Here is a 72,089-nt window from a genome sequence, read left to right on the forward strand (position 1 = left end):
AGTGGCGGGCACGCTAGACGAAGTCAACAACGCAATCGCCAAGGGTGCTGTCAACAGATCGCCCGGCATTGACGGCTTACCAATTGAGTTTTACCGTACCTTTCGGGACCTCATGGCACCACGGTGGACGACTATGTATCAAGAACTGATGGCATCTGACCAAGCAATCCCACCCGTCTTTGCTGAGGGCTTCATCATAACAGTCCACAAAACCAGCCCGTGCTTCGATAGTCACGAGTTACAGACCGCTCACCCTATTCAATGCCGATTACAAGATTTTCGCGCGCTTACTGGCAATGCGGCTCCGAACAATACTCCCTCATATCCTCTCGCCAGAGCAAACGACGCCTGGGAGGACAGGTTCACATACAGACTGCCACAGGGGAATGCCGCGACTTAATTGCGATGGCGGCGGCCTGCAGACTCCGTGCAGCGGTCGTCGCTATAGACTTCGACAGCGCCTTCGATAAAGTGCGTCATCGTTTCCTGTTTTCGGTGGCAGCCCGAATGGGCATCTCCCATCCGTTTCTCGAAGTCATCCGGCGTCTCTACGACAGTGGCAGTTCACGTGTCCAAGTCTATGGACGTTTAGCAGGGCCGGTGCCTATCTGCCGTTCGATACGACAGGGGTGCCCCCTCTCTACCCTCCTGTGTGCCATTGCCCTTGAGCCCCTTATTGGGGGCTTGACGACCAAGCTCTCTGGCCTCGTCCTACGCCAACACACTTTTCGATGTCGGGCATGTGCTGATGACCTCTTCCTCCTCATCCGCTCCGGCTCTGAGATTCGAGAAGTCCTCGAATTGATTACCCGTTATGGGGCTGTCGCCAAATCTTCTGCAATGCACATTGGACGAGGTCTCCAGGAGGGTGAAGTGGCACCCGTGCAGCTTGTGCGGACTTTCCGGTACCTGGGCATTACCTTTACCCCCACGGTCACACGCACAGCGGCAACGAATTTCCGTCGCCTGTTACACGTCATCCGCAACGACGTCCGCCAGGACATACTTCAACGGGTTGAGTTTCTTAATCTTTATGTGGCATCAAAATCGGTTCACATCGCGCAAGTTCTCCCTCTGCCAACTGCAATTGGGCGCAACCTTCAGGCGGCTTTTGGCTTTTATCTGGTGGCTGGTTCAATGTTTAAAGTCCGTTATGAGACACTTACCCTGCCCTCACGGTATGGTGGCGTCGGGCTCGTCAATGTCCGTATGCGAGCTACAGCCTTGTACATGAGTACCATGAGAAAACAGTGGATGGGCCAGGGTACATCTCTAACACGCAGCTTGCTTGAGGTACTCCTACCTGCTTCCACCTCACCACCAGTGTCTGTCGGCCATATCGTGCCTCATTTGTCCCATATTTCGGCCTTTTTCGTCGACTACAGTTACATATGTACCAGTCTCCCAGATACACGCCCACCCAGGACTAAGGATTTTTACAGCCTGTTGCTGCGCTGTGTTCCCCGGAGACCAAACTTCCCTCCATCCAGTAGCCCATAGTGTGGACTACTGTCCATCAACCCTTCCTCCCTCCCTACGAACGTCCGGGCACTGTGGTATCACATAGTCAACAGGAAATTTGCCACGAAGCAGCGCCTGCACAACATTGGCTTGTCAGAATCCCCTCATTGTCTCCTTTGTCAGGAACTGGACACTGATGAACACCTTCTGACATGCGCCTCATAGCAAGATGTATGGCGCTTCGTGCAGCAAATCATTGCCTGCTATGTGCGGGTGCCACCAGACACAATCGAACCTCTAATGTTTCTGCACCCGGAGGACAGACATTTTCCCGCCGCCAAATGCCATGTTATTACGTGGGTCAAAGGGTGGGCGGTCGCTTATCTCTTTCATGAGGGACCTAAATCCCGCCTCGACTTCTGGACCTATTTAAGAACAGCCCATGCAGCTCTAGAAAACACGCCACATTACCGAACACTATTTGCTAACTATCTTCGAGCGGTGTTTGTTAGACCTCCACTGAGTTGGGGGGGGGGGGGGGGGGGGTGTCTGGATCAGAGGGCACCTACCCCTCCTCCCCCGGCGGTGTCTGAGTTTCAACCGCCTACGATCTATTCTACTTCTGGCCTCCGCGGATGGGAGAGCACGTCGCAGATTGCGTGGATTTTATTTCTTTTCGCTTTTCCTTTTTCCTTTCTTTTTGTTTAACCAGAATTTATATGTCTTTTCTCTTTCGCCGATGTGTTCACATAATTTCATGATATTAGTGAATATTACAAAAACACATGCAAATAAATAAATAACAACGCCTTCCACTACTGTTCATTCCTGTGTCTCCCATTTCCCTAAGCACCGCAGGCTCGGTGGTGGTGAGGGGGACACTGTGGCCAGGCCTCGGGTTTCGACCCCTGCCCACTTTGCCCCCCGAGCCCCCACCGGTCCACTACAAATATAAAAAACACGAAAAAAAGAAACAAAAAGCAAAAGAAAAGATGTAAGCAGGAGATCTCGGGTTCGAGTCTCGGTTGGGGCACACATTTTCAGCTGTCCTCATCACGGTAAGTCAACAACACCTGGCGGCAGCTGAGGGTTTTAATTAATTAACATGTCTGCTGGTTGTGTCCATACGAGCGCGTAAATTGTGGGGAAATGTCGTTTCTCTCAGACGTTCCCAACTGTAATCGCGAAAATCAGACTGCTTTACATTTTATTAGTGAAGAGCTTTTCTCTTTCTGTCCTGTCTTATTCAACGTTCTGCATATAATCTTTTAGAATTCCTTTTCATTTTCGATGATCACAGTTCTGATGCTACTATTATGCTCCGAATGTTGGCCAAAAATTTTGTAAATGGGAGTATGTAAAAAAATAAAGGCTTTGTGTGAAGTGTTGTTTGTGGAGGGTGGTTCATATCCCCCATCCCCCTATGGAACTGCGTCTGCAGACATCACAAATGTGATTAAAACAACAATGAGAGACTCCAGTAGATGGCAGGCGAACCGCCCGCGACCAACCAGAAGACGCGGGCGGCCCTCTCGAGGGCCGGTTGTTCCTCGAAGCCTTCTTTGACTGCCAAAAGATTCGGCGCAGCGGGAGGAGAATTCGCGCTTTTATTCGTAAGCCGGGCCCCGCTACACACACAAATTATCCCAGAGCTCGGCCCTTTCTGCTGATCCTCGCCCGGCGTCTCCTTCGGCGGCTCGTTATTCCTTGCGCCGTCGTAGACCGAAGAGGAATATCTGAAAATTCTTCCTTTGTTTTTCTTTTTTTCCTCTGCCCCTCCATTGCTCAGCAGCCGTAAAATATTGAAAGTACCGATCGGGAGGACGGAGTAGTCGACAGAGAGGAAGGGGGGTTGGAGTGGGTAAAGGGGAATTGAGGTGAGGGGGGGGGAGGGGGTGGGGTGAAATGGCTTGGGTGGTGGGCGAAAAGGGGGGGGGGGGGACGCAACACCGAATGGCGCGCTTCATTTGTTTGCTTCTCCCAGCGCGGACGGGAACAGATAAGCCACCGAAAATAAAGTATTTTCGAAGCCCGCGCATATTTCTCGATCACCAGAGCAGAAACACTGCCGGTGCTAATATTGCCGCGCGCTCAGTCGACCCGAGAAATTTACGCCGCCGAACTGGTCGCGTTTTCACAGCGCAACGTATTTGACATGTATTTGTTTATTCCCCCCCGTGGCGTTTCTGTTCGAGAGAGCACACATACACACGCGCGTGGGGGTGAGCCACGGAGACTTGTACTAACACCAACAAACTGAGAGCTCGAAATACAAGAAGAAAGCAGATAGACTTGCACATACCATACGTATTATAAAAATGGACGTATATATGTGTCTGTATGGTCCACATCTTCTCTTAAATCACTGGAATGGTTTCAACCAAGCTTGGCACATATACCATTTACTGTCTGCAAAGAGCTGGTGGTTGGGGGTGAAAAAGCAGTGACCTTATCGTGCTGAACACCCACAATTTATTCATCGAGTATTTGATTATGAGAGCACTTAGTTACTTACAACAAACTTTACACATAATTTCAAACTTTTACAAAATTTTTCCTCGTTGACAAACCCCACAAAATGATGAGAGTGAAAAAAGTTTATTATTTACTACATTTTCGCTCCTCATGCCATAAAACTGCCACCTGAACTATGACATTTTAATTTATTAGTTCCTTACTATTAACTTCATTCAAGACACATTTTGCAGACAGTATCCACATATATTACTGAACGCAACTGCAAACTTATATCATTGTACGATATGACGTTATAAAGACTGAGAAACGTGAAAAATTGCTGATTATGCTTCATGTTTAAATTTATTATTTCTCTGTTATTAACTTTATTCGAAACATATTTCGCAGACAGTATCTTCATATACCAAGACCCAAGCAGCCACAGGGAAGTAACGGATTTTGTGACATTTTACGAGTTCCTAAGTAGAAGCGAGTTGTGTAATCTCACCTGAGTGCTTTGGTAGTTAAGTGTTTGAATCTCTGCGTTTTAATTATTCGACACAGTTCTTACGTTTTCCTGTGTATCTACAGTAGACTTCCGTAGCATGTGTGGATTGTCCTTGTTTGTCTGTATAGTATAGTTTCCCATGATCCTTAGTATGGAAGGGGATTGTGACTGCTGTGTTCGGACGGGAGTCTAGTTGGTGACACTTTGCTCTCAGCTCCAGGCTGTGATAACTTCAGTTATACAGCTTGAAACTGCAGTGGATGGTCACCACTGTTGTCGGTCGGTCGTGTGAATCCCACGGATGTCCACCACATCTGAGTCCACCGATCGGCCCACATCAATGACCAGCCCAGCTGCTGTTCGCACTGAGGTTGACCTCTCACCCGGCGTTGAGCGGGAGGTCGCCTCAGGGTGTGGCAGGCGGTGAAATACTTCCCAGGGCGTTGCATGTAAGGCCTCCCCAGTTAGTTTGACGAACAAGTTCCAGGTGCTGTCTGTGGCTGACACTGTACCTCAGCCAGACACAACTGACTGTCCTGTTTCAGAGGGCACCTCTCAGCAATCGAGATCTGGGCAACCAGAGAGTGTGGGATTATTAGTAGTTGGGAGCACCAATGTTAGGCGCGTTATGAGACCCTTTCGAGACATGGGTTCCAAGGAGGGGAAGAAAGCAAATGTGCCCTCTGTGTGAATACTGGGTGGAATCATTCCAGACGCGGAAATGGTCCTTCCGGACGCCATGAAGAGCACAGAGTGTAGCCGACTGCAGGTGGTGGCTCACGTCAGCACCACTGACGTTTTCACTTTGGATCGGAAGAGATTCTCTCTGGTTTAGAGCGACGAACAGATGTGGTAAACGCTGCCAGTCTTGCTTGCGAGATGAAAGCAGAGCTCACAATTTGCAGCACAGTCGACGGGAGCGATTGCGGACCTTTGGTACGGGGCCGAGTGGAGGGGGTGAATCAGAGGCAGAGACGGTTCTGCGACCGTGTGGGCTGCAAAAAATGGTTCAAATGGCTCTGAGTAATGTGGGACTTAACATCTGAGGTCATCAGTCCCCTAGAACTTAGAACTACGTAAACCTAACTAACCTAAGGATATCACACACATCCATGCCTGAGGCAGGATTCGAACCTGCGACCGTAGCAGACGCGCAGTTCCGAATTGACGCGCCTAGAACCGCTCGGCCACCGCGGCCGGCCGTGTAGGCTGCAGATTCCTCGACTTGTGCCATAGTGTGGTTGGGTTTCGGGTTCAGCTGAATAGCTCAGGGGACCACTGTAAGTGGGATGCGGCTACATGAGTAGTAGGCGCTGCATGGCGTGGACATGGCAATTTTTTAGGTTAGAGGTTCTCGGGGAAATGCAAAAAAGGCTTCGATCTCAAAGGTCGAACATAGGAGAACGTAGATACAAAACAATGGATATAACAGTTATCAGTTGTCGTGGCTCCATGGGGGAAGTACCAGAGCTCCAAGCACTAATAGAAAGGATTGGTACTCAAATCGTTATAAGCACTGAAAGCCGACTGAAGTTAGAGATAACTTCAGCCGAAATTTTTGAGAAGAACCTAACGGTGTACCGAAAGGATTGCCTAACACAGTTCCCAGTGGCGTGTTTGTTGCTACTAGAAGTAGTTTATGTTGTAGCTAAATAGAAGCAGATAGTTCGTGTGAGTTAGTATGGTCAGAGGTCATTCTTGACAGACACAATAAAATAATAATTGGATCATTTTATCAGCCTCCCAACTCAACTGATACAATTTCTAAAAGATTCAAAGAAAACTTCAGTTTAAATTCAAACACATACCGAACTCATACAGTTATAGTTGGTGGTGATTTTAACTTATCCTCGATATGTTGGCGAAAATGAATGTTTAAATTTTGAGGTACGCATAAATCATTATCCGAAATTGTGCTAAATGAATTCTCCGAAAACTATTTCGAGCAGTTAGTTGATGAGCCCAAGCGAATAGTAAACGGTTGTGAAAACACACTTGACCTCTTAGCATACAGGGATTAGAGAACACAGTGTTTTCGTAGCGAGATTGAATATTGTAACCGCCAAATGCTCCAAAAATAAACGAAAAATATATCTCTTTAAAAAGTCAGATAAAAATTCACTTGACATTTCGTGATAGACGATCTCCACTCCTTCCAGACCAGATGTATCTTGATTTCAAAGAAATAGTATCGACAGATATTGAAATATTAATACCAAATAAATTAACAAACGACAGAGCTGACCCCCCTTGATAGACGAAACGTACCAGAAACAGCGAAAAAAGCATACCAAATTGAAAGGAACGCAAAATCTCCAAGATTAGCAGTCTTTTACACAAGCTCTAAATTTAGCGCGGACATCAATGCGAGAGGCTTATAATGGTTTCCACAAAAAAACTTTATCTCGACACCTGGTAGAAAACACAAAGAGACTCGGGTCGTATGTAAAGTACGCTAGCGTCAAGACAGTCAATGCCCTCTCTACACCATAGAAATGGAAATACTATCGACGACAGTCCTGCGAAAGCGGAATTACTAAACACAGCCTTCCGAAATGCCTTCACAAAAGAAGAGGAGGTAAATATTCCAGAATTCAAATCAAGAACAGCTGCCAACATGAGTAACTTAGAAGTTGATGTCCTTGGAGTAGAGAAGCAACTTAAATCCCTTAGTAAAAGCAAGTCTTGTTGCCCATATACCAATTAAGCTCCTTTTGCAGTATGCTGATGCATTAGCTCCATACTTAACAATCATATACAACCGATCGCTCGATGAAAGATCTGTACCCAAAGAGTGAAATTTTGCACAGGTCACATCAATAGTCAAAAAAGGTTGTAGAAGTAATCCGCTAAATTACAGGCCCAAATAATTTACGTCGATATGCATAAGGGATTCTGAAACATATATTGTGTTCGAACATTATTAATTACCTCGAAGAGAACAATCTATTGCCACACAGTCAAACCGGATTTAGAAAACATCGTTCTTGTGAAACACAACTAGCATTTTACTCGCACGAAGTGTTCACTGCTGTTGACAAGGGATTTGAAATTGATTCCGTAGTTTTAGATTTCCAATAGGCTTTTGATACTGTACCACGCAAGCTGCTTTTAGTGAAATTGCGTGCTTATTGAATATCTCCTCAGATATGTGGCTGGATTCGTGATTTCCTTTTAGAGAAGGCACAGACTGTAGTAATTGTAGGAAACGCACCTCCCGCTGGAGGTTCGAGTCCTCCCTCGGGCATGGATGTGTGTGTTGTTCTTAGCATAAGTTAGTTTAAGTTAGTTTACAAAGTGTCTAAGTCTAGGGACAGATGACCTAAGCAGTTTGGTCCCTTAGGAATTCACACACATATGAACATTTGCCATAGGCCCTCTGCTGTTCCTTATCTATATAAACGGTTTGGGAGACAGTATGAGCAGCCGTCTTAGGTTGTTTGCAGATGCTGCATTCGTATATCGCCTACTAAAGAAGATCAAAACAAATTGTAATCGATTTAGAAAAGCTACCTGAATGGTGCGTAAATTGACAATGGATCCTAAATAATGAAAAGTGCCAGTGACATGATACAGGATTTAGGGTGGACATCATTAAAACAAAGGCGTTTTTCTTTGCGGCGGAATCTTCTCACAAGATTTCGTTCACAAATTTTATTTCCCGAATGGGAAAATATTTTGTTGATGCCGACCTGGATACGGAGAAGAAATCATAATTAAATGAGGGAAACCAGAGCTCGCGCGGGAGATATAGTTTTCGATTTTTCTGCGCGCTATTCGAGATTGGGATAATATAGAATTATTGCGAAGGTGGTTCGATGAACCCTCTGCCAGGCACTTAAGCGTGATTTGCGGAGTATTCATGTAGATGTAGATGTAGATGTATGTACACACTTACGTCGTTCAACACATACCACGACGTAAACATTGAGCTGCATGGAAAGGAAAATATTGGGCGAACTTTTCTAGAAATATAGACGAAACATGGGAACAAATATGAGTGAAATAGATGTGGCTTGTGTGTTTGCAGGTAAAACATTCCACGAGAGTCATCTCATTTTTTGGGTCTATGGAACGAAAACTAAATCTAATCTAATCTAATCTAAGAAACTCCTACTAAAGACTTGGACATATTTCAACCAAACTTGGTACACATATTACTTATTACCTGAAAAAAAAATGCTGTAGAGTTAAGAACGAGCAACCTCCAATTGTGGTGGGGGTTATAAATTGTGCGGGAAGGAAGCGATGGACCGATAGAGAGGAAGAAGGAGGAGTGTGATTCAGACATGGAGGATGTGGAGATGGACAGAGAGAAGAGAAAGGCTAAATAAAGGAAGGAGGAGGAGTTGAATGGAGAGAGTGGGAAGGACAAAACGGACAGAGAGATGAGGAAGAGGAAATGGACAGAAAAAGGGAAGAGGAGATGGACAGAGAGAGAGGAAGACGAACTACACTGATAGAGAGGGGGGCGGAGATGGACAGAGAGAGGAAAAGGAGGAGATAGACAGAGAAGGGAGGAAAAGATAAAGGGGAGAGGTGGAGAAAGAGGGGCAGGTGATGGGCTTAGAAGGGTAGGAAGAGATCCACAGATGGGGGAGGAGGAGATGCACACAGGGAGAAGGAGCAAATGGATAGAGAGAGTCGGGAGAACCTGATGGACAGAGGGAATGGAGAGAAGGAGAAAGACAGAGAGAGAATGGGAAGGAGACAGGCAGAGAGAGACGCAAAGAGAAGATGGATTAATACACTACTGGCCATTAAAATTGCTACACCAAGAAGAAATGCAGATGATAAATGGGTATTCATTGGACAAATATATTATACTAGAACTGACATGTGATTACGTTTTCACGCAATTTTGGTGCATATATCCTGAGAAATCAGTACCCAGAACAACCACCTCTAGACGTAATAAGGTTCAAATGGTTCAAAAGGGTCTGAGCAGTATGGGAGTCAACTGCTGTGATCATCAGTCCCCTAGAACTTAGAACTACTTAAACCCAACTAACCTAAGGACATCACACACATCCATGCCCGAGGCAGGATTCGAACCTGCGACCGTAGCAGTCGCACGGACTGCGCGCCTAGAACCGCGAGACCACCCGGCCGGCGACGTAATAAGGGCCTTGATACTCCTGAGCATTGAGTCAAACAGAGCTTGGATGGCGTGTACAGGTTCAGCTGCCCATGCAACTTCAACGCAATACCACAGTTCATGGAATGTAGTAATTGGCGTATTGTGAAGAGCCAATAGCTCGGCCACCATTGAACAGACGTTTTCAATTCCTGATAAATCTGGAGAATGTGCTGGCCAGGGCAGCAGTCGACCATTTTCTGTATCCAGAAAGGCCCGTACAGGACCTACAACATGCAACCGTGCATTATCCTGCTGAAATGTAGGGTTTCGCAGGGATCGAATAAAGGGAAGAGCCACGGGTCGTAACACATCTGGAATGTAACGTCCGCTGTTCAAAGTGCAATCAACACGAACAAGAAGTGAGCGAGACGTGTAAATAATGGCACCCCATACCATCACGCCGGGTGATACGCCAGAATGGCGATGACGAATACACGCTTCCATGTGCGTTCACCGCGATGTCGCCAAACACGCATGCTGCCATCATGATGCTGTAAACAGATTCTGGATTCATCCGTAAAAAATGACGTTTTGCCATTCGTGCACCCAGGTTCGTCATTGAGTACATCAATTATTCCTCTCAGCCAGTTCATCTACATCTACATGGATACTCTGCAAATAACATTTAAGTGCCTGGCAGAGGGTTCATCGAACTACTTTCACGATTCTCTATTATTCCAATCTCGTATAGCGAGGGGAAAGAACGAACACCTATATCTTTTCGTACGAGCTCTTATTTCCCTCATTTCATCGTGGTGATCGTTTCTCCCTATGTAGGTCGGTGTCAACAAAATAGTTTCGCATTTGGAGGAGAAAGTTGAGACTAGAATTTGGTGAGAAGATGCAGTCGCAACGAAAAACGCCTTTCTTTTACTGATGTCCAGTCCAAATCCTATATTATATCTGTGACACTCTCTCCCATATTTCGCGATAATACAAAACGTGCTGCCATTGTTTGAAATTTTTCGATGTACTAGGTCAGCCCTATGTTTTAAGGATCCCACACCGCGCAGCAGTGTGGACAAGCGTAGTGTAGGCAGTCTCCTTCTGTTCGATTTTCTACGTGTCCTGCCAATAAAACGCAGTCTTTGGTTAGCCTTCCCCACAACGTTTTCTATATGTTCCTTCCAATATACGTTGTTCGTAATTGTAATACCTAGGTATTTAGTTGAATTTTCGGCTTTTAGGTTAGACTGATTTATCGTGTTACCGAAGTTTAACGAATTGCTTTTAGCACTCATGTGCACGACCTCACATTTTTCGTTATTTAGGGTCAACTGCCAATTTTCGCACTATTCAGATATCTTTTCTGAGTCGTTTTGCAATTTGTTTTGTTCTTCTGAGGACTTCATTAGTCGATAAACGACAGCGCCATGTGCAAACAACCTAAGACAGCTGCTCAGACTGTCTCCCAAATCGTTAATATAGATAACGAACAGCAAAGGGAGTATAACACTACCTTGGGGAACGCCTGAAATCACTTCTGTTTTACTCGATGACTTTTCGTCAATTTCTACGAACTGTAACCTCTCTGACAGGAATTCACAAATCCAGTCACATAACTGAGACAATATTCCATATGCAATTTCACTACAAGCTGCTTGTGTGGTACAGTGTCAAAAGCCCTCCAGAAAACCAGAAATACGGAATCAATCTGAAGTCCCTTGTCAATAGCACTCAACACTTCATGTGAATAAATAGCTAGTTGTGTTTCACAGGAACGATGCTTTCTAAACCCATGTTGGCTGTGTGTCAATAGACAGTTTTCTTCGAGGTAATCCATAATGTTTGAACACAATATATGTTCCAAAATCCTGCTGCATATCGATGTTAACGATATGGGCCTGTAATTTAATGGATTACTCCTACTACCTTTCTTGAATATTGGTGTGGCTTGTGCAACTTTCCAGTCTTTGGGTACGGATCTTTCAGCGAGCGAACGGTTGTATATGATTGTTAAGTATGTAGCTAATGCATGAGCATACTGCGAAAGGAACCTAATTGGTATAGAGTCTGGGCCAGAAGACTTGCTTTTATTGATTTAAGTTACTTCACTACTCCGAGAAAATTTACTTCTACGTTACTCATGCTTCGCATTGCAGACACTAAATTCTAATGTTGAAAAGCCTTAGTTCCAACAACAGCACCGGACGCAAATTTTGATAGCTTTTTATGCGGTAAGACGTTAGAAAAAACCTATTGGAACAGGACGGTCACACTGGCAACAACGTAGCCCATGTTGGCTACCGGCTGAGTGTTGTACCCGTCTGTACGCCATTGTACAAAAACTGTAGAAATTATTAGAAGCGACACTTTAAGAAGATTTTTGACAACAGGCCTCCGAAGGCCCTAACGGCACTGATCGACTGCTGCGTCATCCTTGGCCATAGGCGTCACTAGATGCTTACACAAAGGCGTGTGGTAAGTACATCGCCCAACTGGCCGTTGTCGGTTTACGAGACCAAACTTGCGACTTCTAACTCAAGAATCTACTCAATCTACTTCACAAGGGCAGAAGTACGCTCAGCTTGCCAACAACAATCGCGGTCATCCACCCAAGTGCTAAACAAGCCCGACAGCACTCAACTTCGGTGGTTTCAAGGGAACTGGAGTTCACATTTTAGCATGGCCATTGGCCATATTATGATGTGGGGAGAATTAATATCCTAATTGAAAGTGCTTTTGACTCTACAATTCTCTAAAAATATCCAACAGCATAAATCACTTTACCCTGTATGGATAATATATTTATCAAATCGTACTAATTATTTGCTATTACAGATACCAATGATGGACCGTGGCTCAACGTGTAACTTCGCTAAGCGCCGCAGTCCATGGATGATGGGCAGAGTACGGGAGGCAATATTGCTTGAAGAGAAGGACAGCAGTCGATGTTTTCAAAACGAGGGGAGACTACCGGCGTCCACAACTTGGTCTATTGGCGCAGAGGACTCCTTTAACGGAGGAACTGGTAGGGGTGACGAATGCAAGTGGCCAGATGATTACAAATGGGTCATTCTTGATAGCAAAATGCAAGTGCAACAACATTCATACGGCGCTTGAAAAACCGGATCTTTTCTAGCTTTTATGTCACTTCCTCCAGCTCGCCGTATACGTCCACAGACAGTGTGAACAGCCGCCATATGGAGACCTGTCAACAGCGGACTAAATTCTTCCCACCTTGTACAGGTGGAAGTGGAAATTCTTCCTCCAACAAGAACCAAAAGACGATGTGCTGTATGCACAAGCATATAGGTAGTTCAGTTGAGTGCCTGCAGACAGCTCAGTTCAGTATCCGGAAGGCTACCTTCCAACGTACAGTGGCTATTTACGGAGAAATGGAGAACTGAACTTGTAACAACATTATTATCTGTGAGACTTAAAATATTAGAAACAGCCAAGTGGCAGCAGAGTTCTTTAGATACCATTGTATTAGGTTTGGTACATCAAATGCCACACATAATATTGTGCCAAAGTCAAGTACCATTCTGTAACATATTCTTTATAAACGTTATTGGTCATTTCTTATTGTGATGCCACATTTATGTTGTAACGCGCACTGTGACGCAAGTGTTTAGCTAGAACGCGTGCAACCAGTCACCTTTAAGGAACCTACAGCAGGGAAACGAATTTCTGCTACCATGGATGTTTGGACTGAATTAATAGTAACATTTAGTTTCTACATTGAGAACACAGTCATAGTTGTACTCCCCTTCTGTCGTATCAATAGATGACGATGAACTATCGATATACCTAGTGAGGTGGAGTAGTAGTTGCCACAGTGGACTCGTATTTTGGAGGATGATAATTAAAAACCCTGTCCAGCCATCCAGATATCTGTTTTCCATCATTTCCCTACGTCGCTTAAGGTCAATGCCGGGATGGTTCCTTTAATAGGGCAGGGACAATTTCCTCCCCCGCCCCTCCCTAATCCGAGTTTTGTTTCGTCTCTAAGGAACTCGTTTGCAATGCCAGGAAACGAGAGCTGTGAACAGCATCACACCTCTCACCGATAATCGACTGTGACAGCATAAGCCAAACAACACATTGATCAAAGCGTATTACTTGCCATAGCCCGATGTCCTCCTACGAACTGCAGAACGCCTGTCCAATAGATAACCAATGCAGTTACCATAACTTGGGACACTTCTGCACCTGATGTACGTGAATCTGCGGTAGCAAATCAACATCAGATACACCCTGGCGCATATAAATACTCGCTGTCCGACCAGGTTAGACATTGAATCAGCGTTTGATCGGGTCTGAGGCCACTGTAATATGGCCTTCCGCTATACTATCATCCTGACATGCTCCGTCATCATCCTGACAGGCGAGTCTGCCTGGGGCTACAGCTGCAGGACTCATGGGCCAAAAGGTCAACTAGTGCCCTCCCAGCCAGCAAGACACTGGGTGCCAGTCACTGCCAGATGCCACCAGTCAGACGCAGGTCGGAAATTCAGACACAGATTCCTCCAGTACCACTGGCAGGGACCAACCACCAGCCAGAATCACCAACGGCCAAGCCTGGCCAGGCCACCTCGTCCCACAATTTGACCAGCACCGCCAGCTGTCCAGGAATGCAAGCGTCGTATGGTCGCCTAGTCGTCATTACGAGCCGGATATAGCGACTGGTGGCTATGTCTGCTCTACACATAGCGCACTGACGTCCTTTGATTAAAACAAATGGTTCAAATGGCTATGAACACTATGGGACTTAACTGCTGAGGTAATCAGTCCGCTAGAACTTAGGACTACGTAAGCCTAACTAACCTAAGGACATCACACACATCCATGCCCGAGGCAGGATTCGAACCTGCGACAGCAGCGGTTATCCTTGTATTCGGCAAGCACCGCCCTGTGCCCACTAAACGTGGACATGAGTCTAATATTATAAACTGTTGAGAAAATAATTATAAGGTGCAGTTGTATTGGTGTCTGCGTGTGACTTACCTGCCCACCAGCGTCCAATAAAGAACAGCTGTGCCTGGATCGGCTGTGCCAAAGCCTTCTACTCCAAAATACGGCTGTGTCCACGTGTCCTCAATCTCGCCTGCACTCAACCAGTCTTGAACGTTCCCACGCTGTCATCATGACTGTTGCTTGTATTGTCATTTGGACTTGTTTCTTCAGTGGTTGTCGTCCTTTCTTGTATTTGTTTGTTCTCGATCATAGAATGGAATTTCGTTCACTGATCCAACGGGACTTGTTCAGTGCTTTGTTGTCGTGACTTTCTTGAGCTCAGTGAAGTCTCCATGTGCAGATGAAACACATTCCAGTTTGTGACTGGATAGCTGTGCCAGTTTCCCTGTTTTTCCCGTTCCACACATATTGGAATTTTCATTTTCAGAATGCTTTCTGATTTACAAAAGCCTGCTTCTTTCCTTTGCTGTTAATCGAAGCACTGTCTTAAACTACCCTACCTGCGAAAATGTATCAACTGACTCAATGACTCCACAGCAAATCTACACGATTTACGTTTTGGCATGTTGATTACACATTAATTTATCTTATTTTAATAGACTACAAGATCTTCTTTCAAACTTGCGTATTAAGATCTACAATTAGTTGAAGTTTTCTTTTAGGAAAACAATACACTGGCATCAGAAAAACGAACATGATTAATGTGTCTCTGACTAACAAGATGTATTCTTTCTTAATTTTTTTCTAGTTTAGAGTTCTAAAAACTTTCTCTGGACACGCTTATAACGGTTATTTCATTTTCTTTTATAAGACTCTTCTTTCAATTGTGATTTCCTCCCTATCCTTACAGAACAGTAACGGATGCAGTAGCAATGCCCTTTATATTCTGCAGCATATTAACGTAAGTTGAACCAGCTTCTCGTTCCACCAGCAACAACGAGTGTATAGACTTCGTCCAAAAAGAGGCAAATTTTACTCAAACAGGTACGAATCCAAAAAAAGGGAAATCCATATTCAACGATCTGATCTATCATTTCTTATCTAAAACGAAAGAAAAGTTATTATTTTTTTTAGGGTTTCGTGAAACAGTTGGTGAGAACAGGACGTTTATAGGGCTGCTTTGCTGTTCGACCATCTGCCGCTCTGTTCGACAGTTAAAAACCTTTTTTCTCAGGGACGCGTAGACGTCTCAAGTTGAAATTTATGTCCCGCGTTGAGGTTAATGGTCCCTTGGAGGTGGAAAAAATGTAATGCCTGTAAGTCAATGCAATCAAAAGATACCGCGACTAATGTCACATATTTTAATACTACAAAACACACATCAAAACGTATAGCCTATTTTCTGTTGGAATAGAACCAAGAATTTTGTCAAAAAGGAAGGCTTCGTAGTCCTACCAAAGGAAAAAATCGAAAAACTGTAAATCTGTAATTGTATCACTCCAATTTTTTTCCTCATTCCTTATCTGACTGTCTGTTCGTTCATCTGTTAACGTCCCATTAACATACCTTTTCTTCAGCAACACTTACGCGTATCAAGTTGAAATTTATATCACATACTAAGGTCTATAAGCCCTTGTCAAAAAAATCTCTAAGCACTATGGGGTTTAACATCTGAGGTAATCAGTCCTCTAAACTTAGAACTACTTAAACCTAACTAACCTGAGGACATCACACACATCTATGCCCGAGGCAGGATTCGAACCTGATACCGTAGCAGCAGCACAATTCCGGACTGAAGCGCCAGCGGCCGGCAAGCCATTGTCGGTGTAATAAATGTAAACGCAGCCAAAAGGTACAGCTATTTAGAGCACATATTTTGATGCTAACAAATTCACTCATCAAAAAATTAAATCTGACAGGAAGCAAGTTTTAACAGTGAAACGGAAGGGAAAAAACCCGAAATCTGTAAAATTGTAACCATATCACAGCAAAATATTATTGTTATTTGTTACCAGACTGTATGTCTCCTGTCTGTTAAGACTCCTGTTCCTCGGGAACGGGGTTAGCTATTGTATGCACTTGCATGGTTTTTTTTTTTAGCAGCCACAGGTATTGAATAATTGTCACTGTGCGATCTTTTAAAAATACGACATCTCGTAGACGACTGTCATAGAATCCTGCAGCAAACAACACTAACATTCTAATGTACCCTATTTTTAGTTTGTTTAAGTCAATGGGCACCGTCCCATTTGTAAGTGTGTGTTTGTACAAATAATACACATTCTAAGTATTATTACAATCTGTTAACTGGCTAACAATACGAGCCCCTGACTACCAATCCGTTCTGTGAAAACCGCACATCTATAGCACTTCTCATTTCTGCAAAATTTGCCTGGCACGTATTAGATGATTCACCCTGTATAGTTCAAACGAAAACAGAGATCATAGATGCTCTTTCATGGATCGGGAGCATAACCGAGAAATTACATAAATGAATATGTCTAAAATAAACCAAACATCGCAAAATTGAAATACAATTATCCCCTTGACCCATCAAGCTCAAATGAGAACAGGGATACCATACACAGCCTTGAAACCCAACACCACTACTACAAACAATATCAAAAACAGAAACATCCACGATAAGAGTACGTCCCCACCTGCCTCAAAATGTAAAATTCAAATACACTGAGCATACACGACTTCATACGTCATTACACATTACGTCAGAAGTGAAAGCCAACAACGGCCTACACTAGATCTACATAGCTCAAAGGAAGGCAGCGATACAAGCTACAGAGCCACAAAAGAAATACGTAATCAAGAAATAAGAGAAACAAATTCCTACATCCTAACCGAACTGAAATGCACAAGTAACACACAAGTGGAACCGCAACATACTCTGCAGCTATATAGCGCAAACGAAGACAGGGTACAAGAAACGTCTCTACAAAGGAACGAAAATATCGAGTAATCACATTAATTCTGTCGAAACAAGAAAAGGAAAAACGAAAAAGAATTATATAGTAAAACAAAACGTAACAAGGGTAATCGCAACGTACGCAGAACCCATGTAGCTCAACGGAAGACAGAAATTACAGGTGCCGTCCCGCCTCTCCCCAAGCACACACGTCTCTAAGATAAACCGGGAAAAATCGCACAACTGCAGTTGAATGGTTTGCTGCACGTTATCCCATATCAACGCCAATGATTTCATAAACGCGACGCTTCTATGACGTCACATTTGAAAAAAAAAAAGCAAATTATTTGGGGGAGAAACGTTATCAATAGCTTCACTACTCACTTCACTCACGACGATGTGAAAATGCACTTACGGTTCTAGCCAAGCTCACCCTGCCACGTTGCAATAACGGCCAATTTAAGCTTTTAAGCTATACTCTACGGTTTCACCACAATCACACCCACTTATGTCACATACTTGGAAAAACGGCATAGTGTACAAACATCGCATATTATACTACACACTAAGACAAGCATAAAAAACTTTTAAGAACTGGTCACTTATATCGTGCACAACATAAGCTAATGGCGTCACACAGGATGTCGAGGGTCAAAGCGGACGAGAGAAATCGTACCGTGCGCTTGACACAAAACATCTGTATTCTGAACTGAAGACCAAATCTGTAAAATATGTTCCTATTAATCAAGCAACTAGCTATTTTTGCACTAAATTCCACGTAACACATATCACAGCGGTCGTAAAAATGTTAAACCATGAGTAATGGCCGCACTCATGATTTGTTTTCGTCCCGTTGTTCTCCTATTCGGGGAACACTGTTTTTCACTGTCATGACCGACGATATTAAAGCAGCATTCTGAAGCCAGCGTGGAACTCACTGCCAGCTCTACTTAGCAATGAGCGAATAAGCTTTAAGTACTCACAACGCGTAGCTGCCCACCCTCGTAGCTGCAGCGAGAGGAATGAAGCAGATGCCAGGAATGCTGCCAACTGCGTGATTTCCGTGGAAACCACGTCGGCAAGACAACAATTGCCAGCGTTAGCAAATGCTCCGTTTTGACATCTCTGTTAAGTCGACGAACGGAGTTCCTTCGCTGAGACTATGAATCGCAATATGTTAAATCCCCCTGAGTGTACAATATAAATAGCGAAGCTGTAACGTAGTCACACATTGTGTAAAGCGTCACATATTTTCAAACTGACACTAACCATTAAATATATGTTAATTATTTCGACATGCAGTGCATTTGACAGTTACCTCTGCCTTCCCAAGAACTACGTTTTTTTTAAGCTATTGTTTGCTATGTCCAGTGCCGAAAACTTTCACATTACCCACAATATCAACGCTACGAACACGACATTCCACACAAGTATTGCTAAACGTTAAGAGTAGCAATTACTTCGGACTTATTCACCTGACGTAGATAAAAAATACGCAGCGCCTCGAAAAGTGACAGACTCGAGCAGATGTCCCACTAAAAGCGTGAATATAGTCCTTAAGAATTGAGTTTTATCCCCGAAACCTCTCTAACATAGAGCTGTCTGATACATACGGAGTGACTATGAAATACTTTGATCTAAAAGTTACAATTACGGTTCTTCCACAGGCTAAGCAGTGATAAACTTTTGTAGTTTGATGCAAAATAATCTCGTTTTCCCGTAGTGCTACTGAACCAGTTAACAACAGTTGTTGAGAGATACCTGTAACTGTGGGCTTTTACATTAATGATATTAATTATATATTACTTTTATTAAGTATCGCGAAAGTAGACTGTCTGATTGACCTTTGTTCTGCTATTCAGCAAAACTGCGACAGTGACGTAAGACTTTGTACAAACTCAGAAACACGGTAATAGATAGGCATATGTTATACCGTCAGTAAGAGCAAAAAGGAACATTATTTACCTACCCATGAAGACTTCATTTGGGTGACACCAGTTGTCCAGACGTTCTACAAACATAACAGACAAGCATAGTATATTGCCCACTTCAGAAGTCTCAAGTGTCAATAGAATGCCTCACAAGTCAAAGTAATGCAATTATAAAAATTACAATGTTGAAACTAACAATGTTGAAACGGTGCAGACAACCTGAGGTGGAATATGTGTGCACAAATATTGCAAAAATGGCTGTAGTTTGTTACATAGAAACCTTCTTTGTAATTAGTAGCATGTCTGACATACGTATCCTACTGTTACAGTTTCTTACCTAACTTACACTTTCCACTAAAATATTGTAAACCTGTCACTCCTTTCAAAAATTTACCTGAGTGATCTTATAGGATGATGAACAGGTTGATGCCCTAAAATATAGCTCCAAACTCTAAATCTGACTGAGTAATAACGCTATCTGACCTCTAAAACAGAGATCCGAGATGGCAAAAGTTACGCAAATGTCAACGTAAAAGAATGGGGGGGGGGGGCGGGGGGGGGGGGGGGGGGACGAACTCGGACGTAACTAAACCAGTGTTGTTGTGTTGTTTTTCTGGGGGAGCGCTGGGGGATGCGTACCCCTAAACTTTTTCGTCGACAAAGTAATTTTTTTACGATGTTGAGAACCTGGAAGAGTATCAAAGATTTATTTTACGGACGTATATCTTTTATTCCATTTTCTCGTGTTGGTAATTGCAATACGAATGATATCAGTGCAGTTTTTGATGGGACAAGTGATGTCATTGACTGTTTCCTGCATTTCGAAGCTCCTGCAACCGTTCTCGCAACTGAATCGCTGGCAGCCAGGTCGACAAACATGTAGTACCCTCGCCCGCTAATAATTGGCGATGGTACTGCGAAACGGATATGCGTACGCTCAAAACAAAGCTACCAATAGATGTTACTACGGTCCCGCTACCATGAACCTTCGCGATTCATTGCCATCTTTGTTTTGTTGTTCTTTATTCGTTTGCATTTGCCGTTTCGTTTGCTGTTTCATTTGAGCTGTATTATAAGTCAACTGAAGTGTACGATATCACTTTCTTTTATTGTTCAGGTGTTGATGAGAATCGCATGCTTCATTTGAGGCGATGTAAACTGATGTGTTCTATGCCACATTCTCTTGTATGTTTGAGTGTTTCTCGGTATCGCCTGCTTCATTTAAGCTGTAAGGTTAACTGAAGAGTCCGATACACTTTTTTTTGTGGCTCGACATGTTGATGATGTCATGCTAAAATCAGACGGGTGGTATCCCATGCTTCAGATATAAGTAATTTTCGCTGGATTATATCCAATGTCGGAGTACGCTCAAACTTTTTTTTTTAGAAAAAAAGCACTGAACGTAACACTACTGAGCACAGGACGTGAACACTAGCTCCAAACATTCTACTAAACGATCTCAAAGTCTACCAAAAGAAACTTCAAATGTGTGTGAAATCTTATGGGACTTAACTGCTAAGGTCATCAGTCCCTAAGCTTACACTCAACTTAACCTAAATTATCCTAAGGACAAACACACACACCCATGCCCGAGGGAGGACTCGAATCTCCGCCAGGACCGGCCAAACAGTCCGTGGCTGCAGCGCCTCAGACCGCTCGTCAGAGTGTGCCAAATCGTGTCTTATAGGATCGATTCGTGCAGGACAATATAATTAATGTCTTCGTCTTCTGTTGCTACACTACCTAATAAACTGTAAGTAGAAATGTTCTGTGCCGAGTTATTTAAGGTGAAGCCGTCTTCGCCGACGTACAACTTAAAGAACTAGTTCAGTGTCTTCTTACCTCGACTGCCGAAATTTCTTACGGAAAATTAATTGAAGTACTGCAAACATGGGTAGCGTAGACTACTGGCGAACAGCGCTATAAATGAAAATGGTGCATGTTTTCTATGAAACAAGGACTAAGTAATCAAACATGAAGGCACGGTACATGTATTAGAATTTATAAACAAAAGGACTGTTGTAAGATAATGAATTCAGGAAGTCCAAATATTTAAGCAGATCTGATATACAAGTCAGTCGTTATGGGTACGAACAGATATCGAATTAGAACAGATACTGCCAAAGAAACTGGTAGAGCCATACTTATTCAAGTACATATATAAACGGGTAGAATACGGCGCTGCGGTCGGCAAAGCCTGTATAAGACAACATATGTCTGGCACAGTTGATAGATCGGTTTACTGGTGCTACAATGGCAGGTTATCAAGTTTGAACGTGATGTTATAGTCGGTGCACGAGCGATATGACACAGTATCTTCGAGCTAGGGATCAAGTGAGGATTTTCCCGTATGGCCATTTCACGAGTGTATAATGAATATCAGGAATCCGGTAAAACATCAAATCTCCGACATCGCTGCTAATGGAAAACGATCCTGCAAGAAAGGGACCACCGACGACGGAAGAGAATCGTTCAACGTGACAGAAGTGCAACCCTTCTGCAAATTGCTGCAGATGTCAGTACTGGGCCATCAACAAGTGTCAGCGTGTAGCCGAAGGCCCTGTTGTGTTCCGTTGATGACTGCACGACGCAAAGCTTTACGCCTCGCCTGGGCCCATTAACTTCCGCAGCTCGTGGTCGTGCGGTAGCGTTCTCGCTTCCCGCGTCTGGGTTCGATTCCCGGCGGGGTCAGGGATTTTCTCTGCCTCTTGATGACTGGGTGTTGTGTGATTTCCTTAAGTTAGTTAGGTTTAAGTAGTCCTAAGTTCGAGGGGACTGATGACCATAGATGTTAAGTACCATAGTGCTCAGAGCCATTTGGGCCCATCAACACCGACGTCAGGCTGTTGATGACTGGAGACATGCTGCGTAGTCAGACGGGTCTCGTTTCAAATTTTATCGAACGAATGGACATATACGGGTATGTAGACAACCTGAAGAAATCATGGACCCTGCATCTCAGCAGCGGACTATTGAAGCTGGTGGAGACTCCGTAATGGTGTGGAGTGAGTGTAGTTGGAGTGATATGGGACCCCTGGTACATCGAGATCCGACTCCGACAGGTGACACGTACGTAAGCATTCTGTCTGATCACCTTCATCCACTCATTGTGCACTGGGGACCCCTCACGCGTCCAGAATTGCTGCAGAGTGGCTCGAGAAATGCTCTTCTGAGTTTAAACACTTCCACTGGCCGCCAGACTCCCAGACATGAACATTATTCAGCATACTTTGCAACGTGCTGTTCAGATGAGATCTCCACCCCTGGACAGTCCTGCAGGGTTCATGGTGTCAGTTCCCTCCAGCAGTACTTCAGACATTACTCGAGTCAATGCCTCGTCGTGTTGCGGCACTTCTCCGTGCTCGCCAAGGCCCTAAACTATATTAGGCAGGTGTACCAGTTTCTTTGGCTCTTAGTGTATAAAATCTCTCTCGAGCATCGTATCACAAAATTACATAAAAATAACTTAATAAGCTTTTTACAAATATGCTTGCGAGTGAGACACGCCGTTTGTATGTCACTTGAATTTACGTATAGTCAACTCAGAGATGGATACCAATCACCTCCTGTACAGAAAGAATTGAGAAGATGAATGAAGACGCAGCGGTATGTACGCCAAGTCCATATGGAAACGGCAAGCGAAAGGGACACTATTTTATCTAACTTCAAAACTATTGCACACAACCAATGACGTGAATGTAAACCGAGTGTTCTCTGCTTGCTGCAGTCTCACAACTGCGTTGAGAGTTGCTGGTCGAATGCGACCACATCAGTTCCACAAACAATGCGGTTACTGCGTCTGCTTCGGCGTACTGAACAGAGCGCCTTTGTGTTTCAAACTGCATGAGGGGGCTAAACAACCTAAGTGCACCTAGCGCTCTGGTTGCCTTGCAACAGGAGATCCATGCTCTCACCTGATTGGAGCTGATGAGTCGCTCCCAAGGACCGGGACGAATGGTGACTGACCGTCTTGTGAGTCAACAGTAACACATACAGTAGTTGAACAAAAATATGAAATCACAGAGATAAATACCAATCGTTAATGCACATGCTAGCAATGCCTGGAGGTTGCGCTGTTGTATTTTACCACGAATGGTACCTCTGCAGTGACCTCAAAATGTGCCACTCTCAGTTGTGGTTAAAACAGTGTCCCATGTAATCGTAGATGCATTATGTAGGAGATAAGCGAATTTGAACTTGGGCAAGTTGTTGGTGTCTGTATTGTGAGTATTTCAGTAACTCTGGTATCCATCTATGAGTTGACAAAAAATAAATTCAAGTGACTTTCCAACAGCTTGTCTCGACCGTAAGTATATTTGTAAACAATTTATTAAGGTATTCGTACATAATTTTGTGGTTTGATGCTAGGGAAGGATATGAAGTGTTATGACTCGAAATCTGTTCGTACCCTTAACAGCTGACTTGAATATCAGATCTGCTTCAAATGTCGAAGATTTGTTATACATAAACGGAAAGTAGAAGACGATCATGTCAGATATACCATCAGAAACAGGGCACCTCATATTCCTCCTGCTAATAAGGCGAGTACACCTATATATATACGAGTTCCCAACAAGAGAGACTTATTTACAGATACCTATGTAGTTACTAGATTATTTTTGTGATTTCTTGTGTATTCGAGTGCTTACTAGGCACAAACTTTTATTTTAATAACATTATAGAGTTCAGTACCACCACTGCTATCAACCCTCGCATCGTACAGGCTTTTGTTTGTTTTGGTTAGTGTAGATCAGTGTCGTTTAGACCGTTAGTGAGAGATCACTTCGAATTCCTGCTGCTAATAAGCCGAGTACACCATTCGTTTGTGACATACTTTTACGAGTATCAAACAGGAGCGACTCCAGTAATGGATAGGAACTGTAATTCCTGTGTACAGATGTGAGATGAGATGTTGACCCTTCGCTCACAGCTCCAGGCTATTTTCATTTCCATCTCACAGCTTGAGGCTGCTGCCAAGGGGCATCACTGTGGGATGTCGGACGCAGGTATGCAAGAGACGTGGAACACGACCCACGTGTCCCTCGATCGATCCACCACAGTGGCTGACTCGGGTACTGCCTGCACTGAGGTGGACTGCTCACCCGTGGTCAAGTGGGAGATAATTCCAAAGTCTGGCAGGCATCGAAAACCTTTCCGAGGGCGGATCGTAGGACCTCCCCGATTCGTTTGACGAGCCGGTTTCGGGTGTTATCTGTGGCTGACGATGTCTCTGAGCCAGTTACTGTCGTCCACCCTGCTCCATAGGAATCTTCACGGACCGCAAGGTCTGGGCATTCACAGAGGGTGGGTTTGCTGGTAGTTGTGAGTTCCAACGTTAGACGTGTACTGTGTCCCCTTAGGAACATGGTTGCCAAGGAGGGGAAGGAAGCCAGTCTGCAGTCCGCGTGCATGCTGGGGGTAGTCATTCCAGATGTGGAAAGGGTGCTTCCAGATGCCATGAAGAGTACACAGTGCAGCCAACTGCAGTTTGTGGCTCATATCGGTACCAATGACGTGTGTCACTTTGGATCGGAGAAGATTCTCTCTGGTGTCGAGCGGCTAGCGAAAATGCTAAAGACTGCCAGTCTTGCTTCCGGGATTAAGGCGGAGCTCACCATCTGCAGCATCGCCGATAGAACGGAGTGTGGTGCAGAGCCGAGTGTAGGGTCTGAATCAGAGGCTCAGGAAGTTCTCTGACTGTGTAGGCTGCAGATTCCTTGAATTGCGCCATCGGATGGTGGGTGACCGGGTTTTGTTTAATAGGCCAGGAGCCCATTTCACACAGGATGCGGCTAGATGGGTAGTGGGAGCTGTGTGGAAGGGACTGGGCGGTTTTCTTGGTTAGAGGGTCTCAGGGAACCACAAAAAGGATGTCCATCTAAAAAGGAACAGGTAAAACACAGTAAATTAGATGTAGAAACGATCAGTACAGTAGTTGTAATTGTCGTAGCTGTGTCGGGAAAGAATCAGAGCTCCAAGACCTAATAGAATGCGTTGAAGCTCAAATAGTTATAGGTACAGAATGCTGGCTAAAGCCGCAAATAAGTTCAGCCGAAATTTTTTGAAATGATCTAAATACAGTTGATGGTGGAGTACTCATTGCTGTCAGAAGTAGTTTGCCTTGTAGTGAAATTTAAGTATATAGTTCCTGTGAAATAGTATGGGTGAAGGTTGTAATTGACCATCGGACTAAACTATTAACTGGATCGTTTTACCGACCCCCCCCCCCCCCCCCCCTCCGCCCACTCAGAAGATGTAGCTGCTGAATAGTTTAACGAAAACTTAAGTCTCATTTAAAATAGGTACCTCACTCATACAGTTATAGTCGGTGGTGACTTCAATCTATCCTCGGTATGCTGGAGGAATTATACGTTTAAAGCCTTCGGCAGGCATCCGAAATTGTACTGAACGTTTTCTCAGAAAATCATTTTGAACGATTAGTTCATGAGCCCACTTGAAGCGTAAATGATTGCGAAGGCATACTTGACCTTTTAGAACAAATAATCCTGGACAAATAGTGAGTATCGTGACGAATACAGGGATTAGCGACCACGAGGCAGTTGCTGACAGGCTGAATACCGTAACACTTACAACCATCAAAAAGAAATGCAGAGCATATCTATATAAAAAATCTGATAAAGAGACAGTCTTCACTCCTTCCGATCTGGTCATGTAAGCATAGGAACGTTGTGAAATGATTTCAATGAGATATATCGACAGCAGTTGAGAGACAGACACCACATAAATTAATAAGCGATGTTACTGGTCCCCCATGGTGCACAAAACGGGTCAGATTACTGTTGCAGATGCAGCGAAAAACAAGCGCTCCAAATTTAAAAGAACGTAAAATCTCCAAGACTGGGAAAGTTTCACAGAAGTTTCAGACATAGCGCATACTTCAATGAGAGATGCTTTTAATAATTTCCATAACTAAACTCTGTCTCGAAATCCGGCAGGAAACGCAAAGAGATTCTGGTCATTTATAAAGCACAACAGTGGCAAGACGCAATCAATACCTTCACTGCGCGATAAGAACGGCGAAGTCACTGATGACAGTGCCACCAAAGCAGTTATTAAACCCAGTTTTCCGAAACTCCTTCACCAAAGAAGGCGAAGTAAATATTTCTGAATTCCAATGAAGAACAAATGCCAAGATGAGAAACATAGAAGTAGATAGCCTCGGTGTAACAAAGCAGCTTAAATCACTTAATAAAGGCAAGGCCTCCGGTCCAGATTGTATACGAGTCATGTTCTTCTCAAAGTGTACTGATACAATGGCTCCATATTTAGCAATTATATACAACCGCTGGCTCACAGAAAGATCCATACTTAAAGACTATAAAATTGATTAAGTCACACCAATACCCATAAAGGGAAGTAGGAGTAATCTGTTCAATTACCGGCCCCTTATCACTAACGTAGATTTGCAGTAGGGTTTTGGAACATATACTGTATTCGAACATTATGAAGTGGCTCGAAAAAACGATTTACTGACACATAGCACGGATTTATAAAATATAGTTCTTTCGAAACACAACTAGCTCTTTATATTCATGAAGTAATGAGTGCTATCGACAGGGGACGTCAAATTAGTTCCATACTTTTAGATTTCCAGAAGGCTTTCGACTCTGTTCCTCACAAGTGTCTTCTAACCAAACTGCGTGGCAATGGAATATAGCCTCAGTTGTGCGACTTTATTCCTGATCTCCTGTCAGGAAGGTCACAGTTCATGGTAATAGAAGGAAAGTCATCGAGTAAAACAGAAGTAATCTCCGCCGTTCCCTAAGAAAGTGCTATAGGCCCTCTGTTGTTCCTGATCTATATTACCGATATAGGAGACTATGTTAGTAGCCATCTTTGGTTGTTAGCAGATGAATCTGTCATTTAACGTCTTGTAATGTCGTCAGATGACCGAAATGAATTGCAAAATGATTTAGATAAGATGTCTGTATGATGAGAAAAGTGGCAATTGACCCTGAATAAAGAAAAGTGTAAACTTATTCACATGAGTACTAAAAGAAATCCGTTAAATTTCGATTACACAAGTATGAAGGCTGTAAATTCAACTAACTACTTAGGGATTACAATTACAAATAACCTAAATTTGAACGATCACATAGATAATGTTGTGGGTAGAGCAAACCAAAGAGTGCGATTCAGTGGCAGAACACTTACAAGGTGCAACAAGTCTACCAAAGAGGCTGCTTACACCACGCTTGTCCGCCTTATTCTGGAGGATTACTGTGTGTTGTGGGATCCGCATCAGGTGGGATTGACGGATGACATCGAAAAAGTACAAAGAACGGCGGCTCGTTTTGAATTATCGCGAAATACGGGAGATAGTGCCACAGACATCATACGTGATTGGAGTGGCAATCGTTAAAACAAAGGCGATTTTCGTTGCAACAGAATCTTCCCATGAAATTTCAGTCACCAGTTTTCTCCTTAGATTGCGAAAACATTCTGTTGGCACCCACCTGCATAGGGAGAAATGTTCATCACGATAAAATAAGGGAAATCAATGCTCGCACAGAAAATATAAATGGAACGGTAGAGAGACAGCTTGAAGGTGGTTCATTGATCCCTCTGCCAGCTACATTATTGTCAACACCAGGGTAATCACGTAGATGTAGATAGATCATCTGCTAAGGTACAAGTGCATGAAATTGTGTGTTGAGCCATCGTTACAGAAGATAATTGAACAGGATTCTGACGAAAAGCACAGGATGACCACTGCAATTTAACAAAGTTCGCTAAGCAAGAGTGAAATATTGTGGAGCTTCGATGATGACTCGGACAGCCTCATTCACGGGGCCCCTTGGCTACTCTTGCGTTACGTCGAAGAATTACATGGCCATTTTTACGGGTCAGATGCATCCCGTGGTACAATGTTTGTTCTCCAGTGGTGATGCTGTATTCCAAGACGGCAGGGCTTCTGTTCACCGAGCTCACGTTGCCCAGGACTAGTTTTTTGAGTACTGTGAGTGTGATAAGGAAATAATAATGCCTTTGAAAGGCTTTAAAATGTGGGCTAGAGCCGGCTTCTCAGGATGTTTGTATTATTGTTACCTCTACTAAGGTGTAGTTGCTAAGGCAACAAAGTAAGTTCTTGGAAAGGTCTTGCCGGCCGGGGTGGCCTAGCGGTTCTAGTCGCTACAGTCTGGAACCGCGCGACAGCTACGGTCGCAGGTTCGAATCCTGCCTCGGGCATGGATGTGTGTGATGTCCTTAGGTTAGTTAGGTTTAAGTAGTTCCAAGTTCTATGGGACTGATGACCTCAGAAGTTAAGCCCCATACTGCTGAGATCCATTTGAACCATTTGGAAAGGTCTTGGTTAGAACTTTGCTATGAAACTAACTGAAACACTGGAAGACAGTCGCTTTTAGTGTGGTGTCACCGCCAGACACCACTCTTGCTAGGTGGTAGTCTTTAAATCGGCCGCGGTCCGGTAGTATACGTCGGACCCGCGTGTCGCCACTATCAGTGATTGCAGACCGAGCGCCGCCACACGGCAGGTCTAGAGGGACTTCCTAGCACTCGCCCCAGTTGTACAGCCGACTTTGCTTGCGATGGTTCACTGCCTACTTACGTTCTCATTTGCCGAGAAGATAGTTTAGCATAGCCTTCAGCTACATCATTTGCTAGGACCTAGCAAGGCGCCATTATCAGTTACTATTGATATTGTGAACTATGTACCGTCAAGAGCGACGTTCGTCATTAATGGATCAAAGTTAAGTATTCCACCAGCTACGTCCGTTGTTTCTAAATTCTAATTTCCTTGTCCTGTTCCAGACCTCCCGCCAGCCTGCGTGAGCTAAATCGCGTGCCTTTCGGCCTCCTCTAGTAACACGATGTTGGCTCTCCTGCCAACCACAACATTTAGGGCTTAGGCTGAATATTTTTTCACATCGTATCAAGTTGCTCAAAGCTTACTGCAGAGGAATATTTATTACACAGGCACGATAAGAGCTGGGAGAGTCTAGTAACGTATTCTTCCTGAGGAAAAGCAGATGTTGTACTTTAGCTTCACAAGATGATACAACATTGAAGTTCATCATTGTGAAATGGCATGATAATAAATGCATTACAGTTTTAGCTTCACTGATATTTTAGAACCAAAGCACATAGAAAAACGATAGCATAAGCCTAAAAGGGCACATTCTGTTCCCATTACAATTGGTTACATGTATATGTGTAATATAGGAGGTATAGAATGTGCAGAAAAATGAAGAAGCTGATACTTTTATATCTTTTAACACTAACAGTATGTGCTGTTAATAGTTGGCTGAGATATAGCGAAGATAGCAAGTCTGTCTGAAAATTACGTTTTTCTCAAGACAGTTTCATGCTGGTCTTGCAAGTGAGTTGATATCTGCTGGGCAAGGAAAATTCAGCAGTATATGTCTAACAACTGTAGATATTTCAAAAAATTTCAAGAAACGTGCTTCTGCAATAACACCAGCGTTAGAGTGCCAAAAGAACAAAATTGACCACTTTCCTCAGTGGAATTAAACAAGAAGAACGTGGAAAATCTGCAAGAAACAGGACACTTTCGTTCAGTGACATAAATGTAAAGCTTCTCTGTGCTTCAGCGAAAACAGAAAGTTTTTTAGAAGGTTCCAGTACCAAAAGAAATGTATGTAAATAACTTTATTGTTTCATTGTTTATGTGTTTTCATAAAAAAAAACCGATGCAGAACGCAGAAATTTAATTACCCGTTTATCTTACCCAAGTTGATGCCGTTACCTTGAATCCCACTATTACACATGGGTAACACATTGGAAAAAAAAGACCCTTAGAAATGAAAAAAATTAAACGGTTGTTTATATTTTGCCCTCCAGTTTATAGGTAACTTTAAATACTACTCTACTCACAACATCCTACAATAAATATTAATTTTTATGGGTCCTAGAGGGTTATCTTCAGCGTGGTACACTAAGAGGCAACTACTTCCACAAGTGTCCAGGTTATATTTTGTAATTATCGTATTTTGTCCTTCGGTCCATAGCTACCTGTAAATAATACTCTGCTTAGAACATCCTTCAATAAATATAAACTGTTGTGGACCATAGACGGTTAAAAGAGGGAGACTCTGATATCCGCAGATTCCACAAAGTGCATTCAAGTTTAAATCTAATTGCACCTCCAGCGTAACATACTAAGAAGCAAATACATCCGCAAGTAATCATATTACGGAAATGCATGCTTATGTCTGTGTTAACAGAAAACACCCTTATACAACACTTTTAGCATAACTTCGTAAGAATTCTGTAACATCACTGCCACAACGTGGAGTATATATAAAATTATACGTCATAAAATAGTTTTTTTCTTTACTTGCATAAAAAATGACGAGAAGCTAAGCTGTTGTCTGAAATGAAAAGACAATCTTAGTTAGCGCTACGTAAGTTCTGAGTGGCGCTGCAGTCGAAATTAGTCACATTTAATTTCACAGAATACCCAAAGTACTACATTCGTTCTCTGTAAATAAAGTTTCTCAAACTATCTAATGAAATATGAGTAATAAAAAACAACTGTTTTCAAAAATGAAATATGAGTAATAAAAAATAGCTCCTTTCAATATGATAAACTATACTGCAGTCTGGGACAAATTACAACGCACATCTTTACAATCACTAACAACGTTTTTCGATACACATTTTTCTTTCAAAACCGCAGAACTTCTGTTGACTGCTATCATAAATTTAAATAACATAGTCAGTGCTGCTATACTTAGAAAGGTACTGTTTGAAATAAAAGTAAAGCACCTTTCCCTCTTGTCCACACTTATGGTTATCCTCTTAAGTGACCTCTGTTGCCCTTGCGACGTCAACTGCTTCATATCTTCGCTTGTTCTGGTTACTGTTACGTGTAGACTTGTGGATCCATAAAAGTATTTGGGCGAAGCTACATGAAACTACTCAATATTGAGATCTTTGTCACATTAGCCTACACTGGTAGTTAATTGCTTACTTAACTTAATGTTCCATGGATTATTTGCATGATAAATCGTAATAAAGCGGAATGAGTCATTTTACATGCATATTATAAATTGATTTGTAAATATGGCCAAATTCTGAACATTTATAAGCTTTTTTATTATTAAATGTGAGTTCGTAATTTATTCCTGCCACCTTTTCCACATTCCACTTATAAAATTCTTTTATTGAATATAAGGAGTTATTACAGAGAAACTTTTTAAGTTTCTTTTCAAATGTTACCTTTGCTGTCTGTCATATGCCTGCAGCATTGTGTGCTCCTTTTTGTACTAAAGACAACTTAAATGCGAAGTAATGATTTTTTTTTCTTCTGGTATCGTAATTAGGTACATCAGTGATCCTTTTGAACTGCAGCGGATTATTTATCTCACGTTTCCTGAGGGAACAAATATGCTGTGCTGCAGTAGTCAGAATATCGAATTCCTTAAACAGTTGTCTACAAGTTGATCGTGGGTGAGCACAACGTACTACGCCAATGGCAAGTTTTCGAGCAATGAAGACTTTCTTAAGCATGAGTTACCGAAGAACATTATCTCATATGACATTACTAAATGCAAATATGCAAAATATGTCAACTTAATGATCTGTCGGTCTCTGCCCAAGATTTTCAATGATTCTAAGTGCAAATGTGGGTGAACAAATTTGTTTTAGGACTTCAAAATGCACTTTTCCCAGTTTAAAGTCTCATCAATGTCGACACCTACGAATTTTTAAGTTCCCGCGCTATTTATTATTTTCTCACCACGTGTTGCACTTATTTGGTTTAGTACCCACCTATGTGCATCACTGAATCTATATCTACATCTGCATCTACATCTACATGGTTACTTTGCAATTCACACTTAATTGCTTGGCAGAGGGTTCATCGAACCATTTTCATACTACTTCTCTACCATTCCACTCTCGAATGGGTTGTGGGAAAAAGGAACACCTAAATCTTTCCGTTCGTGCTCTGATTTCTCTTATTTTATTATGATGATCACTTCTCCCTACGTAGGTGGGTGTCAAAAAAATATTTTCGCATTCGAAAGAGAAAGATGGTGATTAAAATTTCGTAAATAGATCTCGCCGCAAAGGAAACCGCCTTTGTTTCAGTGACTGACAGCCCAACTCACGTATCATATCAGTGGCACTCTCACCCCTATTGCGCGATAACACGAAACGAGCTGCCCTTCTTTGCACTTTTTCGATGTCCTCCGACAATCCCACCTGGTAAGGATCCAATACAGCGCAGCACTGTTCCAACAGAGGACGGACAAGTGTAATGTAGGCTGTCTCTTTAATGGGTTTGTCGCATCTTCTAAGTGTTCTGCCAACAGAGCGCAGTCATCCGTTAGCCTTCCCCACAATATTATCTGCGTGCTCTTTCCAATTTAAGTTGCTCGTAATTGTTATTCCTAGGTATTTAGTCTAATTGACAGCTCTTAGATTTGTGCGATTTATCGTATACCCAAAGTTTATCGGATTTCTTTTAGTACCCATGTAGATGACTTCGCACTTTTCTTTGTTTAGTGCCAATTGCCACTTTTCGCACCATACAGAAATTCTCCCTAGATCATTTTGTAATTTGAATCGATCGTCTGATGATTTTACAAGACGGTAAATTACAGCGTCATCTGCAAACAATCTAAGGGGCTGCTCAGATTATTTCCTAGATCATTTATGTAAATCAGGAACAGCAGAGGACCTATGACACTACCTTGCGGAACGCCAGATATCAGTTCTGTCCTTCTCGATGATTTACCGTCTATCACTACGAACTGTGACCTCTCTGAGAGAAAGTCACGAATCCAGTTACACAACTGAGACGATACTCCATATGCACGCAATATGATTAATAGTGGCTTGTGAGGAACGATATCGAAAGCCTTCCGGAAATCTAGGAATATGGAATCGATCTGAGACCCTTGTGTTGCTTTAAAACGGCTCGCAACAAACGAGTCAATGATACTTTTACTGATGATACTTTCTTCTGTTGCTGTATGTGTGCTTGGATTAATTACAATATTAGTGGATCTCTACGGAGTGAGTATTTCTCCTTCTGTGCGGCTAAAACTCCAGACGATTTGCATTCGCCACTGCTTGCCGTTCAGCACGGAAAAGTGCGCACCTACTGCTGCAGCATGCTCATCCTTCCGCTTAAAGTACCTCCATCCCCTTGGAGGCTGTCGTATGTACGGGAGTGTGACCAGAAGCTTGGCTCCGCGACATGCGCCAGCATTCTGCGCATGACCGCAGCCAGGTCGTGACCTCCCGCTTTGGGGTCGCCTCACCATACCACTGAGCCACAGCTCAACACCAAAGGGTAATTTCTGGCATGGTGGACGGAAGATCACGTAGACTAGCTATATCTTGGAATGATCTTTTGTGCATCGCTTGGACCGAAAACGTAGTTTCGACGTATCTCGTTACTGCGAAACCATTGCATTTGTTGCTGATCACACTGGTCAACAGCATTATTGTCACACAAAAAATCGGATGATATTCTTACAATACAATGGTCCAATGCGTCATGTCAAAATCTGTCCTGAAATTTTTATGCTGAAGAATACACAGACAGAAATACAATGCGAAAATTTTAACTGCTAAGACCCACTGCAAATATTTTAAATAATGGTGAAAGTAGGCGTATTTGTAGCTCATCAGGCGGCTGCAGAACTGTACGCTTCTACCGTAGTTTTAGCAGACAGCGCATATCAGTGGTTGTCGGCACATTCGTATATAATTCAAAATTCGTTAGCGTCCATGTTGATGTGACTTTAAACTGAAAAAAAGCATTTTTTGGAACTCCTAAAACATACTACACTGAAGAGTCGAAAAAGCTTGTACACCTGCGCGACTGCTACGTTCGCACGTTCGAAACCTGCCTCGGGCATGGATGTGTGTGATGTCCTTAGGTTAGTTAGGTTTAAGTAGTTCTAAGAGGAACGGGACTGAAGACCTCCGAAGTTAAGTCCGATAGTGCTCAGAGCCATCCAATCCTGCAGGGGTATCCATAAATCCGTAAGTATACGAGGGGGTTGAGATCTCTTCTGAACAGCACGTTGCGATGCATCCCAGATATGCTCAATAATGTTCATGTCTGGAGAGTGTGGTGGCCAGAGGAACTGCTTAAACTCAGAAGAGTGCTCTTGGAGCCATTCTGTAGCAATTCTGGACGTGTGGGGTGTCGCGCTGTCCTGCTGGAATTGCTCACGTCAGTCGGAATGCACAATGGATATGAATGGATGCAGGTGATCACACAGGATGCTTACGTACGTGTCACCTGCCAGAGTCGTATCTACATGTACCAGGGGTCCCATATCACGCCCCACCCCAGTGCAGAGCCTCCACCAGTTTGAACAGTCCACTGCTGACATTCAGAGTCCGTGGATTGAATAGGTAGTCTTCATACCCGTACACGTCCATCTGCTCTATACAATTTGAAACGAGAGCCGTCCGACCAGGCAACAAGTTTCCAGTCATCAACAGTCCAATTTCGATGTTGACAGTCCCAGGCAAGACGTAAAACTTTGTGTCGTACAGTCATCAACGGTACAAGAGTGGGCCTTCGGCTGCGAAAGCCGATATTCTATGACGTTTCGTTGAATGGTTCGCACGTTGACACTTGTTGTTGGCCCAGCATTGAAATCTGGAGCAATTTGCAGAAGTGTTGGACTTTTGTCACGTTGAGCGATTCTATTCAGTCGTCGTTGGTCCCTTCGTTGCAGATCCTTTCCCCGGCCGCAGCGACGTCGGAGATTTGATGTTTTCCCGGATTCCTGATGTTCACGGTACACTCGTGAAATGGTATCACGGGAACATCACCTCTTCATCGCTGCCTCGGAGATGCTGCGTCCCATCTCTCGTGCGCCAACTATAACACCACGTTCATGCTCACTTAAATACTGATAACCTTCCATTGTAGCAGCAGTAACTAATCTGACAACTGCTCGAGACACTAGTTGTCTTATATAGGCGTTGCCGGCTGCAACGTCGTATTCTGCCCGTGCACATAACTGTGTATTTGAATACGCATGCCTACGCCAGTTTCTTTGGGGCTTCATATGCAGTTAGAATCATTACATATCTTGGGGAAAGTGAGACAAATCATTAAGTTGAAATATTTTGCAAATTTTCATTCGATAATGTCATAGGAAACAATGTTCTGGGGTAACTTATCCTTGAGAAAAAGTCTTCATGCGTCAAAAACTTGCTGTAAGAGTGGTATGTGGTGCTCAACAACAATAATCCTACAGACATCTGCATAAGGAGTTTGGAATTCTGACTCCTGTATCACAGCATATTTATTCTGTCATGATTGCGTCGTGCTGTGTTCGATCGTAATTTATAAACCGAATTTCAGTTTTCGATGGTGGTTTCTTTGTCACAATTGTTTACAGTTATTATTCACTATTATTCATAACTCATTTAATATCCGTAATAATTAGCAGTTCCCTTTGCGGTGTCGCTAAGTGTCAACAATGAAGAGGAAACTGAATTAATTTTCTTTATACTTTCTGCGTATATGCTTCTTAATAGTATCTGTCTTTGTGCATCTCTCAGAATTTGACAGTAATATGGCATCCAGTAACGGTTTACACCTTGCAGAGATGAAATATGAAGAACGTGGTATGCACTCGAAGTCACCTACTTATTAGTTAATTTCATGGAAATTCTATCGAATGATGTCGATATTTCGTTGGCAATTACGCAAACATTAGAAGAAACAGGGAATAACTCTCATGACTCTAGGAAATGCGATTCGAAAGATAATTGTTATGTCAATCGAACTAAAGGACAAAAATAGAGTTTCTTCCCAGCCCAGAGAAAACATATACATTAACAGTTTTCAGTGGCAAGGAAAGCGTTCCAAATCTTTTCGTTTAAGGAAAGAAGGCGAAACCTCTAAAGCAGCGTTCAAAGTCAGTTTCGTTTCGTAGAATCTGAACGTCGTAATGGTATAAATTTAAAGTAGACATACATGAATTACGAAATCTTCGCCAAAATGAAACTCGTAAAAGTATTAAAGAAACACCATTCGAAAGATTTAGAAATACTCATGATAGTCAGTGCATCATTTCCTAGGAAGATCTAAAAGACGGGGGCCTACCCCGGGCTTCTTCGACCTGATTAAACAGATTCAGGAAATTATATGGAAAAGGAAGTCGCAAATTTGCGAAGTTTACCTCAAGTAAACACGTGGAGATATCGTTACTAGGTAATACTACAGAGAAACACGTAGCTAACGCGAATACGAAGCTTTTCAATATCCCTTAATACTCTGTTTATAAAGTAAATCAGTCAGGTTTCGCTGAAGAACTGCATGCAAATAGCACTTTACCATTTCAAGCGAAAAAAGAATAGCTTGTGCTGACAAAGAATGCTATGATAGATTCGAATACAATTCCAGTGATAAGTCTCAGTGGATTAGTGCTTCCGAAGATTTATATCTGTCTTCACGAACCTCGGGACTAATTCAGACATAAATTAAAGAAAACAACTAATATTGTGTTTCAGCCTCTCGATAAACAAATATTTATGCAGTGCATTTTTTAGAAAATTGTCAGATTACTCAAGGTGAGTCACTAATTATGTCACCTAGAGTAACTCTCAAATTATGATAGCAGCTGAAACGTTTGTGGGACAAATGTTGCATGGGACAACGGGAGCCATAATATGACGTTGGTTTTTTGTTGCTAGGTGGGGTCGCGTCAGAGATATGAAGATCAACTTTGTGATGCTATAGTTCGGTATTTATTTTCTGATAGCGGCTATCGAGACGAATCCACGGATGTGTAACAGTGAGGTCTCTGAAGGTCAACTAAGGTCACAAAGGTGGCATTAACGTCAATTTACAAAAGTGTTCAACGTAATGACCATTTGTATCAATGCAGTGCTGCAATCTTTCTATCATTGATTGAGTAGTATTCCTTATCACTTCAGCACTTACCAAAGCACATGCTCTGACAATTCTCTCTCGTATATCGTGCAAATAGTAAATATTCGCTGAATACAGCGTGTGCATCTAACATGCTTTGACATGTAAACACCATTCGACTGCTCTGCAATACAACACTAATAGGAACGGTAAGACTAGTATCGTCGAATCAAGCGAATGTGAATGATACGAAAGTGAGTGTTTATAGTGACCGCCATACTGTTTTCTGAATATTTCTCCAAAAAGGTGACGTGGTTTTTTGTAATATCATCGAATCCGTCATGGAGACTCTTAGCCATTATTTCAGTTTATGTGATACGCGCTTGTTCATATACTCGCAGCCCCAAGAAAGAGTTGCGCGACATAATAAAAAATTGGTAGGCGTACTTATATATCTGAAATATGACGTCTATTTAAATCTCGTTACAGTGGCATAAGCGTGGCGCTCAGTGCCACTATAAAACTGTTAATCAGGTTTGCTTTAAATACATGATGTGGCGGTTGTGACCTTTAGTCATTAGTTAACGTAATTCAAGAATGCCAAGAACGCCATTATCACACCTCACTGAGTTTGAACGAGGTCGTGCAACAGGGCTACGGGAAGCTGGATGCTCCTTTTGCGATGCTGCGGAAAGACTTGGCAGGAATGTAGCGACTGTACGTGATTATCGGCAGCGATGGACACGAGAATGTACAGAAGCAAGAAGACCGTGCTTCAGACGGCTACGTGGCACTCACTACCCATAGGAAAAACCGTCGTGTCAGGCGTATGGCTCTGGTGCATCGCACTGAATCTACCTCAGCAATGTCAGCAGCAGTTGACACCACACTGACACAACGAACTGTCGTAAATCGATTACTTTAAGAAAAGTTCCGAACCAGACGCACTGTAGCATGCATTCCACTAAGCCCAAACGACAACCATTTGTGAATTCAATCGTGTCAAACGAGAACTCATTAGAGAGCACGGCGCAGATCTGTTGTTTGCTGATGACAGATGGTTCTCCCTCGTAGCCACAAGGCGAGAGTTTCTGGTTGTCTTCATGCTTCCGGGACTCTACATTCGCCAGCAAGTTCTGTGGATCTCTCCCCAATTGAGAATTTTTGGAGCATTGTGGGTAGGACCTTCCAACGATCTCGAGATTTTCTTATGCTCCAATTGGGAAGGGAGTGAGAGAGGGTTGTAGCCTCTCCCCGATGTTATTCAATCTGTATATTGAGCAAACAGTAAAAGAAACAAAAGAAAAATTCGGAGTAGGTATTAAAATCCATGGAGAAGAAATAAAAACTTTGAGGTTAGCCGATGACATTGTAATTCTGTCAGAGACAGCAAAGAACTTGGAAGAGCAGTTGAATGGAATGGACAGTGTCTTGAGAGGAGTATATAAGATGAACAACTAAAGCAAAACGAGGATAATGGAATGTAGTCGAATTAAGTCGGGTGATGCTGAGGAATTAGATTAGGAAATGAGACACTTAAAGTAGTAAAAGAGTTTTGCTACTTGGGGAGCAAAATAACTGATGATGGTCGAAGTAGAGAGGATATAAAATGCATACTGGCAATGGCAAGGAAAGCATTTCTGAAGAACAGAAATTTGTTAACATCGAGTATAGATTTAAGTGTCAGGAAGTCTTTTCTGAAAGTATTTGTATGGAGTGTAGCCATGTATGGAAGTGAAACATGGACGATAAATAGTTTGGACAAGAAGAGAATAGAAGTTTTCGAAATGTGGTGCTACAGAAGAATGCTGAAGATTAGATGGGTAGATCGCATTATTAATGCCGAAGTATTGAATAGGATGGGGGAGAAGTTTGTGGCACAACTTGACCAGAAGAAGGGATCGGTTGGTAGGACATGTTCTGAGGCATCAAGGGATCACCAATTTAGTATTGGAGGGCACCGTGGAGGATAAATATCGTAGAGGGAGACCAAGAGATGAATACACTAAGCAGATTCAGAAGGATGTAGGTTGCCGTAGGTACTGGGAGATGAAGAGGCTTGCACAGGACAGATTAGCATGGAGAGCTGCATCAAACCAGTCTCAGGACTGAAGACCACAACAACAACAACATGCTCCAATTGGACAGAATTTGGCACGATGTCTCTCAGGAGGACATCCAGAAATTCGGTGAATGCCAAGCCAAATAACTGCTTCGCAAGGTTCACAGGTGGACCGTCAAGTTACTGACTTGCTTAATTTGTGGATCGCTTTCTCTTGAACAAATCACTCAATTTTTGTGGAACTGTTACCATTGCTTGTGTCTTGATATGCGTCACATCTACCGATTTCCTTCCCATTCGGGAAATTCCTTCTCGGTGTATCCTTTTTTTACTATTTAATGCTATTTTTGTTGCTACATTTAGAAATTGGTTATTAAAACTGCTTGTATTTTATCGATCACATTATTAAGTTCACTGTTATTTTATCTTGTACACTGAGTGGTAGCCCTAACACGCGTTATTAAATTCTGTTACGACGAATATATTTCTTTATGTTCTATTGGTATTCCTTAAAATATTACAGTATATTTTACAGAATACAAGTTATGATCGATCTTGACTTATTCTGATCTTTATATGAATGTCAGGTTCCCTCTTCGTCTCATATGAAATTTTAATTCCCTTAGTTATGCGTGGCCCTTTTTTATGGATCGTCTGGATAACTTTTTAGGAAAGCAGTTTTCAAATATTGAGAAAAATTTACTATGGAATAAATTGAGTTTAAAATTAGTACCTCGTTCTATACACATCTCATTCCATATCACCTCAATCTTTCAACATTGCGTGCGGTTCTCATTAATAAGCCCATCTTCATTACCTGTGTATCATAAACAGATAATCCATTAACACTTCGGTACACGACCATTTTTCAGCCTGAGTATTGTCTCTAAAAATATTATCAGTCTGTGATCTGCTGTCTTGCTGCATACAAGTTGAAAAATTGACTGCGGAAATTTGATTGAAGCACCCAAACATAATTATAATTCTTTTCTGCTGGTCAAGCCAATAGCCCCCTCGTGTGAAAGGCAATAAAAGCTGCTTTTGCCCATGCTAAAGTACGAGGCAAGGTTGAAAATTAATGCTTCCAAATTTGTATATAAAGACTCTTAAAGATCTATAAATAAAACAGACATTATTAACACTTAATTGACATTGAGCAATCTCGTAGACAGGTACCATTTTCTTATCACTTTGTTGAAGTATTCTAGCTACAACCTCTGAGTTTGAGTCTGGAGGCCGTCCAGTGAAAAACTTTTCTTTCTGCCGTGGTTAATTCCATCATTATTGTGTGGAATGGTCTGTGGAAGCGCGGCGTAGTAGTTACGTATCTGTTCTCAGGTAATTTGGTTAATATACATTTAAATGTACTTTTATTTCTTTAGCTTCAGATATCGTGTAATATGGAAACTTAGCTCCAGGTATATTCATTACAGAGATGCCTGCAAACAGACCAGCTGCACTGGGCATTATAAGGGGAAATTACTCTAATTTTGAGGCTCGTCTTCAGGCTTGGCTTGCTGAATGTCTAGACAATAACATTGACGTGGAAGAATCTTACGAAATTGAAATCATTAATGGCTCACATTCTGAGTAAGAGTTGGAGAACGTGCCAGGGATGGAATATTGGTCTACTGATGGAGAAAATACTGTTCTGCTCTGTTGTGCAGTAATCACTCTTACACATATTTGTACGGAAACAATAAGTGTTTCGAGTGGAGGTCGAGTGTAAGGACAAGGCGCGATAACATAATTGTTCAAGTCCCTGGACTTCGACCACTGGGTTAGGGAGAAAATCCAGAAATAGAATAGGTATGGGAACTTTTGTTTTCTGAACATATTCTATCAGAATTGATCTCATGAGCAAATGCAAAAGTATCAAAAATGAGAACGAATTATGAGAACCATGAGCGACTGACTTATCTTCATGACCTTGACATGACCGAACTAAAAGCATTCATTGGTCTTCTTCTGTATAAAGCGATTTTCAAATCAGGGAACGAGTCCCTATACTGTCTCTTTGCGACTGATGAGACTGGACGTGACATTTTTCAAAGTACCGTGACAAAAAAAATGGATGTTGTTCCTTGTGGCCGCTCTTAGGTTTAATAACCCAGAAGATTCGGAGGAAATAAAGAAGGAAGAGTCTACTCGAGCAGTTTCAAAGATTTTTAATCTGTTTATTGAAAACAGTCAATAGTGTATTACCTTGGGAGCTACAGTGACTGTGGATGAGGTGCTGGTACCGTTTAGAGGGCGTTGCAGCTTCGTTGTGTACTTGACAAAGAAATCGGCAAAATGTGTCTTGCTGTTTCACGAACTCATCATCTTTATAATGCATACATCACAGTTTTTTATCAGATGAAGATTAAAGGCTGAGACTGGTGAAACCAATAGAAGAAACGCACAGAAATGTGACGGCAGACAATTGGTTCTGATGCATAGAACTGGTTCAACAACGGCTTAAGAAGGAAGTGACATTTGTGGGCACACTAAAGAACAATAAAACAGAAATCCCTAATAACTTCCTTTCTCAAACGGGAAGACTGGAGAAGACTGCCTTTGATGGCTTCACGGAAGAGATCTCACTGCTCTCTTATGTTAGGAAGAAGGCGAAAGCTTCGATCACTATTGTAGAAGGGGAAAGCTATAATCCTGGTCACTAGTACGCATCGATCCAGAGAATGGTGAACAAGAAATTATCTCTTTCTATAGCATAACAAAAGGCGGTGTGGATTCCCTGGATCAAAAACGTGCATATTATACCGCAAAACGAAGGACAAGAAGATGACCCGTAGCAATTTTTTTCGCATTGATAGATATTGCCTGCGGAGTAAACCTCTGCCAATCTTTCAAGAAGACTCCAGACATAGAACGCCTTTACTGCATGAAATCGTTACCGAAAACGCTAACATATGTCCATTTATGACACGCCGTCTACAAGTAAAAGTCTTCCAAGGGAACTTACTGTTTCAATCAGGGGCATACTGCAGATATCAGGTAAAGAACATCAACAACTTCAGGCTCTTGACGACACTTTTGAAAAAAGAAAAACCTCTAACTTCTGCCCTGCAAAACTGAAGAAGAATTCTAAATATCCTTAACAACAGTTGGGACGTGCAGTATGTATCGAAAGTGCACGAAAAATGTGTAAAATGTTTTTTGAAACGAAAAAATAAAAGGGTTTTTATTCAGACAGTCACAGACTTCAGTCCAAAGTTTAAAGTATCCGTTTTTTCTCAACATGTAATTTTTTTCTTGATAGTACTTTTCATGATACTTCTTTTGGCAATAAAATAGTTTTCAGCAAATATTGCTCATATTTGAGTGAAATAAACTTCCTGACAGACCGCAGCATGTTAGTTACGTCAGAAATATTAAACATGTTGGTTGAGGGATAACAATCTTCCAATGGTTCAATTGGCTCTGAGCACTGTGGGACTTGACTTCTGAGGTCATCAGTCCTCTAGAACTTAGAACTACTTAAACCTACCTAACCTAAGGACATCACACACATCCATGCCCGAGGCAGGATTCGAACCTGTGACCATAGCGGTCGCGGTTCCTGACTGTAGCCCCTAGAACCGCTCGGCCATCACGGCCGGCCAACAATCTTCATCTTTACTCATAATGTCTACATATTTATTTCTCAATATAGTCATTCTGGCGACGAACACATTTTTTCCAATGAGTGACCAGTTTGTTGACACTGTCACTATAGACTGTTCCACATTGTTGACGGAGCCACAACCATGCCTCTGGTTACACCGCTTCATCACTGCGAAAGTGGTGTCCTCGGAGGTAATATTCAAGTTTTGGAAACACATGAAAATCGAATGGTGCCAGGTCCGAACTGTGTGGAGGATGGTCGATGACAATGGACCCAAGGCGTCGTATTGTTGTAGATGTCGCAGCGTTCGTGAGTGGTTTTGCATTGTCATGTTGAAGGATAAGGTGCTCCATGTGTGGACCAAATCTTCGAATTCAAAACTCGATTAGAGCACGTTCTTTCTCACGCAGCGACATACAGGTAGTTACGTTACACAGCAACGTAGTATACGACGCAATTCGCAGATCTTTAGTGGTAGAGGGCTGCAGATATGTAGACATGAAGAATACAGATGTTCAGCGTTAGTATCGTTTGTTTTATTTGAGAAGCTTAAAGACTTTTTACATCGAAAATTTGGAGGCGTCATGTTTCAGCATGTCCTCGTATAATGTTTCCGTAGCTCAGAACAAGTGTCAAAGAAAGGGAGAGCACAACAAACGTTCGTGTATCGTTGCCATTAGTTCGTGTAAAAAGTGGAGAACTGACACTAAAATAGATAGAGGTGCCTGTTGAGGATACCTTTTGTGCATATTCGTCACACACTATCGTATATGAACCCCCGCAACATAAGGAGCATACGTATGCCGGCCGTGAGATAGTGACGCATGAAACGTCCCCTTTGTACAATTTATACACGACTGTGCTTAAACTGACACAGAATATTTCTTAGCGCAACGCAATCTGACTTCCAAAAATCCCTACGAAAGAATGGCCCTGACTAACATTAACCTATACGTTTCACAAATCACTTACCTCACAAAAATCTTCGTTACTCAAACTACTGCAATACAGCGAGCACCACTACTTCCAGCTACATAAAAGATTCAAACTATGGAAGTCACTAACTGCTGAGGCACAGTTAGCAAATGAAAGATTTTAATAGAGAACAAACAATGTATTTACCTTAATAGTCATAATATATATACCAGTTCATGACACCATTTCTTACAAATTTCAAAACTCCGCCATCTCTCTCCCCACGTCCACCACTGCTGGTGGCTCACCTCCAACTGCGCAACGCTACGCGCTGTTAGCATCCAGCTGCCGCTGCCCGAGACTACAATGGCAGACAACAATGCAAACTAGCCACAGACTGCGCACAGCACAGCCAGTGATTTTTCATACAGAGCGCTATGTGGCGTTACCAATAAGAAAACCTAAACAGCCTACTTACATAGCCCCTATGCTCCCCACAAAAAAATTTTACAAATTGTTTTGGGCAGTGGCCAATAATGATTTGATAAAGTTTTTCATAATTACTATAACAAAGATATCAAATGCACACACTTATTGATACAATGTTGCTCAAAAGCTAAAATTTTCTCACAGTCCATAAAGACACTCTTGATCATCCATCACAGTAAAATTGCAGTGTTTTTCTCAAAGACTGAGCAATAAAAGAAAATGCACTCGGAAGTAGTGGATTTCTAAGCAGTCTTGAAGAAGTAGTGTTGTCCTTCCAACGGAAAGACAGTGCTGACTCTTGACATGCAGACAGGTAATGGGCCACAACAGAGTCAGTCGACGTTGAAGACTATTGGTAGGTAGGTCATCACAGAGCAGACCTACTGTAGTCCTGGTAGAGATTACTATTGGTGGGCCACCAGAGGTGCAGACCCATTGCAGTCCTTGTAGAATTAATGGTATTGGTGGGTCATCAAAGGTGTAGACCCACTGTAGTCCTTGTAGAGATGGCCAGCAGCCATCTGTTTGACTGCGCAGGCGCACAATCACCATTAAAGAGTCTTGCGGATAATATAACAAGTCCATAACCACCACTTGTGCACTCAGAAAAATTGTTTCTGAAATGTCCTTAGAACCAGCAATGCTGTTATCCAGTCCCTTACTGAGTTATTAACACACGTGCAAACACTATCAGTCCCTACTTCTCACATATTGTCCATATACAATGACCAACAGAAACGTGTGCAGCGAAATGTAATTTACAAGTTACTTAATTTGATGAACTGGTGTCAATTACAGTTTTATAACATAAGAATGCAATAACAAAGGTACAAGATACATCTTTAAAGAACATAACAATACAGATAACATTTGCAGTAGTACAGGCTTTACAAAAGAATCGAAATAGCAAATACATGAGTGTTACAAAAATTACGACATAAGTACATACATAAAAGATCAGAATAACTTTTGAAACATCAACTTCACACATGAGCATTAGAACAAAACAGAATAAATAATGTTTAAACATCTTTATGAAGTAAATAGCATGTTATTAATGCAAATTATATTTGAGGATAACAGTATTTCTCATCATAGTGAATGTAGCTTAGTATTAGAAGAGAAAAAATTCTATGAAACAGTACACAGAGACAGAAAGAAAACAAATACACAAGGGTACACAAACAAATAGCAGGATAACAAAAAAGGAAAGGACAGGGTTTGTTTTCAGTGTAACATTTGGTACTGCAGTCCAACCCAAAACATCATTCTGTAGATCTTACGTCTTATCTCAACATTTGTTTCCACCAAAAATATCCTATCCAAGCATGCTTTCTGTATTTTGTTCACAAAATTTCAAAAATAGTTTTTCTCCACTGTACACTACTTTTTTGGCAAAACCATTTTCTTATAGCTTCTCAATGCTTCTCTTCCAATTCATCATAGTTAGTTTCTTATATAGTCTACCCCCTCTTAAGCTAACTTATATCTACTGAGCTCAGATGCTTAACTAAGGGACGAGGCAATGCAGCAGCACAAAACAATTAATACAAATAGCAATGATAAAAAAAATGCAAGTAAGCAAAGCAAGCAGCAATAAATGTAATAACTTATACCTAAACATGACGAAGCTGAAGCAGAAAAAATATTACAGTAAAAATGTGTAATACCTATGTCACATCTTAACACTAGAGTGATGCATCACTAGAACATACGCTAGCAGATAAGTTACCAAATCGTAAAAATAATTATTTATGCAGTTCCTGTGAAGGGAAATGTCTATTTATGTTCCCTCGTTTTCTTAGAAGTAGATCATAATTTTTTTTTTACTGGATCTGTAGGGATAAAATAACTGTATTAGTACATCTATTAAATTTTATTTTAACCAATGCTTCAGTGCAGCTAGAAACTAGATATTAAACAAAATAGGCAAAGCAAGGCGTGAAACGTCATTCGCTAGCCATAAGGCATTTCATAATGCAGTAAACAATCTTCCAACTAGCAAAATAATAGACATGAAACGTTGCTCATCATTTCATTTCAGTAAATATCATAAATTAAGAACTCTACAGTGTAATCATGTTTTCAAGTTTGAGGGTGTCGTATTTACGATGCTTTCTACAAAGGAATGTCAATAGCGAGGATAATGCTTCCCTTTTTTTTTTACCTGTGCCTCTGAAAGGCACACACTAATGGCTTGTTTCCTGGTGGCTGTCGCCCAGCTGGGCGTCCACGACGCATTACGTCCAGGTGGTCACTTAACTTTCTTACCGAAATATTTACGACACCAGTTTCCGCTACAGTGGCAGTGTCATATAAAAAATTTCACAGGTCAAGCATTTGCATTACAAATATGTAGAAACAAAATCCTGTAAATATAACAGTGTCCAAAAATTTTTGGCGACCTTGTGATACATTCACGCATATACACACATTTCATAACTCTTAAAGTACGATTCTTGGTTTCTAACATCCTTTTCATAAATCAGAGTCCCTAACCACTACTCCATATTTCTTACCTTATTAAACATGTACATATTCGTCGACACGTCAATCTTGCGGCGACACATCAATATTTCATCATAATAAATACATAGCATAATCAAATAACTCTTATAACATCAGCTTATTGATCATAAACATACCGCAACAGCATAATACACATTGTCATCGTCATAATAACATCATAACACCTCAGTCAAATCTCAAAATCGTCGTAGCTTCCTCCAATAATTTCAAAACCTAAAAAAAAAATTCTCTGCTGATGTCAAAAGTGTCATCTGCCTCAAACGTACCTTAAAAATCATGATCCCATACCAAATACATCATTCAAAGCTCTCATAGTATCACAATGGTTCCGAACAAAATATGAACATTTCACAAAGTACAGACAAAATACAATATCATAAGTGTGAAGTAATCCACTTGCGTAATTGCGTAAACATGTGTCACTGACGTAGTAAAAAGATGTTTGTCTCTCAGTTAAATAATCAGATAGCTGTGTAATTATGTGTTAGAGAAATATGGTACCGATGTGTAAAGTTGTATAAGCAAATACCATATTAGCTGGGGCTCCTTGTGATTGGCAAACGCATGGTACACAAAGTAAGTGTGTACCCCCCTGAGGATTAATGTAATTATATCCTCAGATGTTACAGATTACAGCAATGGAATGAAATGTATCACGGAAAACCTTTGTATCATTGTATTTCAAATATCTTTAAAAATAAATGATTTAGTACAAAATTAATCACTCAAATACGTGTACTGTAGCGCTAAACTGTGCGCTAGTTATAGTCCTCCGAAAGCTAAGCTCTGCAGAAGTCAATGTACTTACCTCATGATAAACAAAAGTGAAATGCTTTGTGTATAGATATCGTAGTTACTACGCTTATTGCCGTGATGAAGTAAGTACTGTACTGTAACGTATTGTTGTGCTACAGAAAAGGCTGTCTCATTGTAGCTATACCACAAAGTTACTACTAAAACATGTTTTACTTTCCAGAATAATACAGAAAAACTGTGCAGATATAAAACAGATACAGTGCAACAGCAACATTGTAAATTGTCACTCATTAGTAGCGTCGTGATAAAATCGTGTAGCTGTCACATAAACTAACCACTGAGTCATCTGGTATATCACAGAATGTACTTTAGATCCAGAATTTATTTTCAAGTAAACCAAAATGTTGCATTAAAATCTCATTAACAGTACTGGTAACTGTTCTAAGTATGTCAGCCTTATAGTCGTTACGTAATCGTGCAACTAACAAGCAAGAATGTACACGCACAATAATACTGTGACGTCTGTTCACTATAACAATGCATTCGTAATTTCTGTTTAAATAAGTTCTCTTGGTTCTTGACTGGATATTTAACTTCAAACATGGTTGCATGTTAACAGATTCTAAGTCTGACAAATTGTACTAGTAGCGTTAAGTGAAAAATTTTATGGCAAAGACAAAGTTAAAAAGCAGATTATCTTTCAATAAACGGTTTTACATGTGAAATGTAGTACAATCCTTTACTCTTCCTAGTGCTCAGAGTTAACTTGAACGCAATTATCATGCGGTATACGTCGGTAAAGAATACTGGAATTTTTCTCAAGGTTAGCGTCTATGTTATTTTTCTCTGCGCCAGCCGGAGCACGCGGCTGCCTGCGGTGCGGGTCATTGTCTGTCTCTTTGTTGGCGCGCGTCGTTATTGGGATTAGGAGACCTAACTTCTACAAATTCACCTTGACGAGAAGGCCCTGCCCTGTTTGAAGCTCACCAGTTCTGATGGAATTCCGGTCTGTCGTTATGATTATATCGTCTGTCGTCATGTCGGTAGTTCCTGTAGTTTCTTTCTTGTGGGTTAAGTGGTGTAGAATTTCTCCCTGAATCGTAACTGCGCGCTGGACCGTTGCGTCTTAAGTTATTCTGTCTCCCTTGATAATAATTATTTTGGTTTCCATATAGTCTGTTACTCTGATTGTCTCTGTGATAGTCATTACTACGGAAATGCGATCTTTCTCTGTAACTATTATTACTCCGCCAGTGGTTGTCATATGGGTGGTGTCTGTTTTGGTCACGATTTGCGTTGTAAGAATAGACATGTCGTGTCCAGTTATTGTTTCTGTCGTCACGGAATTGTGACGGATGTGAACTACAGTGATTGTTTTCCTGTTTTCGCATCCCGCGACTGTCTGTGTCAATTTCTAATTCTTGTAAGAGTCCCTGAAAAGCTTCAGTGTCGTCTTTGCAAGGCCCTGCCAAAATAATATTCCTTAAATGTTCAGGCAATTGCATTATGCAAATGCGGATGAGTTTTGAAGGGCTATACGGGTTTGAAAGATATTGGTTCTTATGCAACATGTCTTCAAAATATTTGACAAGACTGGAAAATTCAGATTGTTCAAACTGTTTCATCATCATTATGCTATGTTTTACTCGGTCTTGTGTAGCTTCAGACCAATGTGCTGAGAGGAAAGCATGATAAAATTCGCCTTCACTGTGACAATCGTGAATGACCGATCGCGTTCTTACAGCTGGTTCACTCTCCAAGTAGCCACACATAAATTCTAATCTGTGTTCTGATGACCAGTTGGGAGGAAAACAATGAGAGAATTGATGAAGCCACGCTTGTGGATGAATGTCGTTGCCAGAATTCTTAAATGTTTTGAATTTACGTGTAGTAATGAACAGCTTATAGTCAAAATCATCACGTCGGCGAGTCGCATGTCGGTCATTGTTACGTCGTTTCGGCGGTTCCATCTCAAAATACGGTGTACCTTGCCAATTTCTTTCATAATTTCCGAAGTGCCCTGTGTTATTATTTTGTGGCTGTTATGTATTTCTATGTCCCTCTTCCTGTATTGGAGTGCGAGTGTCCTCTGAAATACGTAATTGTTGTATTACCTGTGTCAGCTGATCTTGTACTCTTTGATGTTGCGTACTAATTTGATTCAGACTTTGTTTGAATTTCCTAATTTGTTCGCACTCTTCTGTGTCATTAAAGACTACCGGTTTTGTGTCATTCAGATTATCGTCTACCTTCGTAGATAAATTAGTGAACTGATCCGAAAGTTCGGCTACTTTCTCCGATAGTGAACACATTTCCTTAGTGTGTTTTTCTGAACCAAGTTTCAGAGTGTCTATTTGTGTTGAAATCGAATTTACTGTGTCCTTTAAGTTTTCCTGAGTTCTTGCAAGTTGCGTAACCGAATCGGTGGATGCAACTGAGTCCATTTTAGCTTGCAAGGTGTCGTGATTTTCACGAACAACTGTTTGCAATTCTTTTATGGCTGCTTCGTGATTCTGTAATGCGTTTTCATGCCGCGAAAAAATAGGTTGAAAATGTTCACAAATTTGTGTTTTTACGTCATTACAGATTTTTTGACATTTCTATTCAATGTTATGCAACTCAGTAGTTAAATCTTCACGTGTTTGATCAAGTGTGGTGTCTAACTTCCGAAGATTTTGTTCCATTGTGTCTAACTTTTGAAGATTATGTTCCATTGTGTCTAACTTTTGAAGATTATGTTCCGTTGTGTCCAACTGTTGCTGTGTTTGTCTCTGATTTTGTTCCATTGTGTCTAACTTTTGAAGATTTTGTCCCATTTGTTTCTGATTTTGTTCAAGCGTTGTGTCTAACTTTTGTAGCCTTTGTCCCATTTGTTGCATTAACTGTAATAACAGTGCACTGGTGTCTGAAACATGTTCCTCAGTGCTTTTCGGCAGTGCATTTGAACCGGCAATATTCACATTTTGAAAAGCACAAAATATGTCTTGATTTATTTCAGGAAATGGTGAGGACGCAAAATCTGAATCTACAGTATTTGCAAGATTGTGTCCTGTCATTTCGGAATCCTGAGGCGAGCTGTTGCCGACCGACCGATCGATAATGCCTCCCTGTTCACTAATTGTTTCACTGCCTACACCATTATTTGCAGCCCACTCCATTTCCCTATGCGCTATTACCAAATTACTACTTTGAACGTTAGTGAATTCATTACATGGTGACGCTAACACATTGCTTTCGTCTTCACTGTCATTTCTCAGTTTACTTTGGAACCTAGTGTTACGTTTTTCACACGCCATTATTGTAACAATTTTTCACACGACAACACAGAAAAACACAATTTGAAGAACAAAAATAAGAGAACACATTAACATAGCACTGAAAATAATAACTAGTTAATTGCAAGCGCAGCTGCGAAATACTTGGTGCAAATTTACATACGTGCCACACCTGTTTTACTGTACAACAATGAAAGACTGCAACTACAAAGGAGATTCTCTCTACAATTACGCGCTAGCAATAAACAAAATCTACACTAATTACACAAACTACAAGAAAAAATCAGAAGATTCCAGTGAGGTATCCTTGGCTAAGGGTCGACATATGAAACGTCCCCTTAGAACAATTTATACACGACTGTGATTAAACTGACACACAATATTTTTAGCGCAACGCAATCTGACTTCCAAAAATCCCTACGAAAGAATGGCCCTGACTAACATTAACCTATACGTTTCACAAATCACTTACCTCACAAAAATCTTCGTTACTCAAGCTACTGCAATACAGCGAGCGCCACTACTGCCAGCTAAATAAAAGATTCAAACCACGGAAGTCACTAACTACTGAGTCACAGTTAGCAAATCAAAGATTTTAATAGAGAACAAACAACCTTAATAGTCATAATATATATACCAGTTCATGACACCATTTCTTACAAATTTCAAAACTCCGCCATCTCTCACCCCACGTCCACCACTGCTGGTGGCTCACCTCCAACTGCGCAACGCTACGCGCTGTTAGCATCCAGCTGCCGCTGCCCGACACTACAATGGCAGACAACAATGCAAACTAGCCACAGACTGCGCACAGCACAGCCAGTGATTTTTCATACAGAGCGCTATGTGGCGTTACCAATAAGAAAACCTAAACAACCTACTTACACGCATTTATGATTCTGATGAAATCTACATGCACAGCTTCACTCTGCTAGCCGCACTGATGTGTGCGGCAGAGGGTATTTTCCATTTTACCAGTTATCAGGGCTTCTTTCAGAACCATTCATGTGTACAACGTGGAAACAGTGATTGCTTCAACGCCTTTGTGCGTGCTTTTACTGGTCTTCTTTTGTATTTTCGACCCCTGTGGGAGTGGTAAGTAGGGCTCTTAGGATTTTCCTAGATTCGCCATTTAAAATTGTTTCTGGAAACTTTGTAAATAAGGTTTTGTGAAACTTTTGACCTGTTCAACAAGCGTCTGCTACTTTAGTGCCAACGTATCCACGACGCCCACCTATGGATAAAAAAGAATCTGTCATTATTCCTGCTGTCCTTCTTTGTATATATCGAGTATTCTTTGTTAGTCCTGTTTGGCACTGGTCCGACACATCTGAGCAATATTCCATAAGCTATCTTCCTTGTGGACTGACTGTATTTTCCTAATATATTATCAATGATCTGAAGTCTGCCACCCGCATAACCTACTACTGATTCTACCGCTACGAACTGATACACCTCGGCATTTGTATAAGTTGAATGATTCCAGTTGTCTCATTGATATAATAGTCTATCTTTTTTGTAACTTGCATGGTTTTAGACTTATCAACTTTCAAAGCAAGTTGCCTGCCTTTGCTTAATTTTTTCAGACAATATTTTATAATAGATACCTGCGTCATTTGTGAAAAGTCTGTGGCAAGTATTAAAACTGCAATGTCAGTACCATATAATTTAAAACGAAATTTTCCATACATGACAACACGCTGAGTTCCTCCCAGGCAATAAATTCTGAATCCAATCACAAATTTCATTCAGTACCATATACGACCGTATTTTCGACCACAAACGCAGGTTTAGTAGGGAGTCAAATCATGCTCGGAAGCTAAATAATACTGCGTCTACCTGATTTCATTAATAGCTTCAGGGATGTCATGTGAGAAAAGTGTAGGTTCAGTTTTTGCATGACCAAATTGTGTGGTATGTATGTGAGTGGAGAACGTCATTTCGCTTGAGATACTTCTTTACGTTTGTGCACAGAATATGTTCTATGGTTATGTAACAAATGTACCTTAACGAATCTAAAAAGTAGTTTTGTATATCTCTCCTCGTTAAGAGGTGTGAGTTGTTCAAGTGATCTACGTTAAATCATGGTTAAAAGAGGGGATAACTCAGGAACAATTTCCGCATTGAACCTGGCAGGAGTTCCGTCAGTTCCTGGAGATTTGTTCGATTTTAGCGATTTCGGACATTTCTCAACGCCGCTTGTACTGATATCTTTTTAGCACATCTTTACACTGGGGCAAGAATCCTTTATTTTCCTTCGTAAAGGAACACATGAAAACTGACGTTGTTCCTTTCTGCTTTTTCTTTGCAACCCTCAGTTTCAGTTCATATGTCATCTATGAGAGTCAGGATGCTAAGATCAGTGCCACAAGTAGGCGTTACACAGAAGCATTTTGATTGTACCAGGAAACAGTGTGGTCCTGAGTAGCACTAAATTGTTGTTCCTGCTGTTATGCAGCTCATTCGATGAAAACGAGTATACAACACATTTATCATCGACATGTGCACACAGCTTTTTTTGACGTATTTTAGATGTCGATGTGGGTATTAAAGGAAGAGAGACCCCGCCCTGGTACACACACACGCCGGAAGAGGAGCAGTGGCGACGGTGTAAGCCCTAAGATGAATGGGACTTGTACTTTGTGCGCTATCGTAGGTGCCGCCAGCTTCAAACCGGCAACTGCTTCATCTCTCATTCTGTCACATGCAATGGAAACTTAGCGGGATGGAAAGAAGGAAGACACTATTACTGCTCCGTTCATTAAACCTTTTTGTTGGCGGTATAACCACTCTTATAAAGAAAAAGTGAGTAGTATTATTGAGAAATATCGTCATAAATGGTCTAGCTTGTAATGAAGATGACCGTTTCGTTACGTTTATTTTTATCTATATCTGGTTCCTAAGTATTCTGAGATTATTTACTAGCAGTTTGTATAATATACTAATCACAAATATTAATAATTTGTCTGCAATGTATAAACAATATCTTATTTGGTTACATTCATCGTATGTAGTAATTATTAAAACTAACATACCCTACATAATTACATCGGATTTCTATCATGTTTACCTAATAATTGTCTTTTTTGTGAACAAAATTAATCAGTATTTTGTATTTTATGTTATGTTTTATTTCAAATAAAATCTTCATTTTAGTTATTGCGTGAAATTTAAATCAAAATTTCTATTAATTTCATCAAAATCTGAAGTAATGACAACCATAAGTTGTCTGAAATGCGGAACATTAAAATGTCAGTAGCTACACCAGAAGTGTGTTGTTATTGATAATATTCAAGTTACCACAATAATTTTCACACTCGATTTCAGTCATGCTAACTGATGTGTGCAGTAAAAGAAATTACGTTGGAAAATAATTGTGGTATCAAGCACTAGATGACTTGATGGTGCACTTTCTGGGCTCTCGTTGTGTCGACTTTTTTCCGTTCTATACTTCATATGATGCTGGAAAGTGTTAAATGTTGGAATGTGAAACAAGAATAAAATACATCAAAGGTAGTATCTGGAACATACCATTTGAACAAGAATTTTGTGTTAACAAATCACAGTGTGGAATCATCGAATAGGCATTTGTACTACCAGCAGCAATAATTGCATATTGTACCTCAAGAAGTATGTGATTAATTACATTTCTTGTTTTTCTTTTATTTTGATATTACTATGTTAACCTCTCAGTCATTTCGATGTTACACACATTGGTGAATAGTTTACTTTTGGGCTGATTAATTATGATCAAGCTTGGCAACTACCAAACAAAAAATCAGTTAATTTGATTCTATACACTACCTTAAAAGTCCCATTCACCATATTTTAGCATCCAACGTCGGTTCGATATCACTGGAATTTACCAACATTTTGGCGCCAAGGCTGAGGCTTTGACTTTGTACAATACAACTCGGCGAGATGTTTGTTAGCTGTTAGATGCTGGGTATTGTGTTCCTACGTCCCCCAGTGGACGCTCTGGCAGTACAGGGAACTGAACCTGGAGTCTCTTCATGGCAATCAGTACTGTTAAATGCAACACAACAACCACTCTGTAGTTTCTCCAGAAACAAGCATCAGACATTTAGTGTACTGTAAATACTGTTATTTTTGAAGAGTCAAACACGATATTTATAAAATCGTCTGGTAATACCCTTCGCTTTAGTCAGGAATATGTATGTCAGGGAACATTTTAAAATCGGTAGAATGACTACCGAATCGTAAACACTGCTGGAGCTTGTGTCACCGATTTCAAGATAGTTTACAGGTACGTTTATCACTTTTGCAAGCGAATGTAGTTATTCCGTCGGTTTTAAACTCTGCTGACGGATTTTGAATGTCATCTTGTTACGACCCCTGTGAATGCATTGCGGAATGCTGTTGAACATAACATAGCAACTGTTTCGCAAGCTATGTAATAGTTATTTCCCCTGTCGTGCAAGAGCTCTCTGATGGAGCACGTAATGCATAGAATCAGAAATGAAGTCACCAGGCTGGATTGTTTCCAGGCTTTGAGTATCCACTATCTCCAACGTCACCACCATTGGTCAAGGCGCTAGCTTTGCATAGAGCGCCGATGTGTGTGCTTTTATCCATTAAAACATAGAAGCTGAATATTTTTGACAGATGCATGATGCAACAGTTGTGAGAGCTATTTATAGTTGACATACTTCCTTATACACTGTTTCTAGAAAACAGTCGTTCCAATTTCCATGGTATTGCAGTCACCTCCACCTCACTCCTCGGCAGCGCCCAGAGCTACTGTTCATCTGCTGCATTCAACAGATTTGCTTTGCACACTATGGTGAAACTTTGTTCATCATTGATCATCAATGCTGCATCCAGTCAAATGTCAGACTGGTAAAGCTGATTCGCTCAAATAATTATTAACCACTCCTCTCCTAATGTTTATTATTATTATTCAATGTGTGTATTCATATTTCCACGGTTTTCATTTACTTCCCCCCCAAGCGTAGTGGCTTCCTAATGCAGCACCTGATTATTGGAGCGGAATTCAAGTCAGAATGCAATAACGTACGGAGTTATTGAGCTGCCACTATATTCAATGTCAGCAACGATAGTCGTGCATCTATCTTTGCACAGTGCATCAATGAATGTGTTGTTATTGAATACAATGTACAAGATGAAAGCGAATGACAATAAAAGCGTTGTTCTAGGCATGTGTTAGATTGGGAGGTCAATGCAGTGGAAATTTTTGAAAATTTACATTCAGAGACGAGGAAATACAGTTATCAGGTTGTGAATGGTATCAGTTATTCCAGAATTCAGAAGACATAACTGCAATGTTGAACATTCAGACGTCGACGGTGTTATTGGAATTGGATGAGCAGACAGTATGTGTCGGTGACTACCCAAGAACTCTGGGAAAATACAACACTGAGGATGTATACCAGTACTTTCAGTTTTAGGAAGTTACATTCAAGAGTCTGACGTAAGCTAGCACTGCCCTCCAGCGTTTGTTGGACAGCTGTATTGAGTGTTGTCCTTTTACGAACAAGGATTTTATAGAAATGTTTGGCGAAGCCTTACACAGATTATCCATCATAACTCTTTATAAAAATAGCTGCTACTAATTTTAAGGCTTGTTGCGTTTCAGTGCACCAGTATTACGTACGTTGCATGATCATCTGTTGAGAAACTTCGTGTTGAGACTTCAGCTAAGGACGTGGTTGTCAGGACTTGCTCTGCACGTGTCCTTGATGCTGACACGAACCTGTGATGAATTCGGACTACTCCATGTCATTCTGATTACCATTCCAATCTTTACTGGATTTCATTCCTGTCTGATGCTTATTCTCAGCAACATTGGACTTACTTCCTTTTCTCAAGCCAGTCGTCCATCTTTCAACTGATTCTACTTTTTCAACCTGATTCCTGGCCACAAGCCCTCGCCAGCGGCCTGCAGCGCTAATCCTCCAGGCCAGACCAAAGGGAACAAGCCATTTCGTCACCGACACCTGAAAAACAGCTTCCAGCAACGGTCTGTTCGCAGAGATGAAGGGCAAGCTAACATCCAAAGACACGTGCCGCCACTGGTTGACGCCCATCAATAACCAATTCAGCACTGCCGATGGCCGCTTCAAGAACATGGTGAAGTCTAATCAAAGAACTCGTTTGTGCTGCATTTGCCAGTCCAAACCCACTGAGACAATATAATTAATTATTTTCCTTTTCTTGTTTCAATAAATTGCTTTCATATTACCACCTGTGTTCATCTGTCAATCATTCCGAAGTTTTGCACACATCCAGTGAAGAGATGACCACTGATTTGATTAATTATGATAAAGCCTGAAGTACACCAAATAAGAAATCAATTAATATTTCTATATATTCTCGATAAAAATTCCCATTCACAAAATTTTAGCGAATTTACCGCAGTCTGCAACTGTTGCTCACTTGTCTCCTCCCTCATAATAATGTTTTATTATTAAAAATTGTATAAGCAATTGATTACTCTACAGCATTATTTGATCATAAAAGTTGGCGCAAATGTTTGATATTATTCCGCTTCAGAACTGGAGAACTAAGAGGCAAGAATATACAGCTAAATAGCTTACATCACTATTACTCTTCAACGTCACGTTTTCTACCAAGGCAATATTGTTCATCCCGGAAAGGCACTTTTTATGACTAGTCATTTCGGCACCTGATTCATTCCAGACAATGTCAATGTCCTTAAATTCAACTGATATCAGTTTTATGTAGCTCCACTAGGAGGCCCTCGAGTTTCATTTTAAAACTCGTAAGTAAATCTTTCGTAATCGACAGCAGTGTCGTGTTTCGGGTGAACATGTGGAAAATTTTATACAATCTCCGCCACAATTGTTTATGTGAGTAGTACGTCACCTATTATACACTCCTGGAAAAAAGAACACATTGACACCGGTGTGTCAGACCCACCATACTTGCTCCGGACACTGCGAGAGGGCTGTACAAGCAATGATCACACGCACGGAAACAGCGGACACACCAGGAACCGCGGTGTTGGCCGTCGAATGGCGCTAGTTGCGCAGCATTTGTGCACCGCCGCCGTCAGTGTAAGCCAGTTTGCCGTAGCATACGGAGCTCCATCGCAGTCTTTAACACTGGTAGCATGCCGCGACAGCGTGGACGTGAACCATATGTGCAGTTGACGGACTTTGAGCGAGGGCGTATAGTGGGCATGCGGGAGGCCGGGTGGACGTACCGCTGAATTGCTCAACACGTGGGGCGTGAGGTCTCCACAGTACATCGATGTCGCCAGTGGTCGGTGGAAGGTGCACGTGCCCGTCGACCTGGGACCGGACCGCAGCGACGCACGGATGCACGCCAAGACCGTAGGATCCTACGCAGTGCCGTAGGGGACCGCACCGCCACTTCCCAGCAAATTAGGGACACTGTTGCTCCTGGGGTATCGGCGAGGACCATTCGCAACCGTCTCCATGAAGCTGGGCTACGGTCCCGCACACCGTTAGACCGTCTTCCGCTCACGCCCCAACATCGTGCAGCCCGCCTCCAGTGGTGTCGTGACAGGCGTGAATGGAGGGACGAATGGAGACGTGTCGTCTTCAGCGATGAGAGTCGCTTCTGCCTTGGTGCCAATGATGGTCGTATGCGTGTTTGGCGCCGTGCAGATGAGCGCCACAATCAGGACTGCATACGACCGAGGCACACAGGGCCAACACCCGGCATCATGGTGTGGGGAGCGATCTCCTACACTGGCCGTACACCTCTGGTCATCGTCGAGGGGACACTGAATAGTGCATGGTACATCCAAACCGTCATCGAACCCATCGTTCTACCATTCCTAGAATGGCAAGGGAACTTGCTGTTCCAACAGGACAATGCACGTCTGCATGTATCCCGTGCCACCCAACGTGCTCTAGAAGGCGTAAGTCAACTACCCTGGCCAGCAAGATCTCCGGATCTGTCCCCCATTGAGCACGTTTGGGACTGGATGAAGCGTCGTCTCACGCGGTCTGCACGTCCAGCACGAACGCTGGTCCAACTGGGGCGCCAGGTGGAAATGGCATGGCAAGCCGTTCCACAGGACTGCATCCAGCATCTCTACGATCGTTTCCATGGGAGAATAGCAGCCTGCATTGCTGCGAAAGGTGGATATACACTGTACTAGTGCCGACATTGTGCATGCTCTGTTGCCTGTGTCTATGTGCCTGTGGTTCTGTCAGTGTGATCATGTGATGTATCTGACCCCAGGAATGTGTCAATGAAGTTTCCCCTTCCTGGGACAATGAATTCACGGTGTTCTTATTTCAATTTCCAGGAGTGTACGTTAAACTGGTATTCGTGTATCATTTAATTATTTTTCTGTTTCATTGTGTTGTGGGTGTTCATGTGCGCAAAATCTATTAGGTCAACGAATCAGTCTGTTCTCAGCTCATAGAAAGGTGGTTATAGAAATTAAAATCTAAAAAACATGTTTTTGAAAACTTTGAAAGCATTTCCTTTTGAATAAATTCATTTTATAAATCCATCAGGAGTTTTATGTGCAAAAATGGAATAGTTAAAACTCCATGACTTTCGAACAACGACACACGAACTGACACCGCCTATGATTTTGACTGCCCTTTCTGGTGTATGAATATTCTCTGTGTATGCACAGTGTTTTCTGGAAAAATGGTACCATAGGGCGTAATAGCGTGAAAATCTGAAACATATTTCAAAAATGGTTCAAATGGCTCTGAGTACTATGGGACTTGACATCTGACGTCATCAGTCCCATAGAACTTAGAACTACTTAAACCTAACTAACCTAAGGACATCACACACATCCATGCCCGAGGCAGGATTCGGACCTGCGACCGTAGCGATCGCGCGGTTCCAGACTGATGCGCCTAGAACCGCACGGCCACACCTACCGGCTGAAAACATTTACTTTCTGCAGAACGTCTTGACTGTGATACTACTTAGACAGTTCCCTCTTAATGAATAATAATTTATAATTTTTGACTTCACTAATTATTTTATTACCTTGTAATAATAAGACTTCACTTCAACAAGAGCCCGTGTCGGACACTGAATACATTGTTTGTTCTAGTGAAGGACCAATATGTTTTCTGTAATCTAGGAACTGAACTTTTTCACCATCCCATTTGATGAATCATTTACTTTGTATCTTATGCTTTGCTCAAGTTTAAAATTTTGTTAGTGGCTAGTAGACTGATATATACTGAGAAAAACGAAGTAATCAGAAATCAATCATTGTGCCCGTGCACTTAACCAAACCCCATTCGCATATCTTCTTCCTTTGTTGAAAGTGAACGCCAACCTTCTGTTTGCTGTTCTTTTTTTCTTTGTGGACACAAGTGTGAAAGTAATACAATTTTACTGTTAGTCAGTAAAGCTTTTTGTTTTCTCACACGAGGGGAAAAACAGATGAGCATTTACGTAAAATTTAGTTGGCTAATTCTGAATATGGAGAGTTAAAAGCTTCCAATCAGTTGGTATGAATTACGTAGTAGGCAGTAATTATTCAGCGCTTATCCTGGGCAACAGAAGCCAGTGTACGTTTAATTGTTCTCATAATTCACTCTTTGTTTTCATGGGGCTATTGATAACTTTATCAGTTTATCCAGTTGAAAACTAATTGTCAGCTGGTGTATTATCCAAATAATCCTATTTTCTCCGGATGTGACAATGTTATTGGTTTATCTGCCAACTGAAGGCTTTTCAGTTGTTTCCAACAATACAAACTGTTTCATCTTTTTCTCTTTTACCATTTGTGAGCAAATAAAGACTATTCTGCCGTCTGACAGTTCTACGACAGCACTGAAAAAAAGGTTGTGGCCCTATGAAATGATATTGTTGTTTGGGAACTTGAAGTCTGTGAACGCCTGGAAATGGTGGAAATTGTCCCCAGGTAACCGAACACCGTCATTTCCAGTCAATGTTCGAGTCAGCTGGATCAAAGGAGCCAATCCATTCTACCTAAACAGAGCTCACAACATTATGGAGCCACCATCAGCTTGCACACCACCTCTTTAACAACTGGACCCCATGACTTAGTGGGATCTGTGCCACATTCGAACACTACCATTAGCTCTTAACACTAGAAACAGGAACTCATCTGACCAGGTCATGGTTTTCCACTCGTCAACGGTACAACCGATGTGGTCACCAGCGCTGGAGAGGTGCTGCAGGCGATGTTGTGCTGCTAGAAAAGCCACTCGCGTCGGTATTCTGTTACCATAGCCCATTAACACTGAATTTCACCACACTGCCCTAACGGATACATTCATCGTAAGTCCCACACTGATTTCTGTTGTTATTTAACTCATTGTTGCTTGTCGGTTAGAACTGATAACTCTACCCAAACGCTGCTGCTCTCGGTCGTTAAGTGAAGGCCGCCGGCCACTGCTTTGTCCGTAGTGAGAGGTAATGTGTGAAATGTGGTATGCTCTGAATAATCTTGAGACTGTAGATCTCGGGATGTTGAATTCCCTAACGACTTTCAATAAAGAATGCCACACGCATCTAGCTCCAACTATCATTCCGAGTTTGAAGCCTGTTAATTCATGTCCTGTGACCATAATCACGTCGAAAACCTTTTTACATGAATCACCTGAGTACAAATGATATCTCCGTCAATACACTTCCGTTTTATACCTTGTGTACACGATACTACCGCCATCTGTATATGCGCACATCGTTATTCAATGGCTTTTGTCACCTCATTGTAGATGTTGGCAAAGTTAAAGTGCGGTTGTGGTTGTCATACACTTACATTCACAAAAAAACAGAAGATCTTGAACGACTACGGATAGAACGTTCATATTCACAAGACATGGAGTTTAGTGTGTTCTGCAGAAATGATTAGCCTTTCAGTCACCTTGGTTGAGCATGTGTTTCCTAGTAGACACAGTCATGGGCACTGATAACTCCTTCCATACGTGATAGCATGGATTCTTATAAGGAGCGAATGGCGTCCTGAGGTGTAGACATCCATGCTGTGTTCACCAGGTTCCAAAGTTCATCTGTGGCTGTTGGAATTGGGTCACATCACTACACTCATCGTTCCGTCATATTCCATACATTTTCGATTAACGACAAGTCTGGTGATCTGGCGGGCCTGGGTAAAAGGTTGACATCCTGTGACACCAAGAAGGCACGTTTTCTTGTGCTAACATGTAGAGGTTCATTGTCTTGCCGAAGAATTGTCTGGAGTGTTGTGCAGAATGGGTATGGCTACAAGTCGCAGGAGGTCATCCACAGAGGTCACACTGGTCGTAGTGCCCCTGGACGCGAACCAACTGTGATTCGTGGTTGTACCCAGCGGCACCCCACACCATAAGGCCGTGATATGGCGCAGTATGTCTTCCGCGAATATAGTCACTGTGATGCCGCTCCCTTTGTCTGCAAAGAACCAAAATGCGGCCCTCACTTTCAAACAAACAGAACCTGGATTCGTCCGAAAACAATTTCTGATGCCATTTCTGTCCTCAGAGACATCGTTCCATACACCACTGCCGTCTAGCATGTTTATGCCTATTCGTCGAAGATAGGCGGGGAAGTGGACGACGCACATGTAACTCAAGCTATAATAAACGGCGAGCCAAGAAGGATGCAGATCTCTCCTGCAATGCCATTGGAATGAGGTGCCGATTTTCTCGGTGGCGGGGGAGGCGGGGAGGCGGGGAGGCGGGGGTCTGTGTAGTCCGACCTGAACCATCTCGTCGTGTTCTGCAGTCTTCCTTGAACCATTCTGCCTACACCCGTTGCACTGCCGAAACACTTCGTTCCACACGAGCGGCAATTTCCCCAACGAATGCATCATATTCCTTCATCCTAATAATGCATCCTGCTTCAAACTTACTGATTTGACGGTACTGTTCGCGCATATGTCTGTGAGGCAAGCTGCACGTCTGCTCAAGTCACCTTTGGTTTATTGCAACGAGACCCGAAGGCACACTTTACCAGTAAGTGGTGTTCTGCCATGATATCTATGTTGACCTCGAATCTGCTAACCGACGTGCTTCAAATGTTAATCATTTCCCCAGAACATATTAGTGCAAGCAAGGGCGTCCTATCTCTAATCGTTCAAGCTGTTCTGTTTTCTTTCTGGTCATGAGTGTACTTACAGTTGAGGAATATAAAAATAATTTTGATGCACTGAACTGAAGATGCTTCCAAAACGCTTTGTTCTTGGTACTGTTTATTCCGCATAAGTGTCACGGAACTTAATATCAACAATCAAACGTGTCTCTGTGCATTGGCATGAGAAACTCTACTTCAAGTTATACCCAATAGATAATCGACTGTTGTCCGAGGTGCAACACGTAAGAAGCAATCCACTATTTGTTTTTCGTATTGACCCGTAAGGTCCATCATGAAGACATGTGAACAAATTACCATGATGACCATAGACGCAATGGTGATACAAGAAACTTTATGATGTATATGATGTACTTCCTGGTCATTGTAAAAAGACGAAGGAGGCATGGAACAAATTGACAAGAAGTGTACTACATACTAGGATATGGAAATGATAGGCGCTTCAGTACAACGACACAACGTAGACAGAAGTAACGCCATCTACAATCTGTATACGTGGTGTCCCAGGAGGAGTGATCGATATTCATGAATATGAGAGGAACCATCATTCGAAGCAAAGAATCTAGCAAACATGGGCTCTAAAATGCATACCTTAAGAGGATGTAGGGTAATAGCAGCTACTAGTCAGAATAGAAAGTGATTTAACAAACGACCGGTTTCAAGCTTTTGCCCAACTTCAGGTGATTTACATTTACGTGTATGTTTCTACACTCAGTCTTGGAGATAAATAAAAGTGGTATATCCGTACCGTTTTCACATTACATTTGTTGCATCTACGTGCAAAAATATTTCGTTTACTACATGTTAACTGGGTATTTGTCACGACGCTAAATGTTGCTGTTTCAATATTATGTAGGAAGGGCCTAAGGGCCTACACTTAGCGGCATAAAGTTTTTTTAATATTTTGGAACACGAATGGGTCCAGTTGCCAGCCCTGTTAAAAACCTGTGTAATATTGCTTTTAAATCATTTGCTTGAAAGAAATACACCTGAGTTCACTATATTTATTCATTTCCCTTTGAGCTGCGGGGGGTCCACCTCCTTGCTTCTGGGTATGGTGGCCCGTGACGTGAAGGAAGACATTCACCGGTTACGTGACTGCCGCCACGCCGAAAACAAATAGACGTCAGAGAAGATGTTATAAAATGCTTCGTTGTATGGTATAGTCTTTTGTGAACAATATAAAGATAGAATTGCACGCAACCCAGAGGGGAACAAGTCTGCAGTAGAAAGGAGACACTATTCCTGTGTAGTTCGTCGCCTGGTGTTAGAACAGTTGTTAAACTCAGCATGATGCACCTGCTATCGAGATACACCGACGTGACAAAATTAGTGGGATAGTGATAGGCACATACGAGGATGGCGGCAATATAGTGTACACAAGGTACAAAAGGGCAGTGAATTGGCGGAGATGTCAAGTGATTCACGTGAAAGCGTTTCCGACGTGACTATGGATTCACGACGAGACCTACACTGAAGCACCAAAGAAACAAGGATAGACATGCGTATTCAAATACAAAGATATGTAAACACGCAGAGAATGGCACTGCGGTTGCAACGATTATATAAGAAAGAACTTGCCCCCCTTCTAACAGCCGTGTACCGCAAGTCTCTAGAGGAAAGGAAGGTTCCAAATGATTGGAAAAGAGCACAGGTAGTCACAGTCTTCAAGAAGATTCGTCGAGCAGATGCGCAAAACTATAGACCTATATCTCTGGCGTCGATCTGTTGTAGAATTTTAGAACATGTTTTTTGCTCGAGTATCATGTAGTTTTTGGAAACCCAGAATCTACTCTGTAGGAATCAACATGGATTCCGGAAATAGCGATCGTGTGAGACCCAACTCGCTTTATTTGTTCATGAGACCCAGAAAATATTAGATACAGGCTCCGAGGTAGATGCTATTTTTCTTGACTTCCGGAAGGCGTTCGGTACAGTTCCGCACTGTCGCCTGATAAACAAAGTAAGAGCCTACGGAATATAAGACAAGCTGTGTGGCTCGATTGAAGAGTTTTTAGCAAACAGAACGCAGCATGTTGATATCAATGGAGAGACGTCTACATACGTTAAAGTAACCTCTGGCGTGCCACAGGGGATTGTTATGGGACCATTGCTTTTCACAATGACCTAGTAGATAGTGTCGGAAGTTCCATGCGGCTTTTCGCGTATTATGCTGTAGTATACAGAGAAGCTGCAGCATTAGAAAATTGTAGCGAAATGCTGGAAGATCTGCAGCGGATAGGCACTTGGTGCAGGGAGTGGCAACTGACCCTTAACATATACAAATGTAATGTATTGCGAATAAATAGAAAGAAGGATCCTTTATTGTATGATTATATGATAGCGGAACAAACACTGGTAGCAGTTACTTCTGTAAAATATCTGGTAATATGCGTGCGGAACGATTTGAAGTGGAATTATCATATAAAATTAATTGTTGGTAAGGCGGGTACCAGGTTGAGATTCATTGGGAGAGTCCTTAGAAAATGTAGTCCATCAAAAAAGGAGGTGGCTTACAAAACACTCGTTCAACCTATACTTGAGTATTGCTCATCAGTGTGGGTCGGGTTGACGGAGGAGATAGACAAGATCCAAAGAAGAGCGTCACAGTGTTATTTGGAAACCGCGATAGCGTTACGGAGATGTTCACAAACTCAAGTGGCAGACTCTGCAAGAGAGGTGCCGTGCATCGCGGTGTAGCTTGCTCGCTAGGTTTCGAGAGGGTGCATTTCTGGATGAGGTATCGAATATATTGCTTCCCCTTACTTATACCTCCAGAGGAGATCACGAATGTAAAATTAGAGAGATTCGAGCGCGCACGGAAGTTTTCAGACAGTCGTTCTTCCCGCGAACCATACGCTACTGGAACAGGAAAGGGAGGTAATGACAGTGGCATGTAAAGTGCCCTCCGCCACACACCGTTGGGTGGCTAGCGGAATATAAATGTAGATGTAGATGTAGAAGCATCTAGTACAGTAGTTAGATCGGTTACTGCTGCTACAATGGTAGGTTATCATGATTTAAGGGAGTTTGAATGTCATTTTATAGTCCGCTCACGAGCGATGAGACGCAGCATTTCCGAGGTAGCAATGAAGTGGGGATTTTCCCGAACGGCCATTTAACGAGTGTATCGTGAATATCAGGAATCCGGTAAAACATCAAATCTCCGACATCGCTGTGGCCAGAAAAAGATCCTGCAAGAACGCCACAAACGAGGACTGAAGAGAACCGTTCAATGTGATAGAAGTGCAACCCTTCCGCAAATTGCTGCAGATTTCAATGGTGGGCCATCAACAAGTGTCAGCGTGCGAAAAATTCAAGGAAACATCATCCATATGGGCTTTCGGAGCCGAAAGCCCAGTCATGTACTCTGAATGACTGCACGACACAAAGCTTTACGCCTCACCTGGGCGCGTCAACACGGACATTGGACTGTTGATGATTGCACACTTGTTGCCTGGTCGGACGAGTCTCATTTAACATTGTATCAAAAGGATGGACGTGTACGGATATGGAGCCATCCTCACGAACCCATGGACCCTGCAAGTCAGCAGGGTAATGTTCAAGGTGGTGGAGGCTCTGTAATGGTGTGGGCGCGTGTGCAGTTGGAGTGATTTGGGACCCTTGATACATCTAGGTACTGACACTGAAATGTGACACGTAAGCATCCTGTCTGATCACCTGCATCCATTCATGACCATTGTGCATTCCGACAGATTTGGGCAATTCAAGGACAATTTGACACTGCACAGATCCAGAATTGCTACAGAGTGGCTCCAGGAACACTCTTCTAAGTTTAAACACTTCCGCCGACCACCACATTCTCCAGACATGAACATTATTGAGCATATCTGGAATGTCTTGCAACATGCTGTTCAGAAAAGATCTCCACCTCTTACCGATTTCTGGACAGCCCTGCAGGATTCATGGTGTCCGTTCCCTCCTGCACTGCTTCAGACATTAGTCGAGTCCATGCCACGTGGCGATGCAGCACTTCTGCGTGTTCGCTAGGGTTCTACGCAATGGCTGTACCAATTTCTTTGATTCTTCAGTGTAATAGACTTTGAACGTGGTATGGTAGTTGGAGCTAGAGGCATGGGACAATTTCGGAAATCGTTAGGGAATTCAATATCCTGAGAGCTATAGTGTCAAGAGCGGACCGATAATACCAAATTTCAGACATTACCTCTCACGACGGACAACGCAATGGCCGACGACCTTCACTTAACAACCGAGAGCAACAGCTTTTGCGTAGGGTTTCCAGTGCTCAGGACAAGCAACACTGCGTGAAGTAGCTGAAGAAACCAATGTGGAACGGCGAAACTATCCCTCCGGACAGTGCAGTGAAATTTGGCGTTAAAGCCTATGATAGCAGACGAACGACACGAATGGCTGCTAACAGCGCATCGCCTGCAGCGCCTCTCTTCGTCTAGCGACCACGTAGATCTAACTCTATATGAAAAACGTGGCCTGGTCAGATGAGTCCCGATTTCAGATGGTAAGAGCTGGTGGTAGGGTTCGAGTGTGGCCCAGACCTCGCTAACCTATGGCCTCGAGTTGTCAACAAAGCATTTTGCAAGCTGGTGGTGGCTCCATAATGGTGTGGGCTGTGTTTACTTAAAACTGAACCGATCACTAACGGTCTGCAACCGCTCACGGTCTTCATTTACCCAGACAACAATGGAAGTTTTATGGTGACAATGTGCCATGTCACACAGCCACAGCTGTTCGCGATGGCTTTGAAGAACATTCAGGACAATTAAAACGAATGATTTGGCCACCAAGATCGCCCAGCATGAATACCATCGATAATTTATGGGACATTATCTAGAAGTCAGTTCCTGCACAAACTATTGCACCGATAATAAATGCGCAATTACAGACATCTGTGAAATGAGTATGGTAGACTGTTTTTGTAAGAGACTGCCTACGACGAGTTGAGTCGATGCCACGTCGATCTGCTGTACTACGCCGGGCGAAAGGACGTCCGACAAGATATTAAGAGGGATCCCACGACTTTTGTCACTTCAGTATAGATTCGTAGGAACAGGTAGCTGACTTATATCGGCATAGGTTCAAACCTAGGGATAGAATTCTCCAAGGATATCTTAGCCTTGGAGTAGTGCATCGAATAGAGTTCCACTATCATGAATTCATTCTGACTTTCATTTCATTCCTGGGTCCGTACTTTGAAGTACTCTCACCTTGTAACTGTGTACTAAAAGCAAAGCACGCTACTTTATCTTGTCAGTTGTGTTGACTGGGATAAGATCCCCTATCTTCTGTAAGCTATCCTACATCCATCTCAGGACACAACAAGGAGACGGTCGTGGTGGCCGACCGGTTCTAAACGCTACAGTCTGGAAAGCGTGACCGCTTCGGTCGCAGGTTCGAATCCTCCATCGGACATGGATGTGTGTGATGTCCTTAGGTTAGTTACGTTTAAGTAGTTCTAAGTTCTAGGGGACTGATGACCTCAGAAATTAAGTCACATAGTGCTCAGAGCCACTTGAAGAACACAACAAGCTGAGATAATATTTGCAACAGGCCAGCGGCTATGGCTGTCCGATCTGTGACATTACCTACCAACAATTTAATGCATAATGCCGTGTTGTTCGTGCTGCGCTGGCCTGCCTCAGTAAATAGGATTCTCGGCTGTTGCCATACCACCAAGTCCTCCAGATATCTTATCCATTGAAAACAACAGTTCAAGGATTTCCGAGAGAGTGACCAGCCACAACGATCGACGAACTCAGACATACTTGGAATGACGTAACCGATTCTATCGCTCATACTCATATCGACTTGTTCCACACCTTGTATACCATTAAATCACCTACAGATTCAGTCATGCATTCCTCCTACAATATTATATGCACTCAATAAATAAAATATCTTTACTTGCTACACTTCCTGAAGTAATTTTATAGGCCAGTATGTACTACAACAAAAGTGGAATTCAAAAGATTAATTGCAAAATATGATACAGAAATAATTTACACTACTGGCCATTAAACATGCTGCATCACGAAGATGACGTGCTACAGACGCGAAATTTAACCGACACGAAGAAGATGCTGTGAAATGCAAATGACTAGCTTTTCAGAGCACTCACACAAGGTTGGTGCCGGTGCCGACACCTACAACGTGATGACATGAGGAATGATTCCAACCGATTTCTCATACACAAACAGCAGTTGACCGAATTTCTCTGGTGAAAGGTTGTTGTGATGCCTCGTGTAAGGAGGAGAAATGCGTACCATCACGTTTCCGACTTTGATGAAGGTCGGATTGTAGCCTATCGCGATTTCGGTTTATCGTATCGTGGCAGTGCTCTTCGCGTTGGTCGAGATCCAATACGGAACGCCGTTCTGGATCCCAACGGCCTCGTATCACTAGCAGTGAGATGAAAGGCATCTTATCCGCATGGCTGTAACGGATCGTGGAGCCACGTCTCGATCCCTGAGTCAACAGATGGGGACGTTTGCAAGACAACAACTATCTGCACGAACAGTTCGACGACGTTTGCAGCAGCATGGACTATCGGCTCGGAGATCATGGCTGCGGTTACCCTTGACGCTGCATCACAGACAGGAGCGCCTGCGATGGTGTACTCAAAGACGAACCTGGGTGGACGAATGACAAAACATAATTTTTTCGGATGAATCCAGGTTCTGTTTACAGCATCGTGATGGTCGCATCCGTGTTTGGCGACATCGCGGTGAACGCACATTGGAAGCGTGTATTCGTCATCGCCATACTGGCGTATCACCCGGCGTGATGGTATGGGGTGCCATTGGTTACACGTCTCTGTCACCTCTTGTTCGCGTTGACGGCACTTTGAACAGTGGACGTTACATTTCGGATGTGTTACGACCCGTGGCTCTACCCTTCACACAATCCCTGTGAAACACTACATTTCAGCAGGATAATGCACGACCGCATGTTGCAGTTCCTGTACGGGCATTTCTGGATACAGAAAATGTTCGACTGCTGCCCTGGCCAGCACTTTCTCCAGATCTCTCACCAATTGAAAACGTCTGGTCAATGGTGGTTGAGCAACTGGCTCGTCACAATACGCCAGTCACTACTCTTGATGAACTGTGGTATCGTGTTGAAGCTGCATGGGCAGCTGTACCTGTACACGCTATACAAGCTCTGACTCAATGTCCAGGCGTATCAAGGCCGTTATTACGGCCAGAGGTGGTTGTTCTGGGTACTGATTTCTCATGATCTATGCACCCAAATTGCGTGAAAATGTAATCACATGTCAGTTATAGTATAACATATTTGTCCAATGACTACCCGTTTATCATCTGCATTTCTTCTTGGTGTAGCAATTTTAATGTCCAGTAGCGTTATTTTAATGGCCAAGGTGTACTACAAAAAAGAGGAATTCAAAAGATTAGTTGCAAAATATTATAGAGAAATAATTTATATCATTATGTAAAATTATAGCATGAGATAATTCCACTATCTTCGTTATTACAAATGTGACTCGAAGTACTATTACTTGTTACCGTAGCGTAGAATACCATAATTCTGCCTTTAGGTTACGTAGAGGAAGCGACACGATTGTCGTTCGCTAAGGGCGGCCTAGCTGACTACAGGGAAACTGCGTAGCCCTAAAGTACAAAGTTGTACAGCGAAGTGGGGAGGATTGGCGGGGCGGTGTCTAGCGCTGAGGTAGCCACCTGCGCCCCACGTCGTTGGCAGCGTGGCTTGGGTTGGGTGATCGCGCTCGCCGCTGGGCTGAGTGGCCAGTTCCACAGCATACTCTATGGGCAGTTGTGCTAGCAGCAGCTCCACCTCCTCCCCAGTACTCTCATCCCCTCCCTAACACATCGCTAGAGACTGTGGCGGTACTTCAACAAGTGCGCACTGCCCAGTGCTGCAGCAGAAACAGCTGCCACAGAGCTTCCACTAGAGATGAAAGTAATCCGCCTGAACAGCATGAGCTACAGTGTTGGAGAACCTCAACAGGATACAGTGTACAAGTGTAAGTTGTTGATATGATAACACGCTCGGCAATGATTCGTGAAGTTGATCATTTTGCAGTGTTTCTGTCTCATTTTCGATGTCAACTACGGAATAATACCACGTCAGGACCTTCAGTCTCGTTCAATAATTTAATCACAAGTACCTACTTTCAGTTACCACGCCAGAGGAGTGTGTGTCACTCGCATCAAGTAAATTTGTAACTTTTTTTATTCGCAGCACCTACTGAAGCAGTACGACGCAACATTTCAGAGTATAAGGCGCAAAGCAGTGTGAGATTATGAGGGACCATGCGTTGGAGGTTTCTAGAGCAATCGTGCGGATGAATACGTCTGACGAGACGTAGCTGGTTTGCAGGAAATGTGAGAGAGCCTTGCGATGGAAGAAAGAACTCGATCAAAAGGGGCAGTCCAGCAGAATCCAAGGAAAATCAGTACGTCTTGGAACTGTATCTGTGAGCAAGATTTGCAAATACACTTCTCGGGTCCGCCGATGGATGACATTGTGCAAAACCCATCATCGATACAACTGTTAGAATTCTTCATGTGGTGGTAGTAACTGATTTACTGCTACAAGACGCCACTGATGATAAACACCCGGCGTCGTCGAAATTTGTTGAGGGCAGGTGCTGGAATTATACCTGCGTGGGAGGCCATCACAGCTGAATGAAACTGCCCCCTGCCGGCAGCCGAAAAGAGGTCTTATGTGTGGGGGCAATGAGTAATGACTGTTCTGTCAGATGCTCCTGTGCTTAAAAGCTGAATTAAATCTCTGCGATGCGCAGCGTCCGATCATGGTTTGAAGGTTCTTATTCCTCCTATCTTAATTTAATGGCAGCTGGTACTGAATTCTGGGAGGCGCTCAGCTGAAAACCTGCATCCCAGTTGACAAGACTGTCTGACGTAAGAATATCTATGGTCTCCTCAAAAATCATGATTCCTGAATGATGACGCTAAAGATAAAATTTAAGTATTCTCGTAAAACTTATTATACCCCATCCTACGGCAATGCTCGACCATCACTGATTTATCAGGTTAGCCCAAGCGGCTATGATGATGATATTTAGCGTCCTTGCACTGTTGGACATGTCTGCCCAACATAAGATTTCCCACATTGGCATGGGATCTTACATACGCCACGTTTTCAAAGGCCAAGAAATGATGGACAGATACGTAATCACTCCATTCTAGGTAAGTTTAGTTTAGCGACGTAAAAGAAGATGTGGAGGCATCCGCTGTACCGGACTTCC

Source organism: Schistocerca gregaria, chromosome 8, assembly GCF_023897955.1.
Source record: "Schistocerca gregaria isolate iqSchGreg1 chromosome 8, iqSchGreg1.2, whole genome shotgun sequence".
In the NCBI taxonomy this organism is placed as follows: domain Eukaryota; kingdom Metazoa; phylum Arthropoda; class Insecta; order Orthoptera; family Acrididae; genus Schistocerca; species Schistocerca gregaria.